The following is a 72,089-nucleotide window of genomic DNA, read 5'->3' as shown; positions in this document are numbered from 1 at the left end:
CATAGACAAGAGGAACACGGAAATTCGCAAATGGCAAGTCGCGGCAAAATTGGAAGTGGCCTTTAAGTGCATATAATAATATTAGACCCCAGATTGTTAGCGGTTATTTAAAATAAACAATTACATCATTTATTGAAGTCATTTAGTGATCACTTAAAATATTTTTTGGCGATACAAAATATATTATTATCGGTGAGTATACAATGTACTATTTTAGAAATCTCTCTATATACCAATGCATTTCGTAGGGATAATACATTACTATTGCAGCTTAATAGACGACAAGACCTCTATTGAAACTAATAGAGCCTGTGGCTCAGTCTGTAGAATAACAACCTTATATCCTCCACTTCTTGGGTTTAAAGGGGTATTCCCATGACGCTTGTTCACTAACCTGCAGGCTGTTGTGCTCTCTTCACTTCCTGCCTTTCTCGGCACATTGGTGGGCGGGGTTTCACTTGCACAGGATTGGTTGTAAATGAATTACCACAGTGTGAAGCTGATGTAGCAGAGCTGGATTTGAGTCAGTTTGCATTACATACAGAGGTAATGGACTCCCTATCTCAGTCCTTATCAGCCAAATTCAATTAAACCGACTGATAAGAGCTCAGATATCCCGGAGCTCTCACCTCCCCTATCTGAGAAACTCTGCTACTTAAAGACACAAACAGCTCAGAGCTGCTCCCAGCCCCTCCCTCCCCCCTGAGAGCAGGCAGCTACATCACTTGACGAATGAGCAGATAATCCCAAGGGCCATAGAAACGGAGTGTAAACAATGAAGTGAATAAATTAAGATAGCGGCCAAACAAAGCAGTTTTGATAAAGCAATGCATTTAGGAAAAGTCTTATATCCACATAAACTAGCAGTATAGATAGGATCCTTGTGATGGGACAACCCCTTTAAATCCTTGCAAACACCAAATCATTAAAATTAAACTCTAAATTAATAGAAGATCTCCCCTTTAATATTCACTGCTCTGAGGTGATGTTACGGACCAGTGAATAAAATTGAGGGGGCTTGAAAACCAGGAGACTCCGAGGAATCCAGGGTGAGTTGATATCTCTGAATAAATATATTGGTAAGTATCTGGAAGAGCAATGTTATCTTTAGGTGTTTCCACCTCTTACCTATAGGCGGTGGCTGAAATGGTGGCACTGTCCTTGGTCCTGACAATAAAGAGCATAGGATAGGAAAACAGGTACATCAGGATAGAACTCTTATTAACGTGTGCCACAACTCCCATTCTACACCTCACATGCCACAGGATGAGCAGCGGATACCTCAACCCGACATATTCATTATATGTATGGTGAACGCCGTACCAGGAAAAAAAATCAAAAGTGCCAAACCACCATTTTTTCACTGTTTCGCCTGTGATAAAAATTTGAACAAAGTAATCAAAGTAATAAACATTCCCCAAAATGGTGTAACTAAAAGTACACCTGGTACCAGCGCCGCACCTCCCATGAGGCGACCTGAAGCGACCGCTTCAGGCGGCGCTATGCCAGGGCCCCAGGGAGGGCGGCATTTTTGCTTACCTAAGCCAGTCCAGGACAAGCTGTCCTGGACTGGCTTAGCACCGAGCGGTGGATTGGGGAGGCCGCTGCAGCAGCGCTGCTCCAGCAGCCTCCCCTCACACTCAGGCAGAGAGCAGGTCCTCTCCCTGCCTGCGAACTCCGCTAAGCCCCGCCCCCTTCGCTCCGCCACACTCCCTCCGCTCCGCCCCCTCCTCCCGGGGGGAGGGGGGCGGCTTTCTGTTGTCCGCCTCGGGTGGCGAAAAGGGCAAGTTCACCCCTGCCTGGTACCACAAAAAATTACGCTCTATCCATCCTTATACACAGAAATATAAAAAGTTACAGTTGTCAGAATATAGCGTCTTTTAGAAAAACATTTTTTTGCAAAGTTTTAGATTTTTGTTAGGAAATTAACATGCAAATAAAACTATATGAATTTGGTGTCCCCAGAATCGTACCAAAACATAGAATACAGGTGACATCATTTTGGCTGCACAGTGAACGCCGTAAAAAAACAAGACCCGTAAGAAAGTCGCACAAATGCACTTTTTCTCAAGTTCAAATTCAGAATTTTTTCCAGCTTCCCAGTACATAATACAGAATAATAAATGGTACCATTATGAAGAACAATTTGTCCTGCAAACATTAAGCCCTCATATGGTTCTATAAAAGGAAAAATAAAAAGTTATGTGGTTTCTCAAGGTGCGGGGACAAAACAAAAAAAAAAAATCTAAAAATGTCACCAGTGGGAAGGGGTTAAATTCATTATATTTTTTTTATAATTGGAGAAAATGTCTCACAATGGTTTGAAATTTTAAATGTGACCATGTTCGTGGGGAAACCCCTTTAAACCCCCGCACTTGGTAATGTCAGAATCATCATCATGTTAGAATATACAGGGGGGGGAGTATTTAGCCACCAATTGTGCAAGTTCTCCCACTTACAAAGATGAGGTCGGCCTATGATTGAGATCATAGGTGACAACAACTATGAGAGCAAAATGAGAAATCAAATCCAGAAAATCTCATTGTCTGATTAGGAAAGAATTTATTTGCAAATTATGGTGGAAAATAAGTATTTGGTCACCTACAAACAAGCAAGATGTCTGGTTCTCACAGACCTGTAACTTCTTCTGTAAGAGGCTCCTCTGTTCTCCAATCACTACCTGTAGTAATGGCGCCTGTATATAAAAGACCCCTGTCCACAACCTCAAATAGTCACACTCTGAACTCCACTATGGTGAAGATCAAACATTTTTAACTTTTTTTATTAATTTTTTAGACATTTCTTTTCAGATGTTGTCCCCATAAGGTCATTAGAGACCTTTGGGGACATCTGATCACTTTTTTCTTTGTTATGGAGGCTGATTTCCCCTGTAACCGGAGCTAGTACATTTAGCCCCAGTTGCAGGAGGAATACAGCCTCCTGCACGCTGTATATGCACCTTATAGAGCTGATCTGGATCCTGTAGGACCCAGCAGCTCTTGCAAGACACTGAGCCCGGCGGATCACGTGACCGCTGAGTCAGAGGGCGGCCCCATCATGGCGGCGCACATAGCTATGTATACAGCGCACATTGAGCACTGTATACACAGCGATCGAGAAGGCAGGGTAGGTAATAAACCTCCCCTGTCTTCTCTCTGGGAGCTCCGGCTGAAGTTACAGCCGGCTCCCTGTATCAGCAGCTGCACGATATCGTGCAGTTGCTGTGTTCTGGCAGGACGTACCGGCACATCCTGTCAGAACAAGGCAACCACTGTATGGACGTAAATAGTCTATGGGCGGACCAGAAGTGGTTAAGTATATGTTACATTAGTGAATGATTGTCCACGCATAGAAGATATAAATATATATACGTTCTTACCATGAATTCTGTAATCTGCTCTGTCCTCAGAATTTGCCGGTTTAGACATATCTGAAATATATGTAAATAGATTTGTACAGTGATCAGATATTATCTTACTGCAAAGGTGGCCTTTGGCTATAATCCTAATGGGCCAGCTATCGGCGAGGTTTCATATTCCTACACTTCCATCCATACCCCTTCCAATGTTTTATAGGGCAAAATGGGTTTTCTCTTGAAGACAGTCCCTCTTAAAGGGGTATTCCCACCTCACATACTCAGCAGTCTTCACTCTTGTAAAATCTTCTTTCTTCCTGGTTTCTTGCATAATTTGGTGGGCGGGGTTTCACAGGCAACCTGCCGTTTAGCTCCACCCCCAAATGCACGTGTAGCTCCGCCCACCCACATTGGACTATGAAGTACAGGCAGCAGCAACTCCATTCTGTGTTACATACAGACACTGCCTGTCTCTGCCATAATGAACACAATTGAGTTAGCTAGCCTGATAACTGGGAGAACAGAAGAAATGAAAGCAACTCCTCTCCCCTATCTGAGAGCAGGGAGGTAGGTCACATGGTGTAGACACAGGAATATCTAGATACACAGGCTCGCTCCCTGCACTTAGCCCCTCCTCCCTCCCCCCTGAGAGCAGCAGATACATCACTTGACTCAGGAGCAGCTAGGTCAGGGCTGTGTCCACAAAAAATTGAATAAAGTAAGATAGTGGACAGACAAAGCAGTTTTGCTGAAGCAGTGTATTTAGGAAAAGTCTTACATCCACATTAACAAGCAGTATAGATAGGATCCTTGTGATGGGACAACCCCTTTAAGACTGAAGCCGTTGTGGTGATCAGCTGATTGTCATTGGTCTGCCTCTTCAAAAAATCAGGGTGCTCATTTTCCCTGCAGCACCCACTGCAGGAGAAAAGTAGTATTGCATATCAGGCATTCAAATAAAAAGGTGACTATGTATTATATGGACAACTTTAGAAATTTCAGCAGTACTGGAGGAAGCCGGGGAAGTTGAAATATAACAAAAATAAATCATACTCACCTGTCACCTGGGAGTCTGGAGGCCAGTCGCTGCTATGGCTCATAGAAAGGGATATGGGCAGGTATTGTGTCACAGAAACAATCATATTCACACTATGCAGAACACACATTTTAGGTCTATCAATCTTTGATCTGCCCTATTACTTGCAGCCAAGAGAACAACATATAATGGAGTACATGTATGACAAACTGGACACGTCATACCGCACTGCTCTGCAACCTCTTTAAAAGCACATACTACCAGAGAACATCAGGACATGGATAACGTTTTAGTTTTGCAACAACTGCAGTACCAGATCATGATACAAGATATATTGTAAAATTTGTGAATATTTTACATTTAAGCTGCAGATCTTCTCGTTTGCCTGTGGCTTTGCTCTCCTTCTTTAGTCGTTGCGGTACTGCTGGTTCCTTCCTGTTGTCAATCACATTCTCATAGTCATCAGCTTCATCATCATCACTGAATCCACATACTGTGAAGAAGAAGACCCCGGATAACATCATGAAACCAAATGAAGGAGTTAGGCCAATTCTAGCCAACTAAACCCAGCCACGTTTTACTATTACTATCACCAATATAATACTCAGACCTATCATGGTTCTAGATCACATAGTATCGTATGCTGACCCAAGTTCCACTCAGTAAAACCACAAAGTCCAGGTATTGCAGTTGTGATGCTAAAATGTGGCCTCATTACGGATGTCCGAAACCAGCTTCAGTCTAAGGCCTCACGTAGCGAGACCAGGCAAACAAATACTGTGGAAAAAAATGTTGCGGAAACACATTACAGTTTTTTCCTCTGCGGACTCTCTGTCCTATTATCTCTATATGGAAAAGCATTTCCGAAGGAATAATTTAATTTGCTGCAATTTGCAAAAAAACGCCTGCGTTTTTTAAATCGCAACATTTCCACTGCAGATTTTTTTTTTCTGCAATGTGTGTATGGGATTATCCAGGATCCCATCCACTTTACTGTTAATGTAAAAAACATTGTTTTTTGATGCAGCTTTTTTTGCAGACAGGGTTGGACTGGGGTGTCTAGGGTCCACCAGTGGAATTGTTTCTAGGGGCCCACCGCCAGGACCCTGCAGGACCCTTTCCTTATATATCGGGAGGACATAAGCTTCAGCATCAGCTAATGGGGGCCCGTGTGTGTTGAGGCAAATGCAGATGCATTGGTCAGGTGCTCGTTTGGGGGCACTTGACCGATGTATCTGCATTAGTACAATGAGGACTTAACATTCGGGGCTCGGGGCCCATTGGGGGATTCACCGGTTCCCCGGTGGGCCAGTCCAACCCTGTTTGCAGAGGTGTTTCCTCTGCGGCCAAAATGCTGAGTATTTGCAACGTAGGGTGGCTGATTTAAGATGCCATACACTTTAGGTATCTCTCGGAAAAATGGTTGTTTTGACAAAAGCTATCCTGTCCGACTCTCCCATATACAGTACATGCATGCTAAGCTGGGCTGAGATGTGCACTAAACTGGGAGCAAATGAAAGCCTATGCTTTAGCCATAAATGGCTTAGACTTTGCTCCCCGCTGCATTGTCTTATCAGTTTTTCTGATTAGTCAAAAGACAGCAAAACTGCTAAAGGCTAAGGCCCCACATAACATATCACAGCTAAAAAACGCTGCAGAAAAAAAAAACACTGTTCTTCACCCGTATTAGTCTATAGGGAAAATGCAGCAAATTTGCAGGCAAAATTAACATGCTGCGTTTTTCACAAATTCAAATGCTTATGAAAATGTTCCATTTTCTGCAGCATTTTTCTCTGCACTGCTTTTGCAAACCTTAAAAGCACTTCACTTTATCATCATGGGACCATAGAAAAAAATGGATTACCAGCGCAGATGTGAATGTAGTCTTACTTCCTCAAGAACATGGGATTGAGATGAAATCTAAATGCCTGGTCCTTATCTTCCCCAAAATCTTCATCTGGGAAGACTCAGAAGGCCCCTGTATACATTTGATGGTCGGTCAAACCAGTTATAATTGGCGGGTTGAGATGATATACATCTAATGTATATGACCATTAGTAATGTTTAATATTGTACTGATTTACTGGTACAAAATATAACACAATATCAGTTATGAGAATGATACAGTAAGTCATCAAATCCAAACTCCTTTTCTGAAGAGAATATGATAAACCTGAAGATTCAAATGAATGTTTCACAGTAATAAATCTTACAAATCATATTGTATAATCATATGCAATATACAAACATATAATTGAGTAATTAAAGTGTAACGTACAGTTATTAATAAGTTTTTATAAATGAATAGTACAGGTGAAAATAAGAAACTTTGTAATATACTTTATTAAGGAGATCTGTTTCCTTCTTCACTTATTAAGCTATTCTCCAGCTCCTTATTTTCAATCTGACTGCCTGTTTACATTAGATTTTCCCCTGTTCAACTCTACACACAGAGCTTTATGGAAGGGCAGGGTAGGATTCTCCTGCCAGCTAGTTAATTGATTTTTTTCCTAAATCTGTGCACAAGTAGCCCATTATCTACAACCTAGCGGTGTTAAAATAGTTTACAACAGCAGAGTGTCAAAGCAACTTTTATTTGAGTGTCTTTTCTATCCCCATGCCCTCTTTATAGACTAATATGCAGAAAGTAACTAGATATAATACAAAGTTTCATATATTAACCGGTACTATTCATTAATTAGATCTGTAAGTATGCTTTAAGGTTGTGTTAACCAGCTGCATAAGGGGCCACCCTTTAATATATGTTAGGCTTTACTCACATGACCATGTGACAATGAGAGTAAATGGGCGTATTCACATGTTCATTTTTTTGACAGACCATTTGTCAAAAAAACTGATATGCGGTATCTTGGTCCATTTTGATGGATACATAACTACACCCATAGATTTTCATGGGTTTTAAAATGGCCATGTGATGGACAATCAGGATACAGTCATGACATGCCATTTTCCACTGTTATACGAAGGCCCAAAATGGACCGACATGTCTGTTTTATATGAACATTAGGTCTGTGAAAAAGTGGAAAGCTCATGTGAATGAGACCTTACGATGCCCCTTCATATCTAAGTACCCCAGACCTCTTTATCTGCAAAAGAGAAAAAACACATAGACTAGAACTATACTCACCTCCCTTCCCAGCGGTCCCATGAATGTTCGGCATTCTGTATCTGCTATTTCTTCAAATACACATTAACTTTTCTATAGTCTTCAAATATCTTCAGTCAATATCTCCAGTCCGTTATCTTCTTCCAAGACTCCAGATAACGTAGTCAATCCTTCTCCGATTGTGAACCACAACCTAACTCTGTGCTGACAAGGTCTAATAGACTGAAACCGTCCAGTCAATGGAGGAACCTTCCAATTAGTTCTGTCTAGACTCCGGAGTCATTGACTTACTGTATGTCCTAAAAAACATATGACGGTTCTCACTTTGCTTTCTCTTCCTGACAAAGACTAACAGAGCATTGCAGATCACACCCAACAAGTAAGAAGTCATCCCTAGGGACGCTTGGTCCACTGCCTGTACACAGTCAGACCAGCATAGACTTCTCCCACTTCTGTGTTTTTCTTCTCCTTACACGTCTTTCTTTTCCTCCTCGAAACCAATATTTACCACTGACTGAAAGCAAAAGAGAAATAACAGTTTGATATGGCAGCAAAAATAAGGCTACATTCACAAGAACATTGTGCAAAATGTACAAAACTGTCCGTGTTTTCATGGCCATATGACCCCTGTATGGGACCTGTTTTCACTGATCCCTATGTGGGGAATCGCTTGTAGCATGCAGGAAACAGGGACGCAGACACTGGATTGCACACAAGTTTAGGCTTTATTCACTTGTAGAACATACACTTCTTTTGCAAAGCCACAGGATAAACAAAACAAAACCCTTCTCGGCTGAGAAACTAACTTAAACGTAAGGAAACTTTTCCCTGACTATACAGAAGACTGGCTACCAGTCTCCCACCTTGGTAATAACAACGGGTGGCACAGTACCTGCTTTGGAGGTCCGGTCTGGACAGTTCAGCTCTGTCAGTGTGGTGCCACACTGCTAGTCTTCACACTCAGACTATTATCAGGCCTTGATTAGTCAGCTGACCTCCCTGGTGTGGGTCTTTACCAAACACCCCTTAGCTGCCTGGCTGGGACATACCTGTTCCCAGACCACACCCTTCACTCTCTAACACTAATAAACTTCAAAAGAGACAAATATTGGACATGTTCTATGTCCATCAGAAGAAACAGACATCTTACTGTGATAAGTGGACTGAGCATCCTGCCTTTATATGAGCCTGGGAGGAAGAACTACAACTGTCCTTATCCCCCTCCGATGTCACTTGTTTTTAGACGCTCCAAGGGTCCATCCCAATGTGTACGACTGCAGGAAACTAATTATAAATCGGTTACTAGATGGTATAAGACCCCTTCCCTACTACATACATATTCCAATCACTCTATATCTGGTGCGGAGTGTGAAAAAATAACCCCCTACTGGATGCAAGTCCAACAGGTCGTTGATCAAGTGTGTGGCCTTTCCATCCCCTTGACACCAGCAGGCATATTGCTAAACCTGTGGCCCACCTTTCCTCCAAAATCCTAGATATGGCTTTGGCTTCACCTACTGACAACAGTAAAAGCTCTAATCCCCTGTATTGGGTGTCTGATTCTCCTCCTCTGCTCTTGCATTACCTTAGGAAACTCTCCCAACTGGCTCATATGAAGGAGCTCTCCCACTTGGAGCTACGCAACTACCCTAAATTCAATTCCATAAATTCAACTACCCTAAATTCAATTTGAATTTTACGTTCAGAATGAGCAGAGCGTAACTCCGTGTGCAGGCTCCCTTACTGAGCAATCAGTGTACTTAGTTTCAGCATCCAATATACTAATTAGGCTCTCTGCTGTCAGGTGGGTGGTCTCAAACAGGAGTAGACAGAACAGTAGAACATCAAACTCAATGGGCACTGACTGCTACACTTTCTCTTATAACAAACAACACTTAGCATAAAACATAACTTTTAATGTCAAATATGGTCAGCTAAAATCTTTCAACGGTATAGCTAGGGCTAAAATTAGAATACATAACTCAATAAGAAAAGTAGGGAACACTATAGAGATATAGCTTTTTTGCAATGTTCCTAGATACTGCAGGGTAGTTCAGCTTAGGGGAGTGATAATCACAACTTAACAGGTGACGGTTAGCACTAAATAGGTGCCTAGATGATGATAATCTCACTGATACTGTAGCTGATAACAATGTTGTATAGAGTAAATACCTTCTTCCCCCCTACTGTTTTGATGCTGTTCACACTGCCCTAAAGCGTCCACTCAATAGCAAAGTTAACCTGACACCTAAACATATAACTAGTGTCCCTGTCCATTTGATAAATATGCCATTCTATAGGGTTCACACTAGATATGCTGTAAATAATTAATCTCTCAATAATTAATCTCTCTACGCGTTTCGATTACATATTCTCATCAGGAGAGGATAAGGAAAAATAATAAAGAAGATGTTGCGGTAAAAACCGCATTTCCTGGTTCCCCGATGGTGGGAGCCAGTACTCAGTGTCAGGATGTTTAGGTGCCAGGTTAACTTTGCTATTGAGTGGACGCTTTAGGGCAGTGTGAACAGCATCAAAACAGTAGAGGGGAAGAAGGTATTTACTCTATACAACATTGTTATCAGCTACAGTATCAATGAGATTATCATCATCTAGGCACCTATTTAGTGCTAACCATCACCTGTTAAGTTGTGATTATCACTCCCCTAAGCTGAACTACCCTGCGGTATCTAGGAACATTGCAAAAAAGCTATATCTCTATAGTGTTCCCTACTTTTCTTATTGAGTTATGTATTCTAATTTTAGCCCTAGCTATACCGTTGAAAGATTTTAGCTGACCATATTTGACATTAAAAGTTATGTTTTATGCTAAGTGTTGTTTGTTATAAGAACAGTAGAACAGTAGAGAGCCTAAGTAGAGTATTGGGTGCTGAAACTAACTACAGTGATTGCTCAGGAATGGTGGGGGCTAGAGAAAAAACCCCAACTGTCCATAGCTCATAGCTGGTATACATTTTCTACTTCATGTATGACAGATTTCTGGTGTAAGTATTGGTGAAAGTGGCAAAGGGGGTGCAAAAGTACAACTGGCATACGAGGTATAATAAATATGCCCCAATATACACTCACCGGCCACTTTATTAGGTACACCTGTCCAACTGCTCGTTAACACTTATTTTCTAATCAGCCAATCACATGGCGGCAACTCAGTGCATTTAGGCATGTAGACATGGTCAAGACAATCTCCTGCAGTTCAAACCGAGCATCAGTATGGGGAAGAAAGGTGATTTGAGTGCCTTTGAACGTGGCATGGTTGTTGGTGCCAGAAGGGCTGGTCTGAGTATTTCAGAAACTGCTGATCTATTGGGATTTTCACGCACAACCATCTCTAGGGTTTACAGAGAATGGTCCGAAAAAGAAAAAACATCCAGTGAGCGGCAGTTCTGTGGGTGGAAATGCGTTGTTGATGCCAGAGGTCAGAGGAGAATGGCCAGACTGGTTCGAGCTGATAGAAAGGCAACAGTGACTCAAATAGCCACCCGTTACAACCAAGGTAGCCAGAAGAGCATCTCTGAACGCACAGTACGTCGAACTTTGAGGCAGATGGGCTACAGCAGCAGAAGACCACACCGGGTGCCACTCCTTTCAGCTAAGAACAGGAAACTGAGGCTACAATTTGCACAAGCTCATCGAAATTGGACAAACGTTGCCTGGTCTGATGAGTCTCGATTTCTGCTGCGACATTCGGATGGTAGGGTCAGAATTTGGCGTCAACAACATGAAAGCATGGATCCATCCAGCCTTGTATCAACGGTTCAGGCTGGTGGTGGTGGTGTCATGGTGTGGGGAATATATTCTTGGCACTCTTTGGGCCCCTTGGTACCAATTGAGCATCGTTGCAACGCCAAAGCCTACCTGAGTATTGTTGCTGACCATGTCCATCCCTTTATGACCACAATGTATCCAACATCTGATGGCTACTTTCAGCAGGATAATGCGCCATGTCATAAAGCTGGAATCATCTCAGACTGATTTCTTGAACATGACAATGAGTTCACTGTACTCCAATGGCCTCCACAGTCACCAGATCTCAATCCAATAGAGCATCTTTGGGATGTGGTGGAACGGGAGATTCGCATCATGGATGTGCAGCCGACAAATCTGCGGCAACTGTGTGATGCCATCATGTCAATATGGACCAAAATCTCTGAGGAATGCTTCCAGCACCTTGTTGAATCTATGCCACGAAGAATTGAGGCAGTTCTGAAGGCAAGAGGGGGTGCAACCCGTTACTAGCATGGTGTACCTAATAAAGTGGCCGGTGAGTGTATATACTATTATAACAAGTAATAATACTATTTGAAATAAACTGGGGTAGCAGTCTTATTTATGAAGATTGGCATTACTCATTCCAGTCTTCATAGCCTGGAGCCAAGAGAGGGTGCGCCTCTTCATAAAATAGGCGCACCCTCTGCTGGGCTGTGCACGTCATGGGGAGTTCTGGTGTAATTTGTAGTGTAAATGGTGGATAAATCTTTTTGGGGAAGTGGTGCTAGCAAACAAAAAAAGTCAACATTTATTGAAAAAAGCACCGATTTGTGCAAAAAGTTGCAACTTTTTATGCCTTGTACGCCAGAAAGCTGAGAGAACACGAGACGCTCTCTGAGATACGGATACTGAGCTGCTGTGGATACTTATTTCACAGGTGAGAGGAGTCCAGGTTTGGCACGTAGTAACTATACAGTAGTCTTCTTCCTCTTTGTCTTGACCTCAGACATTCAAATATAACTTAAAATAGTAATGGGTTTTATCATAGGAAATGGTTAAAGGGGTTTTCCCCTCTCCATCTTTCAGTAGCTTTGCCCGCTGTCTCTTCTTCTCACTTCCTGTATTCCTGCAAGTTTGGGGAAGGCAGCTTTGACTGTTTGATGAACAGGGACCTATGAAGTATCACAATATAGACTTTACCTTTACCATAATAGATTATTTGGTATGATTACTAGAAATCCAATATAAATGCAGATCAAATAATATGCACAGTAAATGTATATTACATTACATGGGTTTGTATAGAACACTTAACGTGCTTCTATAGAGAATGGCCTCAGTGTTAGCTGACATTATTATGGGCAAACTGCAATTACTTGGCCTTATTGTCCTGCAGGCAAAGCTGCAGATAACAGTGAGGGCACTCAGCCCCCCGGCATGACACTGGGGCAGATGAAGGGGGGGAGAATGGCATGACACTGGGGCAGATGAAGGGGGGGGGGAACGGCATGGCACTGGGGCAGATGAAGGGGGGAGAACGGCATGACACTGGACAGATGAAGGGGGGACATGAATCTGGGGCTAGAGATGGGGGAACATGAATCTGGGGGCAGAGATAGGGGGACATGAAACTGGGGGCAGAGATGGACGGGGGGACATGAAACTAGGGGCAGATAAAGGGGTTATATGAAACTGTGGGAGAGATGGGGGAATATAATTTACAGGTGACTATAGGAGGATTATAATGTGTGGGGGCACATGAAAAATAAATGAGAATAGGCAGAGTCAACATAAAAGTGGGCGGAGTTAAGTTTGCTGCATATTATTCCCTCTTTCGGCTCTTCAAAAGTTGTGAGGTATGAAGATGTAGGCCAGTTCAGGCCTACAAGGCTCCTATCATGCAGAGCATTGCAATGGCCACTGACAGACCACAAGCCAAAAAGTGCCTTTTGTCTGAACATCTCCACTCATGGTGGGAACAGGGTGAGTTGAGAATTTTATTATTTTTAACAGCCACTAACTGTGCAGGGGAACACCAAGAGGAGACCTTGTACTGTAGGGTGCACTGTCACCGTTACTAAAAGGGCACTTTGTTTGGAATGTTAACATTGTTTAGGGACACTATTACTGTATGGGTACACTTAAGAAGCATTTTGTGTGAGTGGGCACCATTACGGGGGTACATAGTGTGTGTCGACCAGTAAGGAGGCACTATCACTGTTCAGGGGAAGTAAGGGAGGTTTATTTTTGTGTGGGCACTAAGGGGGTTTCTTTCAGTGTTAGGAACAAAGCTACTCCTTAGGGGCACTTTGTATGTGGGGGCAATAAGGAAGCATCATTGCATAGGGTCACTATTACTGTATAAGGGTACTAAGGAGGTGCTTTTTGCATGAAAATAGGTACACTATTACTATATAGGGGTACTAAGGAGATACTTTGTGTGTGGGAGCAGTAAGGGGGCACTATTACTACATAGGGGGAACTAAAGGGGCGCTATTTGTGTAGAGTAGTAAGAGGACTCTATGAGGCTGATTTCTCATAATCCGCTCACACCAAGCCCCCCACTATGCCTCCTTAGAAAAAAGGGCCAAAGTTTAAAAATTTGCAATTTTTTACAAAATTTTCACTTGCACAGAAAATTGAGTATTTTTCATGGTTTGTTTGGCGGTTTTCTGATAAATAAAATAAGAATAGTCTCTATGACTGTTTAGGGGTTGTAAGAGAGTCAGTAATACTGTAACATTTTAGCCTTGTAAGATCAAAATGGGTTTGTTAAAGAAAGTGATATCAGGAGATATCAGGAAAGTGTTGGCAATGCTGGATTGGGCCAAGGCCAGGCCACTACTAAATAGAGGAGCTGGTATTTGATAAAGCGGCCCGACCTTGGCTCAAGGTGATAATAAAACAAAACAGGAATTTATATAACATGATAGAAGCAGAGGAGTAACTTGAAGCTCCTGGGTCTCAATGCAAAATCTGTAACGGGGCCTCTAGCTGCATTGTTGCATTTTAAATAATAGTATGCTTTATGGGAGCTTTGTGGTCCCCTAGGGGTCCAGGACCTGACTATGACTGCTACCACTGCACCCCCTATCACTACACTCCTGGGTGGAAGCTTTAGACCAAATCCCTACTGCACATATAGTATGCCCCATGCCCGTATACTCTATATCTTGTCAAGGGCAATACAAAAACAGAAACAGGCAGCAACTGTGTACAAGAAGATAACCTGGCAATAATAAGGAAACCATGGCTGGGTTTCTGACAAGTAACTGCTCGTCCCATTCCCTTTAATAGTCCTTGCAGACCGAGATGGTATGGACATTTGCATATAAGGTAAAGAGTTTCCTCCCCTTTCATTCCTTCTATATATTTACCAGTGTTTCTATTTTACCAGAGCCAGCACACAGGGGGTTTATTAATGCGCCATCTTGTAGATGTTTTTGTGAACTACACCTGCCTATACTTTGCTATTGTAATTTGAGTTGCCAGTGTGAAGGAATGTCCAGTATGATCAGGTGACCTTCAGGACCAATCAAGCTCCCTTGACTGGCCTGGAGGAGGAGGAGTTAAAGCCCCCTCTAAGGGGGTTGGGGACCTTTTGTTTGGTCCTTTGTGTGGAGCTAGCTGTAGACACAGACATGTGGAGCTGAAAATGGCAGCCAAGTCTCAGGGCACTCCAAGCAGAGATGTCTTTTCCTCTGTACTCAAGATCCTCCTCAAAGAGTGTTTCCCTCTGAAGCTCCAAGCCTACAAGCACTAAAGTTGACGGACCTGTTTTATCCACACATCTGGGACTTCTACACGTATCTCTCTATTCAAGTAAGTCTTTGGGACAAAACTATATTTAAGAAGCCCATAGCTAGTCTGGCAGAATTTGAGGGTCTCCCGCTCCTGACAATTCTAGTTGCCCTTCTACATACGTGTACCCAGTTTGTTGAGGACTAACCCCCTGGATACAGGCCATCTTTACAAGTATATACAAGTTTAACTACCCAAGCAACTACTAATTAAACTATCCAAAGCATTCCTGCTCCAAGCTCTATCACCTGCTCAATTGGACACTACCTACAAAGATCGCTGTATTGTATGTGAAAAATTACTCCATATGTACATTTGTATTACCTTGTCCTGCTAGTAAAAGAGCAACGGCTACCCTCGAGACCTGGTTGTCTGTTGTCATTGTCAGATATCACGTGGGGGTGGGTAGTCGGGGACATCAAAAAGGAGATTTTGTGCACATTTGGGACCCAGGGACCCCCTAAAAACCGGCCACATCTGATATATAACCCGTGATACCAGCCCTGGCCCTCCTGTGTGTTACAATAGGAGAAGCCCCAGACTACAGTCAGACTGCTGTTATAGGAGAAGCTTCAGACTACAGAGCTAGACTTCTATAATATTGGGGACTTGAGATAGGACTGGCTCCAGGTCTGTGTGGGCCCTTGGACAATAAAGCCGCAATGGGCCCCTTCTGGAACAACTCATACGCACCACAGCAAATAAAAATTAAAAAAAACAACTCATCTGATGGTGGTGAAATGGCATTGCAAAGCATCAGCATGCCAGTGCGGCTTTTCATTGAGTCTAATCAGTGAAGTTTCAAACAGCAGCCTCCAAATCAGCTGCAGAATCCGTGGCAAAATCGAGCACTTATTTTTATTTGTGTTCTCGTCCCCTGGGCCGCTGATCATTATACTTGGGGGCATGTAGGGACCCCAAAGTATAATAATAGCTGTACGGGCACGTTCACACGGGGCAAGAGGGGGCGGATTCTCACCTCAGAATCCGCCCCTTCACAATAGAGGTCTATGTAGACCACTAGCTTCCTTTTGTCCGTGAGTGGTACGTTCCGGCTCATGGAAAAAAGAAACAAGCTGTCATTTCTTCAGGCAGACTCCGCTGCTGATTCAGCCCCGGCGTCCACCTAACGACAGCACCCTCCAGATTAGGCCCATTCATTTGCGCCTACTCTGGAGCAGGAAGCCGTGACTGGCGCATTTTGGTCCTATTCTGACGCGGTTTCCCGCATCAGAATCGGAACCAAAATACGCGGTCCCGTGCCCCGTGTGTACAAGGCCTTACAGTTCAGACATATTCGGTCCAAATGAAACTGCCAAATGATCCTCGCGAGATGAATCTCACATGGTTCACCCAACAAATATTCTTCACCCACAGCAAGAGTATTTGTTGGATGAAGAAAAATAGAGAACTGTAGATGGCACAGCTTATAATTCCAAATGAAATGTATAGTCAGGACAAGCAATGAAGATCAGCTAAAGTCCTTGGAGTAAAAAAGAGCCAAGGAAAACGATGGAGGTGCACAACTACCCGGAAAAAAGCTAAACAGGTGATAGAACAAAAAAGAGCAGTAATGGGTGGGCACTCACCAAACATTCTCCAAAGGACGACAGTCGTCTTCTCTTTTCTCTAAAACATATCCTTTTATTAGGTGCATAAGTAAAAGAAATCCAAAGGGAGGGAGTGATAGCACAATTGGCAAAAAAGAGGCAACAGCCGTTTCGCGTTCACAGTCACGCTTCTTCAAGCCTAAGGTGCACCAATATATGGCGTGTTCTTTAAATAGGGTATGGGGATAAACGTGGTCAGTCTCAAACATGTGCATGTATATGTTGGCATATGTTTGGTCAAGGCCGACTTCGGTAGTATCAACAAAATACCTAGACAAACATTTTTGGCTACCCCCAAACGTGGCACTTTTCCGTGCCTGCACTGTATACAGTGTTCTGCTGTCATCCATGGGGACCATTTTCTGCATCCACACACAGGGCATCGTTTCCCCATCCATGACTTTTTTACATGTGATTCAGCATTTGTTGTTTATTTACTCAAGTGCCCTTGCGGACTGTTGTATGTGGGGGAAACCACCCAACATATTCGGGATCGGTTTTCCAAACACAAATCTACAATACGGAACCACGTTGATGCCTTACCAGTACCATTTCATTTCAACGAAGCAAGACACATTGTGTCACAATTAAGATTTCAAGTGATCGAACATGTTCCTGAGTCCCGACGTGGGGGAAACCGTATAGCTAGACTTAAGCAAAGGGAATCCTTTTGGATTCACACTCTGAACACCATTGAACCCTTGGGTCTCAATCGGGCCTACGATAGGACGTATTCATTCTGACACGGATGACGCGATTCTGCCACAGTTTGTTTGATTACCGTATGGACATAATCGACCTCTTTGTATTAGCGCTCCAAGAAGATTGTAGTGTCTTTTTCTTTTTTCATTTATCTGTTTGCCTTTTCATCGGTTCTTTTATTTTTATTTTTCACCATATGTTTTCTTCCTTAGGTTCTTCGCCGGTTGACGTGCTTTCTTTGTATGCTTTCATGTTACAGTTAACTAATGCATGTTTTTTCCATTTTTTACAGATGAAATGAAAGCCCACAAGTCACCCCCTGGTATAGTAGAGATATATGGTAGCATAAGCTAGTTTTCCTATCCTTGGAAACATATAACACCTCCCCCCCTCTTGTTACCCTCCTTCAGTGACTCTTCACTTTGGGATGTTCTTGCTTCCCCCTTTTTTCTATGTATACTTTCTTTTATTTATTATTTTTTATTCATTTATTTTTCTGTATATAATATTGTTTCCCCCTCTATCTCTTTATCTCTTCTTATCTTTTTATATACACCCCTTTTTCTTTGCTCTTTTTGTTTCTTCTTATCTTTTCATTTCTTGCATATACCTTTCTTCTCCTTTTTTCAGCGTCCCAGCGCTATTCTATGTTTGCCTATCTCCTTTTTCTCTTCCCTGCTTCGTTCTCGTGCCGTCTTATCTCTGCGCATGCGTGCCGCCGGTGGAACGCATCGGTGGCACGCAGGGGCACTTCCGGACGCGTCACTTCCGGTTCCGCGGCATTAGCGCGCTGTCGGGCCGGTGGGCGGCGCGGTCTCCGTGCGCCGCTCTCACTGGCTCCGCTCACCATCCTGAAGTACTTATACCCCTCTGGCTCTCCCCTACAGCACGCCATGACCCTGCTGCGCACTCTGCTTGCTTCCTACTAGGTTTGTAGTGGTCTTCTCCCCTTATACCATGTGTCTGTCGCCTCTACCCTTACTTGGCCACCTTCCTCATGTATCATCATTTTCTTGTCTCATCTCATATGTGCCGCTTTATTTCCTTACCCTCAACCCCTCTCTGGTCACTCTCTTTGTCTGGGACAGCTGCTTTATATCTAGTACTGATTCCTATTCACAATCATCTTTCATTTCATTCTGGTCTCTTCAGTCTTTTCTTTTCTTTTGCCTTCTGCACAACTCCCTTTCCTAGCATCTATATCCACTATTGGCCTAGTTATTTTATTTTTCCTCTTTTTAGTTTCCTTCTTTCTCCCCTTTTATTGTCCATCTACTTGGTCATTACGCCTGTTTATGTGCAATGTCATGTACATTATTCTTGGTTTTACTTCATTTATAATTATATTGTCTTCATGTCATTTCATTTCTAGATCCTATCTGATGAAGGTCCAAAATGACCGAAACGTTATGTGCATTTACTGATCTAGTACTTTCCTTATGCTTGTCAAACCAATTCATGGCGTTTATGTACCAAAAATAAAATTCTGTTTCACCCTTTCACCTATATACGGTGTGCAGCAGCATTTGTTTATACTGTACATGAGTCGTAGGACTCTTTGACTGCTAGCACCCATACTCTTTAAGTCATAAGTGTGCGGTTCCACTGCCATCTATATATAGACTATATAACCAGACCGCTGTTATAGGGGGTGTACTAGACTATACAACCAGACTGCTGTTACGGGGGGAGCACTAGACTACACAACCAGACTGCTGTTATAGGGGGTGCACTAGACTATACAACCAGACTGCTGTTATAGGGGAGCACTAGACTATACAACCAGACTGCTGTTATAGGGGGGCACTAGACTATATAACCAGACCGCTGTTATAGGGGGTGCACTAGATTATACAACCAGACTGCTGTTATAGGGGAGCACTAGACTGTACAACCAGACTGCTGTTATAGAGGGTGCACTAGATTATACAACCAGACTGCTGTTATAGGGGGGCACTAGACTATACAACCAGACTGCTGTTATAGGGAGTGCACTAGACTACACAACCAGTTATAGGGGGTGCACTAGACTATACAACCAGACTGCTGTTATAGGGGGGCACTAGACTATACAACCAGACTGCTGTTATAGGGGGGCACTAGACTATACAACCAGACTGCTGTTATAGGGGGTCACTAGACTACACAACCAGACTGCTGTTATAGGGGGGCACTAGACTATACAACCAGACTGCTGTTATAGGGGGGCACTAGACTATACAACCAGACTGCTGTTATAGGGGGAGCACTAGACTATATAACCAGACTGCTGTTATAGGGGGGCACTAGACTGTACAATCATACTGCTGTTATAGGGGGTGCACTAGACTATACAATCAGACTGCTGTTATAGGGGGGCACTAGACTATACAACCAGACTGCTGTTATAGGGAGTGCACTTGACTATACAACCAGACTGCTGTTATAGGGGGGCACTAGACTACACAACCAGACTACTGTTATAGGGGAGCACTAGACTACACAACCAGACTGCTGTTATAGGGAGTGCACTAGACTATATAACCAGACTGCTGTTATAGGGGGTGCACTAGACTACACAACCAGACTGCTGTTATAGGGAGTGCACTAGACTACACAACCAGACTGCTGTTATAGGGAGTGCACTAGACTATACAACCAGACTGCTGTTATAGGGGGTGCACTAGACTACACAACCAGACTGCTGTTATAGGGGGTGCACTAGACTATATAACCAGACTGCTGTTATAGGGGGTGCACTAGACTACACAACCAGACTGCTGTTATAGGGAGTGCACTAGACTATATAACCAGACTGCTGTTATAGGGGGGGGCACTAGACTACACAACCAGACTGCTGTTATAGGGAGTGCACTAGACTATACAACCAGACTGCTGTTATAGGGGGAGCACTAGACTATACAACCAGACTGCTGTTATAGGGGGGGGCACTAGACTATACAACCAGACTGCTGTTATAGGGGGGCACTAGAATACACAGCCAGACTGCTGTTATAGGGGGTGTACTAGACTATACAACCAGACTGCTGTTATAAGGGGGCACTAGACTATACAACCAGACTGCTGTTATAGGGGGTCACTAGACTACACAACCAGACTGCTGTTATAAGGGGTGCACTAGACTGTACAACCAGACTGCTGTTATAGGGGGTCACTAGACTACACAACCAGACTGCTCTTATAGGGAGTGCACTAGACTATACAACCAGACTGCTGTTATAGGGGGTGCACTAGACTATACAACCAGACTGCTGTTATAGGGGGTGCACTAGACTATATAACCAGACTGCTGTTATAGGGGAGCACTAGACTACACAACCAGACTGCTGTTATAGGGGGTGCACTAGACTATATAACCAGACTGCTGTTATAGGGGAGAACTAGACTATACAACCAGACTGCTGTTATAGGGGGTCACTAGACTACACAACCAGACTGCTGTTATAGGGGGTCACTAGACTATACAACCAGACTGCTGTTATAGGGGGAGCACTAGACTATACAACCAGGCTGCTGTTATAGGGTAAGCACTAGACTATACAACCAGACTGCTGTTATAGGGGGGGCACTAGACTATATAACCAGACTGCTGTTATAGGGGGAGCACTAGACTACACAACCAGACTGCTGTTATAGGGGGTGCACTAGACTACACAACCAGACTGCTTTTATAGGGGGGCACTAGACTACACAACCAGACTGCTGTTATAGGGGGGGCACTAGACTATATAACCAGACTGCTGTTATAGGGGGAGCACTAGGCTATACAACCAGACTGCTGTTATAGGGGGCACTAGACTACACAACCAGACTGCTGTTATAGGGGGGCACTAGACTACACAACCAGACTGCTTTTATAGGGGGGCACTAGACTAAACAACCAGACTGCTGTTATAGGGGGTGCACTAGACTACACAACCAGACTGCTGTTATAGGGGGTGCACTAGACTACACAACCAGACTGCTGTTACAAGGGGTGCACTAGACTATATAACCAGACTGCTGTTATAGGGGGTGCACTAGACTATACCACCAGACTGCTGTTATAGGGGGGCACTAGACTATACAATCAGACTGCTGTTATAGGGGGGCACTAGACTATACAACCAGACTGCTGTTATAGGGGGAGCACTAGACTATACAATCAGACTGTTGTTATAGGGGGTGCACTAGACTATACAACCAGACTGCTGTTATAGGGGGTGGACCAGACTATACAACCAGACTGCTGTTATAGGGGGAGCACTAGACTATACAACCAGACTGCTGTTATAGGGGGTGCACTAGACTATACAACCAGACTGCTGTTATAGGGGGGCACTAGACTATACAACCAGACTACTGTTATAGGGGGGCACTAGACTATACAACCAGACTGCTGTTATAGGGGGTGCACTAGACTATACAACCAGACTGCTGTTATAGGGGGAGCACTAGACTACACAACCAAACTGCTGTTATAGGGGGCAATAGACTATACAACCAGACTGCTGTTATAGGGGGTGCACTAGACTATATAACCAGACTGCTGTTATAGGGGGTGCACTAGACTATACAACCAGACTGCTGTTATAGGGGGTCACTAGACTATACAACCAGACTGCTGTTATAGGGGGAGCACTAGACTATACAACCAGACTACTGTTATAGGGGGGCACTAGACTATACAACCAGACTGCTGTTATAGGGGGGCACTAGACTATACAACCAGACTGCTGTTATAGGGGGAGCACTAGACTACACAACCAGACTGCTGTTATAGGGGGGGCACTAGACTATACAACCAGACTGCTGTTATAGGGGGGGCACTAGACTATACAACCAGACTGCTGTTATAGGGGGAGCACTAGACTACACAACCAGACTGCTGTTATAGGGGGGCACTAGACTATACAACCAGACTGCTGTTATAGGGAGTGCACTAGACTATATAACCAGACTGCTGTTATAGGGGTGCACTAGACTATACAACCAGACTGCTGTTATAGGGGGTGCACTAGACTATACAACCAGACTGCTGTTATAGGGGGGGGGGGGCACTAGACTATACAACCAGACTGCTGTTATAGGGGGAGCACTAGACTATACAACCAGACTGCTGTTATAGGGGGTGCACTAGACTATATAACCAGACTGCTATTATAGCGGGTGCGCTAGAGTATACTACCAGACTGCTGCTATAGGGAGTGCACTAGACTATACAACCAGACTGCTGTTATAGGGAGTGCACTAGACTATATAACCAGACTGCTGTTATAGGGGGAGCACTAGACTACACAACCAGACTGCTGTTATAGGGGGCACTAGACAATACAACCAGACTGCTGTTATAGGGGGGCACTAGACTATATAACCAGACTGCTATTATAGCGGGTGCACTAGACTATACAACCAGACTGCTGCTATAGGGAGTGCACTAGACTACACAACCAGACTGCTGTTATAGGGGGGCACTAGACTATACAATCAGACTGCTGTTATAGGGGAGCACTAGACTATACAACCAGACTGCTGTTATAGGGGGGCACTAGACTATACAACCAGACTGCTGTTATAGGGGGTCACTAGACTACACAACCAGACTGCTGTTATAGGGGGTGCACTAGACTATATAACCAGACTGCTGTTATAGGGGGGCACTAGACTATACAATCAGACTGCTGTTATAGGGAGTGCACTAGACTATACAACCAGACTGCTGTTATAGGGGGTGCACTAGACTATACAACCAGACTGCTGTTATAGGGGGTCACTAGACTACACAACCAGACTGCTGTTATAGGGGGGCACTAGACTATATAACCAGACTGCTGTTATAGGGGGGCACTAGACTACACAACCAGACTGCTGTTATAGGGGGGCACTAGACTACACAACAAGACTGCTGTTATAGGGGGGCACTAGACTACACAACCAGACTGCTGTTATAGGGGGTGCACTAGACTATACAACCAGACTGCTGTTATAGGGGGGCACTAGACTATACAACCAGACTGCTGTTATGGGGGGGCACTAGACTACACAACCAGACTGCTGTTATAGGGGGGCACTAGACTATACAACCAGACTGCTGTTATAGGGGGAGCACTAGACTGTACAATCATACTGCTGTTATAGGGGGTGCACTAGACTATACAATCATACTGCTGTTATAGGGGGTGCACTAGACTATACAACCAGACTACTGTTATAGGGGGAGCACTAGACTACACAACCAGACTGCTGTTATAGGGGAGCACTAGACTACACAACCAGACTGCTGTTATAGGGGGGCACTAGAATGCACAAGCACACTGCTGTTATAGGGGAGCACTAGACTATATAACCAGACTGCTGTTATAGGGGGTGCACTAGACTATATAACCAGACTGCTGTTATACAGGGTGCACTAGACTATACAACCAGACTGCTGTTATAGGGGGTGCACTAGACTATATAACCAGACTGCTGTTATAGGGGAGCACTAGACTATATAACCAGACTGCTGTTATAGGGGGTGCACTAGACTATATAACCAGACTGCTGTTATAGGGGGTGCACTAGACTATACAATCAGACTGCTGTTATAGGGGGTGCACTAGACTATACCACCAGACTGCTGTTATAGGGGGTGCACTAGACTATACAACCAGACTGCTGTTATAGGGGGTGCACTAGACTATACAACCAGACTGCTGTTATAGGGGGTGCACTAGACTATACAACCAGACTGCTGTTATACAGGGTGCACTATAATGCACAAGCACACTGCTGCTATAAGGGGCGCTATAGATGACAGGTTTGCTGTCACAGCCTATACAGTCAGACTGCTCTGAGGTGTCCCAATAACGAGCCACACCAACAACCTTCATATAACATACACTTGTCTGACACACCGATTATTTTAGCTAAGGGAAATATTTCAATCTCGCTTCTCCATTGGCCACTTCTTCTGTCACTCAGGTAAAAGCCGCCATGCTATTGGCTAAGGATATCCCTTCTAGCCCCGCCTTCTCCAGTAAGGAAAACTGCTAGTAACACACATAGCAAGTCCCACCCAGCTGTCATTTTCTCGCTCTCGGATTGGCTACTCTCCTCACAATCTGATGTTCCCATTGGCTATGTTTTCTTTCCATAGAAGTTACTGCTAGTTCCGCCCCTCTGTCACCGGTTTAGTCTCTGATTGGCTGTGAGCTACGTCAATCGTCTGAAGGTCGCAACCCCATTGACTGGGTCTGTGTTGGCGTAGAGAAGGAGGCGGGGCGATGCCGTGTGTCTGATTTCTCCGCCGTTCGGTGCTATAGAGCCCCGGGGAGGGAGGAGCTGCTTGACAGCGCCGGGGGCCTGAGGTGAGGAGATGTCAGCTCGCTGGACGGAACCTGCCGCCTCCGTGGTCGTTTCTATGTGACCTAATGGGGACTGTACAAAAATCTGAGGTGATAGGTCTTCTGGGCGTCACGGTGTCCCTGTAGAGGGCGTGCCACTGGTGTTGGTGACATCATCAGGGGATTTAGGGTGCTGCCTGCAGGTATGTGTGTGGGAGAGACGTTGTCGTGTGACGTCATTCATTAGTCACCAATTAATGAGGTCATGATGCGTCCATAGAGCGCCCTTCTGACGTCACTTTGCCCCATCCCCTCATTCTGCACATCATCTCCTGGTCCTGAGCCCACCTGTCTGAATCCTTCCCTCCATCTTCCTGCCTGGTCCTCAGGCCCCCTCTCTAGTCCTGTCCCTTGTCCTCAGCCCACCCCTCTTATTATTCCTTCATCATCCCTATCCATCTTCTCCATCATCACCTGGTCCAGGACCCCTCATTGCGTAGTGTCCGCTCATCCCACACTGTACCCTCATCCCATAGTGTCCCCTCATCCCACACTCATCCCATACCGTCCCCTCATCCCACACTCATCCCATACCGTCCCCTCATCCCATACCGTCCCCTCATCCCACACTCATCCCATACCGTCCCCTCATCCCATACCGTCCCCTCATCCCATACCATCCGCTCATGCCATACCGTCCCCTCATCCCATACCGTCCCCTCATCCCATACCGTCCCCTCATCCCACACTCATCCCATACCGTCCCCTCATCCCATACCGTCCCCTCATCCCACACTCATCCCATACCGTCCCCTCATCCCATACCGTCCCCTCATCCCACACTCATCCCATACCGTCCCCTCATCCCATACCGTCCCCTCATCCCATACCATCCGCTCATGCCATACCGTCCCCTCATCCCATAATGTCCCCTCATCCCACACTCATCCCATAATGTCGCCTCATCCCATAATGTCCCCTCATCCCATAATGTTCCCTCATCCCATAATGTTCCCTCATTCCACACTCATCCCCTACAGTCCGCTCATCCCATACCATCCACTCATGCCATATCGTCTCCTCATCCCATATTGTGAACCTCATCCCATACCGTCCACTCATCCCATACCGTCCACTCATCCCATACTGTCCCCTAATTCCATACTGTCCACTCATCAAATCTCCATTGCTGACCATAGAGTGGTTTATCATATCACGTCACCATTAGAGATGAGCAAACACTGTTCGGATCAGCCGATCCGAACAGCACGCACCCATAGAAATGAATGGAAGCACCTGTGACGCTGACTTTGCTGGCGGCCGGCGTCACAGGTGCTTCCATTCATTTCTATGGGAGCGTGCTGTTCGGATCGGCTGATCCGAACAGTGTTCGCTCATCTCTAGTCACCAAATATATTGCTTATATTGTGTGACCATATATATGGCATGTATCATATAACCATGTCTATGGCTTGTATTGGGTGATGCTAGGTTCACACCTGCTTTCGGGTCTCCGTTCTGTGGTTTCCGTCTTCTGCATGCAAGAAGACGGAAACCACAGACCGTGTCCGGCCGTGAGCGCCGGTGAGCGTTTTATGCTCTGCGCCGCGAAACCGGATTTTTTAAACCGGACACAGAGTACTGCATGTCCAACTCTGTGTCCGGATTGAAAAAAATGGTTTTGGGGCGGAGAGCATAAAACGCTCACCGCCGCTCACGGCCAGACATCTTTCAAATCCATTCAAATGAGTGGGTGAGAAAGTCCTGCAGGTTTCCGTATCCTGCCTCTGTTTTGTGCAGGAAACGGAAACCTGCAGAACGGAGAGCGGGCGCAGATGTGAACAAGCCCTGACCGTGTCTAGGACTTCTATTTGGTGACCATATATCTAGCTCTTATCATCTGATCATATATATTGCTTGAATAACATGACCACATTGATCTCTTGAATTGTGATTATATCACTTATATCATGTAACCATATCTATCACTTACATCATGTGACTATCACATGATCATATATGTCACTTCTGAGTAGTCACAACAATCTAATATCATGAACTTGATTGACTTTTTCAGCAGGTTTTACCCACATGTGCCCTCCTAATATGGTTTCTATGCTGTTTTTGGCTCAGAGAAAGAACATGTCACTATTTTTTTTTTTTTTTCTTGAGCTGAGAGTTTTCAAATCATTACATAAATATATATACGTTATATGTACAGGTTGATCTGTAATGTACATCTGATGTCTATGGAGAGATCGGTGTGGCTGTAATGTACATCTGATGTCTATGGAGAGATCGGTGTGGCTGTAATGTACATCTGATGTCTATGGAGAGAGCAGTGGGGCTGTAATGTACATCTAATGTCTATGGAGAGATCAGTGTGGCTGTAATGTACATCTAATGTCTATGGAGAGATCGGTGTGGTCTGTAATGTACATCTGATGTCTATGGAGAGAACAGTGGGGATGTAATGTACATCTGATGTCTATGGAGAGATTAGTGGGGATGTAATGTATATCTAATGTCTATGGAGAGATCGGTGAGGATGTAATGTATATCTACAGCCCCACTGATCTCTCCATAGACATTAGATGTACATTACAGTCCCACTGTTCTCTCCATAGACATCAGATGTACATTACAGCCCCACTGTTCTCTCCATAGACATCAGATGTACATTACCTCCTCACTGATCTCTCCATAGACATCAGATGTACATTACAGCCCCACTGTTCTCTCCATAGACATCAGATGTACATTACCTCCTCACTGATCTCTCCATAGACATCAGATGTACATTACAGCCCCACTGTTCTCTCCATAGACATCAGATGTACATTACCTCCTCACTGATCTCTCCATAGACATCAGATGTACATTACAGCCCCACTGTTCTCTCCATAGACATTAGATGTACATTACCTCCTCACTGATCTCTCCATAGACATTAGATATACATTACAGCCCCACTGATCTCTCCATAGACATTAGATGTACATTACCTCCTCACTGATCTCTCCATAGACATTAGATATACATTACAGCCACACTGATCTCTCCATAGACATTAGATGTACATTACCTCCTCACTGATCTCTCCATAGACATTAGATGTACATTACAGTCCCACTGTTCTCTCCATAGACATCAGATGTACATTACAGACCACACCAATCTCTCCATAGACATTAGATGTACATTACCTCCTCACTGCTCTCTCCATAGACATCAGATGTACATTACAGCCCCACTGTTCTCTCCATAGACATCAGATGTACATTACAGACCACACCGATCTCTCCATAGACATTAGATGTACATTACCTCCTCACTGCTCTCTCCATAGAAATTAGATGTACATTACCTCCTCACTGCTCTCTCCATAGACATCAGATGTACATTACAGCCACACCGATCTCTCCATAGACATTAGATGTACATTACAGCCACACCGATCTCTCCATAGACATTAGATGTACATTACAGCCCCACTGATCTCTCCATAGACATCAGATGTACATTACAGCCCCACTGATCTCTCCATAGACATCAGATGTACATTACAGCCCCACTGTTCTCTCCATAGACATTAGATGTACATTACATCCCCACTGATCTCTCCATAGACATCAGATGTACATTACAGCCCCACTGATCTCTCCATAGACATCAGATGTACATTACAGCCCCACTGTTCTCTCCATAGACATTAGATGTACATTACAGCCACACTGATCGCTCCATAGACATCAGATGTACATTACAGCCTCACTGTTCTCTCCATAGACATCAGATGTACATTACAGCCTCACTGTTCTCTCCATAGACATCAGATGTACATTACCTCCTCACTGATCTCTCCATAGACATCAGATGTACATTACAGCCCCACTGATCTCTCCATAGACATCAGATGTACATTACAGCCCCACTGTTCTCTCCATAGACATTAGATGTACATTACAGCCACACCGATCTCTCCATAGACATTAGATGTACATTACAGCCACACCGATCTCTCCATAGACATTAGATGTACATTACAGCCCCACTGATCTCTCCATAGACATCAGATGTACATTACAGCCCCACTGATCTCTCCATAGACATCAGATGTACATTACAGCCCCACTGTTCTCTCCATAGACATTAGATGTACATTACATCCCCACTGATCTCTCCATAGACATCAGATGTACATTACAGCCCCACTGATCTCTCCATAGACATCAGATGTACATTACAGCCCCACTGTTCTCTCCATAGACATTAGATGTACATTACAGCCACACTGATCGCTCCATAGACATCAGATGTACATTACAGCCTCACTGTTCTCTCCATAGACATCAGATGTACATTACAGCCTCACTGTTCTCTCCATAGACATCAGATGTACATTACCTCCTCACTGATCTCTCCATAGACATCAGATGTACATTACAGCCCCACTGTTCTCTCCATAGACATTAGATGTACATTACAGCCCCACTGATCTCTCCATAGACATCAGATGTACATTACAGCCCCACTGATCTCTCCATAGACATCAGATGTACATTACAGCCCCACTGATCTCTCCATAGACATCAGATGTACATTACATCCCCACTGTTCTCTCCATAGACATCAGATGTACATTACAGCCCCACTGTTCTCTCCATAGACATTAGATGTACATTACAGCCCCACTGATCTCTCCATAGACATCAGATGTACATTACAGCCCCACTGATCTCTCCATAGACATCAGATGTACATTACAGCCCCACTGTTCTCTCCATAGACATCAGATGTACATTACAGCCACACTGATCGCTCCATAGACATCAGATGTACATTACAGCCCCACTGATCTCTCCATAGACATCAGATGTACATTACCTCCTCACTGTTCTCTCCATAGACATCAGATGTACATTACAGCCCCACTGTTCTCTCCATAGACATTAGATGTACATTACAGCCTCACTGTTCTCTCCATAGACATCAGATGTACATTACAGCCACACTGTTCTCTCCATAGACATCAGATGTACATTACAGCCACACTGATCGCTCCATAGACATCAGATGTACATTACCTCCTCACTGTTCTCTCCATAGACATCAGATGTACATTACAGCCACACTGTTCTCTCCATAGACATCAGATGTACATTACAGCCACACTGATCGCTCCATAGACATTAGATGTACATTACAGCCTCACTGTTCTCTCCATAGACATCAGATGTACATTACCTTTTACAATACCTTTTTTACTGTTGCATTGCATACTGTTTAAAGATTCCACAGCTCCTTTGCAGATAAATATGTTTCCATGGTTACAGACTACAAACAGATCCCGTGTTGTCTGATCCTGCAGTCATGTGACTTCATTCCTTCCGCCTCCTTTCTTACTCACATGCGGTAGATAGTGGATGGTAAAACATGACTACAGAATCAGACTACAGATGGTTGGTTTGTAGTCTGTAACCATGGAGACACATAGTTCTGCATATGAACTGTGTACACAATATATATATACAGTATATACTCTGTTGCTCAATTGTACTGTCAGTATGCTAGTGATGTGTGCTAGCTGTGCAGTATCTGTGTCTTGTTCTCTATGAAGATCCCTTAGTGCTTGTAGAGGAGACGCCCTTACACCAAATTGAATTTCATGGACCATGTAGTGATCTGTACAGAATGTGACAGAAACACTCTGTATATAGTTAGAGGTATATGGAGGTACAGCAGAGGCCTCCTCCACCCCTGTGGAAGACCTATTACGGCTCTGTACACAACTCAGACACAAGATGCTGAATGGGTGCGGGAAACTGAATTTAGCCCCATAGTAAGTTTTGCTGTAGAGTCCCACGCATCATTATTATTTGCATTATTCATGTGCTGTGACTGTGCGCATGTGATATCATTGGGGGTTTTCTGTACTGTGATGTCACCACTTACTTCTTGTATGCATTCATCCTGTACGGTGACATCACTGTGTTCATTCTCTTTATTTTTGCATTGTAACATCACTGTGAGTATTTGCTATGAACTAGAATTGCAATCATATTATGAGTAACAAAAGCTTATATTGACAGTTAGAATGAGTTAATGCAGCGTTGCAATATTTGCAGTGTTGCCCCTTCTTCTTCAGGACCTCTGCAATTCTCCCTGGCATGCTCTCAATCAGCTTCTGGACCAAATCCTGACTGATAGCCGTCCATTCTTGCACAATCAATGCTTGCATTTTGTCAGAATTTGTAGGTTTTTGTTTGTCCACCCGTCTCTTGATGATTGACCACAAGTTCTCAATGGGATTAAGATCTGGGGAGTTTCCAGGCCATGGACCCAAAATCTCTATGTTTTGTTCCCTGAGCCATTTAGTTATCACCTTTGCTTTATGGCAAGGTGCTCCATCTTGCTGGAAAAGGCATTGCTGATGGCCAAACTGCTCTTGGACGGTTGGGAGAAGTTGATCTTGGAGGACATTCTGGTACCATTCTTTATTCATGGCTGTGTTTTTAGGCAAGACTGTGAGAGAGCCGATTCCCTTGGCTGAGAAGCCACCCCACACATGAATGGTTTCAGGATGCTTTACAGTTTGCATGAGACAAGACTGGTGATAGCGCTCACCTCGTCTTCTCCGAATAAGCTGTTTTCCAGATGTCCCAAACAATCGAAAAGGGGATTCATCAGAGAAAATGACTTTACCCCAGTCCTCAGCAGTCCACTCCCTGTACCTTTTGCAGAATATCAGTCTGTCCCTGATGTTTTTTCTGGAGAGAAGTGGCGTCTTTGCTGCCCTCCTTGAAACCAGGCCTTGCTCCAAGAGTCTCCACCTCACAGTGAGTGCAGATGCACTCACACCTGCCTGCTGCCATTCCTGAGCAAGCTCTGCACTGCTGGTAGCCCAATCCCGCAGCTGAAACACTTTTAAGAGACGGTCCTGGCGCTTGCTGGTCTTTCTTGAGCGCCCTGGAGCCTTTTTGCCAACAATGGAACCTCTCTCCTTGAAGTTCTTGATGATGCGATAGATTGTTGACTGAGGTGCAATCTTTCTAGCTGCGATACTCTTCCCTGTTAGGCCATTTTTGTGCAGTGGAATGGTGACTGCACGTGTTTCTTTAGAGATAACCATGGTTAACAGAAGAGAAACAATGATGCCAAGCACCAGCCTCCTTTTAAAGTGTCCAGTGGTGTCATTCGTACTTAATCATGACAGATTGATCTCCAGCCCTGTCCTCATCAACACCCACACCTGTGTTAATGGAGCAATCACTGAAACGATGTTAGCTGGTCCTTTTAAGGCAGGGCTGCAATGATGTTGAAATGTGTTTGGGGGGATAACGTTCATTTTTTAGGCAAATATTGACTTTGCAAGTAATTGCTGTTAAGCTGATCACTCTTTATAACATTCTGGAGTATATGCAAATTGCCATTAGGAAAACTGAAGCAGTAGACTTTGTAAAAATTAATATTTGTATCATTCTCAAAACTTTTGGCCATGACTGTATTATCCTGTACTGTGACATCACTGTGTGTATTATCCTGTACTGTGACATCACTGTGTGTATTATCCTGTACTGTGACATCACTGTCTATATTATCCCTGTACTGTGACATCACTGTGTGTATTATCTCTGTACTGTGACATCACTGCGTGTATTATTCCTGTACTGTGACATCACTGTGTGTATTATCCCTGTACTGTGGCATCACTGTGTGTATTATCCCTGTACTGTGACATCACTGTGTGTATTATCCCTGTACTGTGACATCACTGTGTGTATTATCCCTGTACTGTGACATCACTGTGTGTATTATCTCTGTACTGTGACATCACTGTGTGTATTATCCCTGTACTGTGACATCACTGTGTGTATTACCTGTACTGTGACATCACTGTGTGTATTATCCCTGTACTGTGACATCACTGTGTGTATTATTCCTGTACTGTGACATCACTGTGTGTATTATCCCTGTACTGTGACATCACTGTGTGTATTATCTCTGTACTGTGACATCACTGTGTGTATTATCCTGTACTGTGACATCACTGCGTGTATTATCCTGTACTGTGACATCACTGTGTGTATTATCTCTGTACTGTGACATCACTGTGTGTATTATCCCTGTACTGTGACATCACTGTGTATATTATCCCTGTACTGTGACATCACTGTGTGTATTATCCCTGTACTGTGACATCACTGTGTGTATTATCCTGTACTGTGACATCACTGTCTATATTATCCCTGTACTGTGACATCACTGTGTGTATTATCCCTGTACTGTGACATCACTGCGTGTATTATCCTGTACTGTGACATCACTGTGTGTATTATCCCTGTACTGTGACATCACTGTGTGTATTATCCCTGTACTGTGACATCACTGTGTATATTATCCCTGTACTGTGACATCACTGTGTGTATTATCCCTGTACTGTGACATCACTGTGTGTATTATCCTGTACTGTGACATCACTGTGTGTATTATCCTGTACTGTGACATCACTGTCTATATTATCCCTGTACTGTGACATCACTGTGTGTATTATCCCTGTACTGTGACATCACTGCGTGTATTATCCTGTACTGTGACATCACTGTGTGTATTATCCCTGTACTGTGACATCACTGTGTGTATTATCTCTGTACTGTGACATCACTGTGTGTATTATCCCTGTACTGTGACATCACTGCGTGTATTATCCTGTACTGTGACATCACTGTGTGTATTATCCCTGTACTGTGACATCACTGTGTGTATTATCCCTGTACTGTGACATCACTGTGTGTATTATCTCTGTACTGTGACATCACTGTGTGTTTTATCCCTGTACTGTGACATCACTGTGTGTATTAACTTTGTTTTGTGTCATTAATTTGTTCTCATACCTGTTATATATATCTACCTACCTTATCTGCCTCCTATCTATCTATCTTTATATATTTTTGTAAGTTCTCCATCTGTCCTATGTATGTGTAATATATTCTGCACACCCCTCCATGACTGTGTGAGCCGAGGGCACTGGATGATGCCGTATCAATAACCAGCGCTTGTATATTAGAGTTTCACACTCCCCTTTATAATCCATCATCATAAAAAGTCTACTGCAGACAAAGGAAGCACAATTTCATTAAAATTACATAAAAGCCCAGTGGTAGAATAGCTGCCACTTCCCCGAGGCACACACAGTGCTGGTTTGCTGTATACCTGCCCACAGCTCAGATTTCTGTATAAGATGAAATGGGTCAGGCCTCCAGTGTTTTACACCATGGCTGGAAATGCATTTAAAGGGGAACTCCAGCTCTGCAGCCTATATTATTAGCATATTCTGCATACTGATCTCTGCTGGCATGTCTGGATAGTAATGTCTGGGTATTTGCTTTCCTTATTATCCTTAGAATAGGCCTTTGATATCATGGCTCCCTACCCCACGACCAATGGGGCCCCTTCAGTGTTTAAAGGGATCCTATCATTCAATCACAATTTTTTCTTATTAACACGTCAGAATAGCCTTAAGAAAGGCAATTCTTCTCCTACCTTTCGTTGTCTTCTCCGCGCCGCCGTTCGCTTTAAAATCTGTTTTTTGTCGGTATGTAAACGAGTTCTCTCGCAGCACTGGGGGCGGGCTCGAGTGATCAAACAGCACTGGGGGTGTCCCCAATGCTGCCAGAGAACTCTGCAGCTCCGCCTCCATCTTCTTCTGGAACGAGGTCTTCACCAAGTCTTCTTCTGGCGGTGGCTTGTAACTTCTAGGCCTAGGGCAAAGCCAAGAAAATGGCCGCTTACACAGTATTTTAAGTGGCCATTTTCTCATGGCCGGCGGGCATGCGCAGTGCGCAGGGGGATCATAGGAGGTTTCGGATGGATGTCTTTGCAATATATTGCTCCATCTTAAGCCATACCCTGGAAAATCCACGTGCTGTTGGCGGATTGTGACTATGATATATGGGCTCCAAGACACCCCCCCCCCAAAAAAAAAACAAAAAAAAAAAACACATGGGCCCCTAATAAAGCAGCATGACCCTTTACTGATAGCGTTTGGGACCACAAATGGGTAACGTTAGTCCTGTCCATGGCTCCATTCAGCAGGGATTCTTTTTTATGTTCTAGGATAGATTCACATTGCATTTTCTGGAGCTGGTTGTGGGGCATTTTTTTGCCAAAAAAAAGCCCCAGTCTTCTTTTCAATGGAAGCAATGACCAATTTTACTTCAGTGCGCTGTAAAAATAAGTGTTCTGCCCCATCTTGCTGCAGCTTCAGCCTCTGGCTCGTGGCCACACACTGACCAACCCCATTGCAGAAGCTGATGATCACGTGCAATCCTGAGGGCCCCGGTTTTTCCACAGGCAAAATTTAGCAAAAAAAGCAATGTGAGCCTTAATATGGTGGAAATGAGTCCTGGACTTTTGAGCGAAACTCAGCAGCAGCGCAAATCTCTCCCTTCCTTGAAGCTGATAGCTGTTACTCCTACTACTACTATTACTACTTCTGAAGCTGTCATGTCTTTTTATTTTTCAGATGAGCACTCTGGCCCCCCTCCATCTCTCAGACATGGCCAGCCCAGCTCTTAGTCCTGATGATTCGTCCCTGTCGGCGGCAGTGAGCGTCTCACCCTCGGACTCCGAAAACCTCAGTCCAGATGAGCTGGAGCTGCTCAGCAAACTGGAGGAGCAGAACAGGTACATAGGGGGCGTATATAAAACTGGGTATATATAGTGTGTATGGGTGGCATTGACTTCAGTGGGTAAAAAAATACAGCATTTAGTGTACATGTGCAAAGTTCTTGGATGAGTACCTGATATAGGCAGAAATCCAAGTCGGTCCTCTTACACACAACTGTGTGCTAGTTCAGCGTGCTAGCCAGGTTATTCTCAGGTTATGTACATGACTGTGTAATACACAGATCCGTGTGCGGGCCGACAGTTCAGGCCTCAAATTTCAGGAAAGTTCTTATTCCTGTCTGGTTTTGCAGATGTGCTTCTGTGGCCCCCATTCTTTAAATTAATTGGCTCTGGAACCACGGGCAGCACACGGATGACATCTTTGTGCCGTCCATATACCTGCCGTGCCATTCAATCATAGCGGGGACCAACACACAATAGTGTGCAAGGGGCTTATCAACACATACATACATTCATACATACTTATAATACACATTTATATCATACTATAGCATATCATACAGTCCTATGAAAAAGTTTGGGCACCCCTATTAATCTTAATCATTTTTTGTTCTAAATATTTTGGTGTTTGCAGCAGCCATTTCAGTTTGATATATCTAATAACTGATGGACACAGTAATATTTCAGGATTGAAATGAGGTTTATTGTACTAACAGAAAATGTGCAATATGCATTAAACCAAAATTTGACCGGTGCAAAAGTATGGGCACCCTTATCATTTTATTGATTTGAATTCCCCTAACTACTTTTTACTGACTTACTGAAGCACAAAATTGGTTTTGTAACCTCAGTGAGCTTTGAACTTCATAGCCAGGTGTATCCAATCATGAGAAAAGGTATTTAAGGTGGCCAATTGCAAGTTGATCTCCTATTTGAATCTCCTCTGAAGAGTGGCATCATGGGCTACTCAAAACAACTCTCAAATGATCTGAAAACAAAGATTGTTCAACATAGTTGTTCAGGGGAAGGATACAAAAAGTTGTCTCAGAGATTTAACCTGTCAGTTTCCACTGTGAGGAACATAGTAAGGAAATGGAAGACCACAGGGACAGTTCTTGTTAAGCCCAGAAGTGGCAGGCCAAGAAAAATATCAGAAAGGCAGAGAAGAAGAATGGTGAGAACAGTCAAGGACAATCCACAGACACCTCCAAAGAGCTGCAGCATCATCTTGCTGCAGATGGTGTCACTGTGCATCGGTCAACTATACAGCGCACTTTGCACAAATAGAAGCTGTATGGGAGAGTGATGAGAAAGAAGCCGTTTCTGCACGTACGCCACAAATAGAGTTGCCTGAGGTATGCAAAAGCACATTTGGACAAGGCAACTTCATTTTGGAAACAAAAATTGAGTTGTTTGGTTATAAAAAAAGGCGTTATGCATGGCGTCCAAAAAGAAACAGCATTCCAAGAAAAACACATGCTACCCACTGTAAAATTTGGTGGAGGTTCCATCATGCTTTGGGGCTGTGTGGCCAATGCCGGCATCGGGAATCTTGTTAAAGTTGAGGGTCGCATGGATTCCACTCAGTATCAGCAGATTCTTGAGAATAATGTTCAAGAATCAGTGACGAAGTTGAAGTTACGCCGGGGATGGATATTTCAGCAAGACAATGATCCAAAACACCGCTCCAAATCGACTCAGGCATTCATGCAGAGGAACAAGTACAATGTTCTGGAATGGCCATCCCAGTCCCCAGACCTGAATATCATTGAACATCTGTGGGATGATTTGAAGCGGGCTGTCCATGCTCGGCGACCATCTAACTTAACTGAACTTGAATTGTTTGTCCAAAATACCTTTATCCAGGATCCAGGAACTGATTAAAAGCTACAGGAAGCGACTAGAGGCTGTTATCTTTGCAAAAGGAGGATGTACTAAATATTAATGTCACTTTTCTGTTGAGGTGCCCATACTTTTGCACCGGTCAAATTTTGGTTTAATGCATATTGCGCATTTTCTGTTAGTACAATAAACCTCATTTCAATCCTGAAATATTACTGTGTCCATCAGTTATTAGATATATCAAACTGAAATGGCTGTTATAAACACCAAAATATTTAGAACTAAAAATGATTAAGATTAATAGGGGTGCCCAAACTTTTTCATAGGACTGTATATCATACTAGCCTCTGTCTGCGACTTCGTCTGCGTGCTGTTGGCGTTGATGATCTGCCTATATTCAGCAAATTACTGCCATCGATGGTTTGCCTTCTCCGGAGTTTTGGCAGCTCTCAAGCTGTCCTGCTGCTGAACTTCTTCCCTCGCACCATGCCCGTGATTGTTCCGGCATCTCAGCAGCTGGCCAGGACGCCATATAATGATCGTGTTGTTGGCATCGATAATCTGCCTACTCGGCGTTTCAGATGCTCTAAGAGCCGCTTGACGTTTAGCTTGCTCAATCCTCCTGAGCTCCGCTTGAGGAGAACTCTGTGACTTCTGCCTACCTTTATAGCTCTTGTTGTTTTAGAATGTTGCCACAAATTAGATTTACTTTTTCCCGGCATGTTTAAAATTGGCAAACTGCCAACGTGCATTTAAGGCGTTTTCCCATGTCAGTGTCTCAGCACTGCAGAAGATCAGATAATATGCAAATGCTTGTACACAGTGGACTCTGTGTTATCTGTGTTTTTACACAGAGAGATATCAGACCAGGCTTTATCAGCAAACTCCAATTAGCTGAGATAGTGCTACTGGCAAGAGCAGTTTAATATAGTCTAAATTCATAACAGTTGTGAAGCCATGTGATTTACCAGCATAAAAAGTAGCCTATGTGTTAATCGAGGTTACAATCTATCTATGTGCCGAATTTCATTCAAATCCATTCAGCCGTTTTTGCGTGAAAGAGTAACAAACATCTATTATTATTATTATTATTATTATTATTATTATATATATATTATATATTATAAGTAATAGAATAGGATAGGGTTAGTAGGATTGACAACGCCTTAAATGTATAATATGCCTGGCTGTTACCCCGACCCATTTTGAGACCAGGATTGTCTGTGTGGTTTGACATTTCCTCTAAATGTACAATATTGTATGTATAATACTAACATTTATAGTAAAATAATAATAAAGGGGTTTTACAAGACTTTGATACTGATAGGCTATCGTTTCATTACCATTCCAAGCGTTGTACATTCAGTAGTGGATTTGCCTTTTATTAATATAGTTCTGTCCTATTCCTTGTAAATAATGGAAAACCAATAGACTGCAGAACCACGCACAGCCACTAAAGAATCTACGGCACTGTTCCTGGTAATACAGCGGCTTGTCCAATCTGATATCGATGTCCATCCTGGGAAACGCCTTTAAAGCTAATGAGAACATTCAAGGATTTGTTGTAAGCTGTATACAAGCTATATGGGCACAGGCAGCTCATTTCCTATTCCAGTCAATGGAAGTGAAGCTGTGACATTGCTATAGTGCACATATATGTATACTGTATACAGTTTCCGGCTACTGTAGGGCTAGTGCTGGGGAACTGCTACCAATCATTTGTATAGAAGCAGAGCTTCTGTCCATACACCTTGCACCTGTATACAGGTGATGGGTGCAGGGCCCACCTATCAGATACGGTTGATGTATCCTGTGGATAGACCGTCAGTATCCATTACCATAGGGTCTCTGACAATCCCTTTAAGCAGATTCCATTGTTCTGCGCATGGCACCCGCTGTGCTGCCCGATGACCAATGTGGCAGTGTTGGTTATAGCAGCCATAAATAAGAGCTGGAATCTGATTGGTTGTTGTTGGTGCCAGTGTCTCCTGCTGAAATACAGGAAGGGTTTATCATCGGCAAATGATTTATGGCTGAAAGTAAGAGAGGAATCCGAGAAATCAATGATTCATCCAGTGCTGTCCTGTGTACGTCCGTCTGATGGATCTCAGTTACTGGCCATCGCAGGAGTCGTATTCTCAGCACAAGAGGGAGAAGGAATGGGAAGTGGGCGACGCGGCTAACATCTCCAGTAAATACACAGATCTAGCCGGCACCATCTGTATAGTCTGCACACTGCTCTATTTGTGTGTCACCATAGTGTGCGGTGCTATTTGTGACACACACTAATGTATTTACCATGACTGCATGCTCCATATATACCCCAGCATGGTGAGGCAATATGTTATACTACAGCAGCGTGTCATCTGTACACGTGGTGTATGCGGTAAGTGTGTGGTTATTAAAGCGCTTCATTTAGGAAGGCGTCTTGGTCTGTAAAAGTAGCCTCGTGTCCAGTGCTCACTGTAAGGCAAGTGGTAGCCATATAATACATGGACTGGTCAGGTCCGCCACAGCTGGAGCCATTTATAGTAGGTAACTCTCCTCTCTGGCGTATAGAAGAAGGTCCATGATGGAGAGACCCCCCTATATGATGCTTGAATACCCTATGTGGAAGGGGTTGTTTATATAGAACAGCCCCTATCCAAATTTTTATTCAGCCATCCTTTAGACAATGGATATGGCTAATCATGCATCTTTGCAAAAATTGGGATGGTAGGTGGCGCTGTGGCACAGTTTTTCTCATGACAAAGGGACCTGTCTAGCCCTAAAGTGTGCTGATTGTGCAGCTTGTCAATCATATATATATATATATATATATATGTATAGTATATCTGTTCCATGAAGTGAAGGTAGCACCATCTATCATCACAATGATGGAGTAGTCATGAACATGGTCATGTAAAAATCTAGAACCCCGAAGAGAAGAATACCTTCTGGACAGACACTATTCATAGAAGGATGGACAAAATACTGTCGTTTTTAAGGTTATTCTCCTAGTCATTAGTAGGAACATATTCCTTGAAGTTTAGCAGCGTTCTCCTGGCACCTGGGAATAGTCAAGCTCTGGTCACCAGGACTTGATGGCATCTGCTATAGATAGGTGAATAGTCTTTATTTTGCTTACTTATATAGTACCACCATAATGTGTAGTGCTTTATAGACATTGTCTATCATTGTCCCACATAGAGCTCACAATCTACATTACCTTGTAGTATGTCTGAGTACCCAGAGGAAACCCACACAAGGAGAACATAGAAACTCCTTGTAGATGTTGTCCTTGATCAGATTCGAACCCAGGACTCCAGCATTGCAAAGCCGCAGTGCGAACCACTGAATGCACCAAGTACAATGTGTTTCACTTGTAAAAATAAGAAAACCGTGATCAAAACTGCATACTTTTTTAAATGGGGAGAATACTCATGTATTGGGTGCAATTTTGATGTTCTTGGTGCAGTTTCTTAAAGGGTTACCCAAGACTCAAAGGGTAACCCAGGATAGGTCATCAGTATCTGATCGGTCCAACACAAGGTATAAGTTCAAGTGAATGAAAGCAGAGCTACAGTCCCCGAGTGCAACCACTACAGTGTACAGAGCTGGAAGCTGTATACGGTATACAGAGCCGTACACTGTACAGAACCGCAGCTCTAATCCGAATAGGGGCAGAATTGTTTCTGACAGTATCGGACCCCCACCGATCAGAGACCATTACCCTTCTGTCTCAGACTACATCTTTAATCCCAAATGCATTTATTTAGCGTTTCAAGAAACAGCATCAAAACTACGCATAATGTTTTTCTATGAAGTTTTGACTGCACCATGTAAATGCACCCTTATAGGTTCTTGCCCTTTATGATCCGCACCTTGTATATACAGTATATTATGAGACTTCCATGTACCGTAAGTCACACTCCAAGCTGACCATGCTGCAGTATACGTTGTTGTAGACATTACCCGCGTGGCATGAGGCTGGCACACTCGGCTGAGCTTGCCCATGGCTGATAGGAGTGTCATGTTTGATCATTTCTGTGCAGAGCTCATTAAAATGTGCCGAGACCTTGTTGTGAAACCTTCCATTGCTGCGTGTGTCTGGGAAAGTCAGCTGCAATTCTCCCAGCAGGACAATGGCGTATAGATAGCGAAGCCAGGCGGCTTTCATCCTCTGCACAATGTCCTCTTTCAGACACATGGGGCCGGGTGAATAGCACAGGCTGGCTTCTTTTCCGATTTAATTCATCCCAATTAAATATAGCCTTCATTACCATGTATGAGGCAGAGCGGCGAATAGAATTCCATCAGCAGTATGTGTATTATGTATAATTATAACATATCACACAGCAGGGTATATACTTCTACCTCTTCAGATGTGCGAGTACTGAGGGATATTTTAAAGGGGCTCTCCGGGGAGAGTGTAAAGACTTGCTTATGCCGTTGTTATGTGTAGGGCTGGGCAATGAATCACAACCGTCACCAACTCTATCATCAGATGCCGATACATTTGACTATAATGGGGGCAAATGGACGATGATTTTTTTTATTTCGATCATAATCGCCCCCACACTTAGTTCTGTGTGGGACAAACCACAGGTGTCTGGGCTGATTCCAACCCTGGGTCACGTATTTGGGACCAGCACCCATCCTCCCTCCTCTCCTAGGTTCACTGGTACTTACCTGTAGTATGGGGCTGGCTTCTCTATGATAGTGATATAGTCTGTCAGCCCACACAGTACAGGAGAGGAAGGCAGAGGCTCTTGAATGAGAAACTCATACACATGTGAATAAGCCCTAAATTGGAGTGATCAGGAGATCTGTGTTTCTCCAGACTTCAGGCAGATAAGGTTATAGTATTGAGAGTTGAACTGTAAGGCCGGGTTCAGATGGGGATTTTTGGGCTGGATTTTGATACGGAATCCGTATTAGAATCCAACTAAAAAAAAACACCTTTTCCTTTTTCATTTCCTTTTTCCGCGAGTGGTTTGTTCCCACTCGCAGAAAAAATAAGCAACCTGCCCTTTCTTCAGACGGATTCTGTGACTGACTCAGCCACGGCGTCCGCCTCACGACACCTCCCTCCCGACTAGGCCCATTTATTTGGGCCTAATTCGGAGCAGAGTGCCGCAAATGGATGCCCGTGCAGTGCAGCAGCATCCAGTCACAGCTAGATGTTTTTTGGACCGGAATCTGAGGCGGCCCCCGCTTCAAATTCCGGTCCAAAACATTCACGCGTGAACTCAGCCTAAAGGTGGCCTTTCATATTGAATCAATGTCGGACAAAACCAGTGATTTTGGATGCAACTAATGTTTATGGGGACCTCCATATTCTCCCTCGACTGCAGGTGTTGGGAGCAGAAGAGTTAAAGGGGCTCTATCTACTTACGCATCGTGCACGGGGGGCGGGCATTCAGGGTGTGTCTTCTTCATCCACGCCTCTTCTTCCTGCGATGTCTTCGGGTCCCGTCCTCCTCCGGCGCTCGCGAGCGGACACTGATATAAAAAAAATGGCTTGGGCGCATGCGCAGTAGCCGTAGTAGAAGCCGCATGCTACTGCGCAGGCGCCCAGGCCATTTTTTTTATGTAATGGATGCGTGGATGAAGAAGACACACACTGAATGCCCGCCCAGCGTGCACGATGCGTAAGTAGATAACATTCTTTTTTAGGGTTTAGGGGGGTAGTTTAATATAACATTTACGGTGCCTGAATAGCCTTTTTAAAGGCTATGCACGCATATGTGCAGCATGATTTTGCTGATAGAGCCCCTTTAAGTAGTTGGATTTTAATGCTGTACCCCTTTGATCTTGGAGAGATGAGCTTTCACCAGAGGTGTCTCACAAAGTCTTTCTACCCTCTCCACATAGATGACATGCTCAACCTAGGACCACATCATTTGATCAGTGTTTCTTTAAGAAAGTCTTGATTTTAGGGGCAACACGGTGGCTCAGTGGTTAGCACTGCAGCCTTGCAGCGCTGGAGTCCCGGGTTTGAATCCCACCAGGAACAACATCTGCAAGGAGTTTGTATGTTCTCCCCGTGCTTGTGTGGATTTCATCCCATTCTACAAAGACATACTGATAGGGAGAAAAATGTACATTGTGATCCCTATATGGGGCTAACAATCTACATTAAAAAATGAAAGAAAGTCTTGATGTTACCGGTCGTCATTTTCTGATGTAGCGTTCTTTCTGCCGCAGGCTCCTGGAAGCAGACTCCAAATCCCTACGCAGTGTTTCCGGTTCCTGCAGGACCAGTGTCACCTCCCCGGGGCCACCGCCTTTGGACCAGGACAGCTGGGAGCTTTGGGGCCGCATTGTCACTCACTGGGAGGAATGGACCAGAAGGAAGGAGAAGCTTTTGAAGGTCAGTGAGAGTCTTAGATGATGATGAAGATGAGCTTGTGTTTGGCCATGCCAGATTACATTACAGTTCTCTAGGGAGGACGGTCTGTGATGTTCTAGGGGTATATTACATTACAGGACAATGTATTACACTGCTGGCAATCATTACCATAGATTGTCCTATTACTGTGCACAGGCTCTCTCCATCAGCTGAAACACTATCTGTCTCATCCTGGGTTAATGGTTACCTCTGCGGGCACCGGCTTGTAAAATCACAGGCTCAGCCAGCGCATAGGCCATATACAATCATATCCCATAAATGTTCTATTGACGATAAATCTGTCGACCAGGCAGGGCAAGGAAGTGTTATAAGCTGGCGGTGTAAACTTTGTGTGTGCGGGTGAGCATTATCCTTATAAAAAATGCCAGTGAGAGATAACACATGTGGCCGCGGGATGTCCTGTACATATCATGGAGTGTCCCTTGTATTACTAATAGGGGGGAATGCCTGTCGTATGTGATGGCTCCCCAGATCATCACGCCAGCAGATGGGACAGTGTGTCCCTCCATGGTAAAGGCAGGATTGAAGGATCCCCCACAAGGCTTCCATACTCAAACCAGACTGTCATCCATCAGATCCCAAATGGAACCTGGATTCATTGCTAAAAATGATATGATAAGTCCCAGTTTCTTATTCCCGACACCATTGCCAATGAAGGAGACAATGGCAGGACAGGTAGCGGCACTGTGCACCAAATCTTCTTCTGTTAAGAACCTGGAATGGTCCGGGCAGAGACAGGGGGTGTAGTGAAGGCGCCATTTGTGTCTGAATAGTGGTCAAGGAAACTGAGGGAGCTGCTCACATGATCCTCTATGCTGATGTCTCCCTGTGGAGTCGGAGTTGGGGACAATTAAAATCAAATTATTTTAAATGATATTATAGAATGTCTTCAGTTGCATCATAGAGGCATGTCTAGTCGTCAACGATCTGTCCCTGAGAGGTACACTACTCAAAAGTAGCCCCTACAAGCCTTTTTAAAGTGCAGGGGGGAAGGACAGCACTTATACGCCCTCTTGTGGAAAGACCCAGATACTAACCAGACCACATCTATAACCCTTTCCGTATGTCCCTGAGACTTAACTGCATGCCGAGTTTTGCAGCAGTCCAACCTGTCTGTGTTTGTCAATGAGTGTATGTATTCTGATAGGACGCGGTATCCTGGGGGTTCTCTTTGAGGATTAGTTAGTTATATTGCTCTCACCTGCACACTATCTTGGTTTTACAAGCACAGATGTCATTGCTTCTTAAAGACATTTCTCATTGTCTTTCTTGTGTGTCCCACAGGAGCTCATTCGGAAGGGGATCCCTCATCATTTTCGAGCCATAGTATGGCAGATGCTGTGCAATGCAACAGACATGCCAGTGAAAAAGCAATATGCTGATCTTCTAAAGATGTCCTCTCCATGTGAGAAGCTGATCCGAAGGGATATTGCTCGAACCTACCCTGAGCACGACTTCTTCCGCGGACAGGACAGCCTGGGGCAGGAGGGGCTTTTTAATGTCATGAAGGTAAAGTGAAAGCCGCGAGAGCTGATCCTATAGAGCGATAGAAAATACACTTAAAGGTAAACTGGAAAACCGCAGAGTAGGGCTAAAATATTCTGAAAAGAAGTGATACTCACCTACCCCTGGTCCTCCACTCCAGCGTCTGGTCGCATATCCATACCATGTTCGTCTTGTCTGGGCCGGAAGTGAAGCCGCTCTGGTGACTGCTGTGGCCTCGGCGATCATGTGTTTGATACCAGTGACATATTAGCAGGGACCCATAGCCACCGTATGACCACAGAGGCCAAGGTTTGGCCGTAGCAGTCACCTTGGAGACGTCACATCTGGCCCAGCAAGTGTGGGCTCTGAATGGAACAGGGGACCAGTGTCTGGAATGGGGGACTGGGGTGGGTGGGTATCGCTTGTTTTTTTACCCGTCAGCAATGCTCATGGAAAGATGGAGAAACATAAGCAGCTAAGGCTCATTGATGTGGCCATTCTTCCTTGTAGCGAGTCAGCCGTTCATTCTCTCTATGTTAAATTGTGGGCAAACCCACATCCTATAGATCAGCGGTTCTCTACCTGTGGGTCGCGACCCTGGCGGGGGTCGAACGACCAAAACACAGGGGTCGCCTAAAGTGTACCTCCCAACCGTCCCGATCGGTGGGAGGTATGACCCGGTTTCAATTTATCGGCGCCTGGAGGACGCCGATGAGTTGAACACACAAGCGATTAAAGCAGGAGCTGTCACAGCCAGCTCCTGCTTTAAACACTGCGCTGCGACTTCTGCATGTGTAGCCACCATGTGATGATGTCACATCGCGGCTACAACTATATGAGTAAGACTGAGACTGAGCGGGCGGCGGGGGAGCGTTGGAAGGTGAGTGGAAGAGGTTTTTTTCGTTTTAAACATTAAGGTGGAACATAATGAAGGGGCAGATGAAAGGGGGGACGTCATGACACTGGGGGCAGAGATGGAGGGACATGAAGCTCTGGGCAGAGATGGGGGAACATGAAACTGGGGAACAGATGGGGACATGAAACTGTGGGCAGATGAAGGGGGGGTACAGCATGACACTGGGGGCAGATATGGGGGGACATGTAACTGGGGCAGAGATGGGGGGACATGAAACTGGGGAAGAGATGGAGGGGGGGGGCATGAAACGGGGCAGATGAAGGGGTTATATGAAACTGAGGGAGAGATGGTGAGTGGACATATAATGTCCGGGTGACTGTAGGAGGATTATACTGTGTGGGAGCACATGAAAAATTAATGAGAATGGGCGGAATCAACATAAGTGGGCGGAGCTAAACCCGGCGCTGCGCGCGCCGCATGTTTTCTCCCTCTTTCTAATCTTCAAAAGTCAGGAGGTATGCCTAAAGCCATCAGAAAATACATATTTCCGATTGCTTTAGCCACTGAGAAGCCGCGCTACTGTCTGCAACATCGCTATTCAGCTGGAACACATGCCGTTATGGACGCGTGTTCCAAACTGATTGGGGTCACCGCACCATGAGGAACTGTATTGCGGGGTCACAGCATTAGAAAGGTTGAGAACCACTGCTATAGATAGTATGTAATAAGCTTCCCCCTAGTGGAGGCAGCAAGAATTGTATAATTTTACCTTAGGTCCATGTAGGGGGTTTGGACTGCTATAAGGATATATCAAGAAATGAAATGACTCAGAATTTTTAACCCATTAAAATACAAAGCACGATATTTAAGGATGGATATTCACCGTACAGACTATTTTGCGCACGATCTGACGGTATTTCAATTGAGAATTGACAGTCCGTAGTCTAGAATATGTGCAGCATGCTATTACAGTGGATAGAGTCGTCCTCTATTATATATAGGAGATGTATGGGTTGTTTCCATAGAGCTGTATGCAGTACTATCCATACAAAGAATAGAGAACTTGTATTATACAGATCTTTGTGTCCCCCCAGGCATACTCACTGATAGACCGGGAAGTGGGCTACTGTCAGGGCAGCGCTTTCATTGTGGGCCTACTTCTTATGCAGGTGAGTCATTGTATGTGCACTTACCCCCAGAGGCATAAGACCATGTATATGCTGTCTGTCTGTCATAGTGGTGTCATATTATATCATAAAGAGGCTTTGGGCCTTGATAGCGATTCCTAACTCTTCTCCCCCTATAGCTATGCCTCTGGTTACCTTATACATCCATCTCCACTACTGGTTACACTGATCATCTTCTGTATATATTTCTTATATGATATTCTTCTGTCTCTTTTTCCCATTAGATGCCAGAGGAAGAAGCCTTTTGTGTGTTTGTCCGGCTGATGCAGGAGTATCGGCTACGAGAACTATTTAAACCCAGCATGGCTGAGCTCGGCTTATGTATATACCAGCTGGAATATATGTTACAGGTACGCCTTGTTCCTTAACCCCTTCCCGACATCTGCTGTACTATTACTGCGGATGCCGAGTGTTTTATCATTGCAGCTGCTCGAGAGCCAAGTGGCCGCCATAGACGTCGGGTGTCTACTGTCTTATACAGCAGATACCCAGCACTAATGCCCACGATCGGTGTCTGCACTGATCGCGGGCATTAACCACAAAGTTGACCTAGACGCTATTTTCCTGAAAGCGTGTGGGCGCCGCCATTTTCCCGGCGATTGCAGGAACCCAAAGCAAGCTTCGGATCCGGGATCCTGTTGCCATGACAGCGGAGAACCTTGTTAAGGCTCCCCGGCCTGTCATTCAATGGATTATATTGAAGGCTGCTCTATATTGCCTGCAATAGAATTGCTGGGGTTTTTTGCAAAGCATTGGTAATGCATTGCATTAGTTTTCAGACCCACTGGATTCAAAACCCCTAGGGGTCTAATAAATGCATAAATTTAAAAAAAAAAAAAATTACATTAAAAAAAAAATAAAAAAAATTAAAAGTTCAAATCACCCCCTTTCCTTAGAACACATATAAAAGTACTTAAGTACTGTGAAACACTTACATGTTAGGTATCCCTGTGTCTGAAAACATCCGCTCTACAAACCTATAAAAATATTTTTTTCCCATACGATAAACGCCGTAGCAGGAAAAAAAATGAAAAGTGCCAAACCGCCGTTTTTTGCCTGTTGCCTCTGCTAAAAATGTAAATAAAAAGTGATCAAAGCAAATGAAATTCCCCAAATTGGTATAACTAAAAAGTACACCCGACCCCACAAAAAAAGACGCCCTATGCATCCCCCGTACACAGAAGTATAAAAAAAATTCCGGCTGTCAGAAGATGGTGAATTTTAGAAAAAAAAATTTTGGCACAGTTTTGGATTTTTGTTAAGGGGTTAAAGTGTCAATAAAACCATATAAATCCCTGGATCCGTACCGAAACACAGAATACAGGGGACATGTCATTTTGGCTGCACAGTGAACACCATAAAAACGAATCCCGTAAGAAAGTCGCACAAATGTACTTATTATTCAAATCCACCCCATTTTGAATTTTTTTCCAGCTTCCCAGTACATTGTACAGAATAATTAATGGTGGCATCATGAAGAAAAATTTGTCCTGCAAATATTAAAACCTCATATGGCTCTTAGAGCGGAAAAATAAAAAAGTTATGGGGTTTGAAGGGGGTGGGAGTCAAGAACGAAAATTGAAAAATGCCCACGGCAGGAAGGGGTTAAAGGGGTTTCAATATCAGATTGGTGGAGGTCTGACACCCAATCCCCTCCTCTCCTTCAATCATGTGTTCTTAGCCACTGCTAATGCCAGAACTTTACAGTGGATGGAGCCAGAAGCGGACTGCTCTGTATACTGTCAGCCTGACATTCATGACCTATTCTAAGGATGGGCCATCAATATATATATATATATATATATATATATATATATATATACTGTGTGTAAGCATTATATACAAGCTTTTGTAGTAAGCCAAGCATGTGTGTTCTAGTCTTCACCCTTAATAATAGATATTTTGTTGTGTTCTTCAGGACCAGCTCCCAGAACTAAATCTCCATTTTCGCTCTCACTGCTTCCACACGTCAATGTACGCATCGTCTTGGTTTTTGACCTTATTCCTCACCACCTTCCCATTGCCTATAGCCACTCGTGTGTTTGATATCTTCATTTACGAGGTGAGTGGTAGCCATGCCCAATGCCTGGGTGCTGCCAATTGGTTCAGTCTTGGCCATGATCTCTATACTTTCTGCTGAGCTGTGGTGTCACCTTACAGGGACTGGAGGTTATATTCCGAGTAGGGATGGCATTACTGACTGTAAATCAGACCGAACTGATGCAGCTTGATATGGAAGGGATGTCTCAGGTAAGGATTTTATACCTATTGTGAACAGTCATCATCCAATGTCCATTTCTATACCAGTCTCACGCAAGGCTTCCTGAAGTGTAGAGGGGCAACCTGAAGTCTTGGGGCTTACACCTACAGAGCTGACACCTCTCCATTTTCTGAGTTCACCTTACCCCCAACCTCTGCAGAAAAAAAAATCCACACCATCTACTGGTTGTATACAGTATTGCAGTTTATGTCCCTTTAATTTCCCAGAAGCCATGTTTTTTTGATCCCTGAAATGGGTTGTGTCAGACTACCACCTCTAGTAATAGCAGTATATATGGAAAATTTTGACTAGAGATGGAGGGTGTTTTGGTGACTTGTTCCTCTGTGTGGTAACATGATGTGTGTGGCTGTTTTTCAGTATTTTCAGAAGGTGATCCCACATCAGTTTGACAGCTGCCCAGATAAGCTCATCCTTAAGGCGTACCAAGTCAAGTACAACCCTAAGAGGATGAAACGGTAGGAAGAAAGTCAAACATATTCCAGCTATAGTTCATTGTATTGTTTCAAGCTGAGACGTTTTGTTGGTTTTCTCTTTAGACTGGAGAAGGAATACGCTGCCATTAAAAGTAAAGAGATGGAGGAACAAATTGAAATTAAGGTGAGGACAATGAATGTCTGACAACTGAACATAAAAGTAAGGTGTTGTCAGCCCCTGTCAGTATGCCCTGTTGGGGTATATAGATATCATCGCCGTGTGTCCTCCTCTATTAACCAGATTGGGGGCCCTGCTGCATAGAGAAGACCCTTCTCTGGACGACTCTGGTGACCATGTAATGCCATATTTCTCCAGTAGTGGCCACTGCTGGGAACATGAGCAGCTTCCACCAGCGATCATAACTGCTGATCAGGATTCAGTGTCTGCACCCAAGCAATAGGCGGATTTATAGAGAAGGGTTGTCAGGTGTTACATAAAGTAACCGCAGGTGTTATCTCAATTCTAATAGGAAATTTATGAAATCTAGTGAAATCTATACATTAACTCTTCTCTTTTAGAAGGTGGGAGGGGTCTTAAAGGGGTTTCTCGGCCCCCAAGGTGTTTATCACACCTATAACATATCCTCAGAAAACCCCTTTAACCAGATAGTCGTCATACTGGGTCTGTGATTTACAGTGGATTTTAATTTCTATAGGTTTGACATAATTATTAAAGGAGAAGATAACTGAATGTCTTGTAAGACTTGTTATGCCTACATGATGCTCTTCCCATGAAGAACGAATACCCCCCCCCCCCCAAATCCCTGCCCCTGCATTCAGAATCACACTGACATTTAGCACTTATCTTGTGGATAAAGGATATGTTTAAAGAGGTTGTCCAGTTTCAGGCAAATATTAAGAGACAAAAGTTATTGTTTGTATAATAAAAAGTTGTACAATTCTCCAATATACTTTCTGTGTCGATTCCTCGCAGTTTTCTAGATCTCTGCTTGCAGTCTTACATTCTGCTTACTATCAGTGGATGAAAGTCAGTCCATGGTCATGTGATGTACAGTCTGTGGTCTGGTGGTGTCCAATCCGTGGTCATGTCGTGTACTGTCCGTGGTCCTGTGGTGTCCAGTCCGTGGTCATGTGATGAGCACACAGGCGTACAGCTTGTTACCAGGCACATGTCTGATTACTGTGCTGTGACTATAACAAGTTGCGCACCTGTGTGTACATCACATGACCATGAACTGTATATCACATGACCATGGGCTGTGTATCACATGACCATGGACTAATTATTTTATCCACTGGTAGTAAGCAGAATGAGTGACAGCGAGCAGAGATCTACACAACCATGAGGAGTTGATACAGAAAGTATATTCCGTAAAATTGTACAACTTTTCATTATACAAACAATAACCTTTATTGCTCAGTATTTCTCCGTAGCCGGACATCCCCTTTAATAAGCAGCATAAACCTCATGAGCCCTGTCTCCTTTCAACACACAAGACACAGAGAACACCAAGGAGGGAAATGTCCCTGTTTCTTGTCTGTCTATGTTAGAAGTTCAGAGTCTTCCATATAGCAATGTAATATAATGTGCACAACTATTATACCGAGTGCAGAAGGGGTTTTTTTGGTACATGACTTTTCTCCCAACCTTTACACAGCGATTACGAACAGAAAACAGACTTCTGAAGCAACGCATTGAAACTCTAGAAAAGGTAAGACATTACATGATGTCCAGTCTTCCCATCTGTAGTATGACCATCTTGCTCCAGTCCCCTCTTTCCTATACAGGAGGTGTAAAGATGGCTGCCTTGCTTTCACACTCATATTTTAACTCCGTAACCAAAACTGTTCTCTCTTGCTGACCCCATACATTCTAATATCAGTAGTGGACACTGAGCATATATCCTTGGCAGCCATTTTTCATTCTCCCTGGGTAATTTCTTGCTATAGAGTGTTGTTACATTAGAATTGGTATAATCCACAGCTGTCATATTCTGTCCGGCCTCTTGTAGTGCGGTGGTGGTTACCTTTTTCTTTCTCTCTCCCCCCTCCTGCTCTGTCTTTGTTTCTCTCGCTCTCTGTGTCTTTGTCTCGTCCTGTCCCCTCGTCTTTGTGGACTACCTCATAGGAAAGCGCTGCGTTAGCGGACAGGCTCATCCAGGTATGGTCACCTATCTTCTTGCCATATTTGCCTTTAGGATTGTTCCCACTTTTTCCTGTTGTATTTTTCCTATCACATTGAACCTAAGAGGAGTGAGGAGAGACGGGATGCTAGATGTCAGGTTCATGTTGAGCAGGTCTCTCAAAAATGGTCTCCATCACAGTCTTTCTTTCGATTAAAGGGGTTGTCCCATATCAAGGATCCTATCTATATTGGTAGCTTATGTAAATCGAAGACTTTTCCTAAATATATTGCTTTAGAAATGCTGCTTTGTTTGCCTGCTGTGTGAACTTATTCCTCCAATTGTTTACACAGCATTGCTATAACCACAGACCTGTGAGATAGCACACGTGACGTCACTTACTCAGTGCAGGCAGGACAATAAATCATTCCCCTATTCAATGGGGTGTGTCCAGTCATTGTCCCATTGTTTGAGATGGCACCCTCCTAATAAGAAATGGTAGCACCTAATTCATAATGAATAATAGAAGGGGCAGCACAATGCACAACAGATGCCTCAACATTGCTATTTCTTAAGCAGAACAAGCATTTACTAAAACAGACCCCTCAGGAGAACTGTGAAGTCCTATTCAATGTCTACATGGATGGCGTTAGTTCCTAAATATCTCTTATTATGGCCAAATATTCAGAACTTTGTCAATTTTCTACACCGCATCAAATTCAGATTTCTTCTAGATTAATGGGAATGCCCAATCTAGTAAGGGGGCAGCCATAGGGGGGCCACTCAGGGTCCGTACTAGCAGGACGTCAGAGAGAGATGATAGAAATGATTTTTGTTTTTTCCTTGGCTTTTCCCATTTAGGGTCAGGTGACACGAGCTCAAGAAGCTGAAGAAAATTACGCCATAAAAAGGGAACTGGCTGTAGTAAAACAGCAATACTATACCGCTACCGAGAACCTACAGAGCGCCCAAAATCTCATACAACAGCTACAAGATAAACAGGTATTGTACAGCATGAGGGAGACTTGTCAAGAGATGCGCGATGGTTGTTAAAGGGTTAAGGAATATGTTCAGTAATGAACAATACGTTATCCGTGTGCATGTACAGATGTCACATATCACGTACACATAGATAAGTCCATAGTTACGATCAGGGCTGCTTTAACCATAGGGTCAACGGTGCACTTGCACAAGGCCCTATTGTAGCGGGGCCCCACTTTAGACAGTGGGACAGTCCTACATTTGCTGTCCTGCCGTCCAGGGCAGTGGATCCAACCTACCCCAACTCATCGGCATCCTCTGGACACAGATTAGTTGAAGCCAGTGATGAAGTAAGGAGAGGAGTCCGCTCCCTATTTCACCACCCGGTTACTTTTATTTTGCTCCGAATGTCCTGGGAGCAGGAGGCGCGGTGTAGTGATGTCCTTTATTTCACGCCTGTTACAGGAGAAAGGTGAGTGTTAAGGTTTGGGTTTTTTTTTTTTTCTTTGATATGTACAGTGGGGGACACGAAACTGTGGAAGCAACCTGCCGGGGGGTGGGAGATACTGTGGGGTACCCTGAGGGGGGCATGTTATTGTGGGGGAACATAATACTGTGGTGGCAACCTGGTGTGAGGACATGATACGAGGGGGTAAAGGGGGTCTGGGCATGACATTATGGGGGCAACCTGGGGTGTGGGGGGACATGATACTGTGGGTGCAACCTGGGGTGAAGACATGATACTGTGGGGGCAACCTGAGTGAGACATGTCAGTTTGGGGGCACATGACACTGGGGGCAACCTGGGGTGAGGACATGATACTGTGGGGGCAACCTAAAGGGAGTATGACATGGTGGGGGCAGCCAGGGGGATGGGTGGACATGAATTTGTGGAGTCAACCTGGAGAGGGACATGAATCTGCATGCAGGAAATCTTAGAGGGGAACATTATAATGGGACATAATATTGGGCCACTAGGGAGCCATTATACTGTTTGAGAGCCACTGAGGGGTTATACTATGTGGGGGCCATTGAGGGAGCCTTATATTTGTGCTAGTCAGGTATTTCTAGGTGGTGGTTATGGGGCGGCCCACTTATGAAATCTTTGCACAGGGCCCACCAATGTGTTAAACCCGCCCTGCTTATTACCTGTGTGTGAGCCTGAGTGGCTCCCCCTTGGTAAACCTGGCTTGTTCCTGCACTTTGTGGTTGGCCATTCATTGAAATGCCGACCATGCAATACTTCATACATCCTGTAGAGGCCACTGCAGCGGTAGTGTATGACCACTAAGAGATTCCAGGAGATTCTCTGCAGACAAGTTGATCTTTAAAGGGACAACCCTAGTGTAAAACCTAATGCGTCTTTTAACACAACATCAAAGTCTCATGTGGTTCCCATATTAAAGGGATAAGTAATTATGCTCTTCTTCTTTTGCAGAATGATCCACGTGCCTCGGAAGAACTAGTCAGTCACCTTGAGTCCGAACTAGAACAGTCACGGCTTAGAGAAGCTGAGACATTAGGGGCCTTAAAGGAAATGCAGGAAAAAGTAGTCGAGCTAGAAAAGGTGAGTGTTAGTTATTGTGTAGTCTTGTGATCAGCTGTCTGACATGACATGTACTGTTTACATCGCACACCCTCGTGATAGCTAATGATTGGAGAACCCCTTTAAGTCTGCAGGCAGGAAGAGGTTAATGTACAGGTTTTTTTTCTTTTTTTTTCTTAGAGGAACAGTTCTCTCCCCGATGAAAGCAACGTTGCCCTTCTCCAAGAAGAACTTCAGTCTCTGAGGAAGAGAGAGGCTCATGCTCTGCAGGTCATGCGTGAAGGTCAGAAGCAAGTGACAGAGCTGAGTGACCGCTGGCAGGTAAGCGCCACATCACAATTCTACTTCCCCTTGCTTGTTATTTGCACAGTCTCTCCTGCATGTGTAGTAATGATTCATCCTGTCTTTCCTTATGTAGTCCCTGTCTTCCCGAGGTGGAGGTATTTGGAAAGACTCGCCTCGGAAGAGTGCAACTGGAGACCTACAAGACGAGGTCATGTCTTCCCGGTTACGAGAAGTCATGGCTCAAAGCGAAACTCGTGAACTTCGGCAGAGGGTTCTCGTACTGGAAAGTCAGGTGTACTTTCCCTCTGTAATTGTCTTTTGTGTTACATATTAAATGGTATATTAAAGTATTAAAGTGATACTCGCCTCGTATCTGGCGTTGGGTACCCTGCTTCATTCCATGCCCGCGCTGGCTGGGCTGGAAGTTAAACAGCTCAGGTGACCGCGGCAGCCAATTACTGGTTTCGGTGGTCACATGTTACGTATTAGCAGTGACATCACTGGTATCCAAGTGGCGGCATGGAACAGATCACGGGAACCGAGGATTGGGGGTAGCTGATAGTTCTCCTACTTAATGTTATTTTCAGCTGCATGCCAGGCACAGTATACAGCTCACCAACTGTATACCCAATCATATCATTGCGTGCTTATATTATGAGAGGACAGTAGGCACTATTATACATATTATGTCAGACGTGTTTGTGTGTATGTTTATACAGTATAACATATGTAACTCTGTGTAACCAGTACGTGATGGTCTGCTTTGGGGGCATCCAGTACATTGAAGCTCTTTGCCTCTTCTAGGAAGTAATGCATGAGAAACAGCTGTCTCGTCTAGAAAAAGAGTGCAAGGAGCTGAGAGACAGACTGCAGAATGAGGCTGCACAGTACAAGGCCTTGCAGTCACAGATGAGCGAGGATAAGCGGAGACATGCAGTAACCGAATGTAAGGTCAGTGTTTTATCAAGAGTTTGACTTTTGCAGATGCTCCATGCTCATATTTTAAAGAGGACCTGTCAGCACATCCCCCATTTGTAGTGCTTAGCATTTAGCAATAGGCACCACTCCGCTGATTCCAGTGCAGTTGGAATTTTCTCTCTAGCCCCCACCATTCCTGAGCAACAAGTGCAGTTGTGAGGCCTGATATGCTGTTTAAGCTCTGTGGGCGGTGTCAGGCAGGGGGCGTGATTCAGAGCTCCAATCAGAGGCAGCCAGTGTCAGAGCTCAGACTCACACCCCTTGTCTGCTCCTGCCTGACTCCGCCCTCCTGTCAGTACAGAGTCTAAATAGCTGATTGCTCAGGAATGGTGGGCGCTAGAGAAAAAAATCCAATTGTGCCAGAGTCAGTGGTGCATCTCTAGCAACTGGATTGTCAGATATGACAGCTGACCAGCTGAACGTTGTATTGGCAAGGTGCTGACTGGCAAGAAAAGGGCAGAACAAATGACTTTTAGGTAGGTAAACCCACATTGTGACGCTACACCAGTGGTTAACAATGATCAATCCCTTTCCATGCTCTCAGAATAAAGAAGAGGTGATGGCGGTGCGACTCAGAGAAGCAGACAGTATGGCAGCCGTTGCCGAAATGCGTCAGCGAATAGCAGAACTAGAGATACAGGTAAGATTTCTCCCTTCCACAACCTGTCTGTGATCTGTCATGGTTCTCGCACTGAGCTCTGCTTCATGTATCCCACATCTAGAAAGAAGAAGGGGTAATAAAAGGGAAGCTGAACGATTCTGATTCTTCCCAGTATATCCGGGAACTGAAGGATCAGATCGAAGAACTGAGGCAAGAGGTGAGTCTTTGGCTCGAAAATGAGTCTGTACATTAAATGTACAGGTAACATTGCACATCGTTTCCTTTTTTTGCGCTGATTTCTTGTACAATAGTCACAGCCAAAGCTGCATTCAAATTTTTACTCATTTCAATTAACCTATGTGGTGCCCTATCGCTTAGGATATGCCATCACTTCATGATCAGAGGGAGTTCATCGTCTGGGACCCTGAGCAATCCTGATAATGAAGAGGCCACAGATTTGGGCTATGTACACACACCCATCTCAGCTATCTTTGGATATCCTATTGAAATGAATGGAGTGGCATATGCTGTCCAAGGTTGGGGTGCAAAACACACCAGTTTTGGGGATTAGTGGGGGGTCCCAGTGATTGGTCAATCAGCAGGTTACTCTCTAACCTTTCGATATGGAGTAACTTGCTCTGACCCTCTTAATATAATGCTATAACGTGTGGCTTTATCATTTGTCCATGGCTGATGCAATGCATTGATCTATATACTTATCCCTATCAGATTATTACAGTATGATACAGGGCAGTGTTATGTGCACTCTTGCTTGGCAAACAACAGAATTTGAATGCAGCTTTGGATGTGACTAGAGGGGAAAAAAAAACAATGAAACACAATCAGTACATGATAAATATTTTCAGTCTTTCTATTGAGTTTATAAGGATTTTACATAATATTAAAGATGGGTTTTCTATACTGTCTATAGATGAGTACATAATATTACAGAATAATTCAGTGCCACGAGTGTTATGTTTTCTATTTTCTAAACTTTTTTCTTCATATTTTTATAAACTTTGTTCTCTGCCTCAGATCCTTATTATTCGAGGCCATAAACCTTACTCTGATCCCATCTCCTTTGATGGACTGGACCTCTCCTCCCGCTCAGGGCAAGAAGATGAAGACTCCCTCCCGTCTTCAGATGAAGAGCTTCTCTCCCGGCCCCTCGGAGCCTTGCAGGACGCCCTGTACCCTCACTCCCCGCACAAGGCTTGTTTCCTGCGGCCTCTCAGAAGTTCTGCCAGCTCTGACAGTGAAGAGGGGGTGGAAACCAACGGGGCAACATCTGATACCCCTCCTGAGCCTGCAGAGGAGGAATAGCAGTGGGGGATGAGGGGGCTGAAGCAGAGGAGCACTGAATATTTCCTGGTACCTTACAGAAGGAACTACCTAACAGCTTCAGTTTTCTCTTTCAGAATGAACAATCTTCTGGTACGTAATGGGTGCTTGAATTGCTCTTACTTACCCCAAAGAGGAACCTTGCTGTTAGCTCGAGACGGCCAAGTATATCACAAGATGCAAACTTGTGGCCAGCCGGTGGGCGCATGGAACAAGACTCATATGAATGCACACGGGGGTATAACGAAGCAGTTCCCATAAACTACGCCTCTAAGCGATCAAATATAGGTTACAACACTAATCTAAGGGTCAACACTAAATCTACAAGCTTTACCCCTGCCTGCCAGTCACACCACTACGACGTCAAGGGAAAATGGGGCAACTTACGGTCCCATAGGATCCCATACTTGCACTAAAATAATAACGGACCCCGTACTTTTTGCAAAAGTAGTTTGCAGCCCGTTTCCAGTTTTTGTAAAGGTCATTTCTCGTGGATTATATAGGACTGGATCAGTATTTATACAGTATTTAGCGGGGTCACAATAGAGGTCATAATGTACATGTCATAAAAGCATCCCCTCCCCCAAGACAACAGGCAGCTATTATGTGGGCTGCATCGTCCTTCAGCTTGTACATGTCATGGCACCCGGTGCCTCATTTGTTCCAGTGTTTCGGGGTTCACCAAGGGATCGTATATAAGGTACTATAATATACATTGTGCACCCGTTGTCTATGGTAGAGTGCTATAGAGGCGTATCTCATCCATGGACCCCGTGTGTGGCCACAGTGTGCTCCCCACAGACCGCTATAGTACGGCAGATTTATAAAGTTATCTAAAGAAAAAAATTTGTTGCACATAGCGACCAATCACAGCGCTGCTTTCATTATCCAAGAGCACTAAAAAATGAAAGCTTTGCTGTGATTGGTTACTGTGGGCAACAGGTTGTTTTTTTTCCTAGATGCTTTTATAAAGTGTCCATTTCACTCAGCTTTATTTATAATAACCGGGAGAATCCCTTTAATAGGTGACCAGTTGGTTCGGCTCGAAAATGGCTGCCTGCTCCGTGTGCTTTGTGAAGTGCCTCCGTCAGTATCTCTGGTTCTTTTTGCGTGAAGGGCGGCATTGTCATAGGTTGAAGTTCACAATATGGCTGCCTCTACCAGGCACAGACCACGAATGGAAAGAAAGCAGAATATACCTCTATATCAGTTCTGGGAACATTAAGGCGTTTAGTATTACATATCAGACTGCACCTCAGGTGGTGCTGCAGAGGCTCTTTTTAGGGGAACCCATTAGGTGCTGTAGCAATGGCCTCCCTGGGAATGAGCAAAACTGCTCCCGATCTGTCCAGACACTACAACAACCATTGGCCCTATTAAAACAGATCAGAAACGGTCGATTAAAGGGAATGTGCACACTTGGCTATTCCAGAGCTTTTATATTGATGTCCTCTACTTAGGAAAGATTATTCATATCATATTGGGGGGACTGACAACCTGACCATGCTCTGATCAGCTGTGTCACTATATACCAGGGACATCAGTATATAGGAGCTGGCATGGCAGTAGTCCCATTCACTTGAGCTTACAGAAGGATCACATGACTGATGGACATGACATCAGGGAGAGACGGCTGCCCTTGTGGGCGTGCAGGGTGTCTGATCCATAGGAACCTGATATTGATGGCGTAGCTTAAGCTTAGGCTGTTATTCGCTCTGTATGGGACAGCGTAGCAAACTGTGCTATTCTATATTGTTAAAGAAAAGAAGGTATACTGGCCATATAGAACTTTAAAGAGGGATAGAGGGAATGCCCAGATGGGTCAAAGAGGGATTGCCCAATGGCAAATGTATTAGAAATGAAAGGTGAGTGGGGAGTCCGAGTTTACATAATCACATTTAGGATATAGATCCTCTATAGGACCCCTCTACATAACATGGTAAGGCAGGGTTCACATCTGCGCTCTGGTGTCCGTTTCCACTTGGGGACCCCCTGAACAGAAACCTAATCCACATAAAAAAAGCGGCTGCTTTAGGAAACCCATGGGCCCTATAGACTAATGGTGTCCATGTGGTTTCCATTCAAAAAAGATAAGAGAAAAGCCCTGCTTGCCTCCCTTTTCTTTCCTCATTTTTCATGCGGAGAGGGGAACAGAATTCCCATATAGGGTACAAGCGCTGGTGTGAACTGAGCCTAAACCAGTTTCCAAGCCTCTAGTAGACGTCTACCACTGTGCCCATGGTTAGATAAAAGGGAATTTCACCAAGGGTTGTCTAAACGCTGAAAGCGGCCTCCATTTTTGTAATGCTCTGGGTGGACTTTTAGAAACTGGCTCCCCCTTTACTATTACGTATACAGACTAAGACAAAATGGCAGCTGACCTACGAATCGGGTGCCTCCAAGAGTTTGCCAAACTCTGCCAATCTGCCAAATAAGCCTTATGGCCCTTCGGCCTAAGCACCCACCTCTGTCCTCCCCGCAGTATTATCTTGTATATACTTCTATAGGACTATTTTGGTTATTGTACATGCTTCAGTGTCATATGGGCGAGCGGCAGCGTGTTTTCTATCAGCATTGTTACCTATAAGGTGCGAGAGTCTACTCTATATATACAGAACTTACACTAGCCTTATGATACATGTCACTAGTCCCATTGTTACAGACGTCTAATGTACTGTAGAAGATGTAGAGGGTCCCTTTAATTGTTTATTAGGAAAGTAATGGACTTCATTTTGCTCCGTTGTTTTATGTCTTTTTTTTTTGTCATTGTCCGATGACCATGGAAACAAAAAGTGGAGTCACCTTGTAAATACGTGACATGACCTAACTTATCCGGATTCGCGTGTTATACTCCAGAGCTGAGAGGAGAATTTTGCTTGTGGCTGTTAGAAACCGTCAGCAACCTTGTTGACAGACTCCCCCCTATATCTAAACTCAGATTTGAGATTCCCCCTTACGTATTTAGCGGATCGGTAATATTAGTCTAGGCTCCGTGTCCCAGCAATTAATAGGAGACAGAAATGGATGCTACTGTTTTTTTTCAGAACGACCTGTTTGATCTTCCCGTGGATTCTGTGGTTGATTCATCCAAAGGATCTACAGTACCTAGGAAGAGGCGGGGTTAGAATTCTGGAGAGGAATCTGTGGTAGAAGACCACTTAAAAAATTTTCTCCATTCACACGGAGTAAAGTGGCGAGGATTCTGCCACGATAACTCGCGGCAGAATCAGCACTGATAAAAAAGACTCCCGTTGGGTTCCATTTTCCACGCGGAACACATTGAAATCAATGGGAGGCTTTTTAACCCTTTATATCAGAGAGGCTTTTTAACCCATTGATTTGAATGTGTTCCGCGCGGGAAACCGGAACCCCGTTGAAATCAATGGGAGTCTTTTTATCAGCGCTGGTTCTGCTACGAGTTATCGTGGCAGAATCAGCGCCACTTTACTCTGTGCGAATGGAGAACATTTTTACTTTACGTGGTCTTCTACCACAGATTCCTCTCCAGAATTCTAACCCCGCCTCTTCCCAGGTCCAATATACGTGTGAATGCCCCTTAAAGGGGCGGTCCAGGTTAAAATTTTATTTTTTAATTAGGTGGAAAAAACATACTCGCCTGTCCTCGGGGCTGCTCAACGTGGTCTGGTCCTGCAGCTCCATTGCTGTCTTCTGGTGGAAGTCCCCACCACACATGACCACTGAGACCAATCGGTGGCCTAAGCAAGGGACTCCACTACCTGTGACATCCCGGGGCCTCTCCTTTTATATTTTAGCCTTGACCAACCTCTTCAGTATGGAACTACCAAGCAAGTTAAAAAACTGCAAGTCCATTTCTTTACTTGAAAACTATCTTGTCCTGAATCTGAACTGAGACCTGTGCAGAGCTGTATTCACAATTCTGCAGAGTTCCCGTCCCTCCAGAAATCCGCCATGTGTTCATTGCTTTTAGGCAGTTCTATTCTTGGACGCCTCATCTGCATATCAAAAAATAAGAAAAATGGTCTACCCCCTGTGTTATAGGAGTCCTGCTCCTATAAGAGCATTTCTGATAGCAAACTTGCTGACTGTTTCCACTTCTGAGTACAGCTCTGGACTATTAAGATCTAATGTAAGATGTAACAAGTTTTCTAAGTGCATTACAAGTATACTTCTGCTGTTCACACGTGTTAATCCTTCTGATCCAGAACAGCTTAGGTAACCCGTGTCCCCCACGGGCGGTATAGCCACCGCCATACGGAGCTTGTGCGTACGTGACAGAGGACTGATATCAGATTTACACGACAACTGTCTCCTGAGGCCTTGATCCTTGTAGAGTCAAAGTATTGAAAATGTATAAAGTCTATACAGTACAGATATATATATACAGTATATATTGTTGACTTTAAGTGCAATAAGTCTCCTCACCACGGCTCGCCGCGTCGCGTCATTTACACCGTTTTTCTAGACTATTTGATGGGCAGACTCTGGACTTCTGTCTGATATGTTGTCCACTGGCGGCCAAGAACTTTGTACAGAGTCAGACCCTCCAGTGGACGGACCTTAAACCGATGTTATTGTGAAGAGTGCACTATGTCCGTGCGAGGAGCGGCGTGCGCGCCGCCTGTTTATATGTGTATAGTGTGTAAATAGTACTAAATGTTTTGTCTCATTTTATTGAGTGCCAAACACATAAGAGGCCGGCAGCGAGGGGACACAAAATTTGGAGAAAGCAAAAAAAAAAAACGTGGAATTTATTATCCATGGTGTACAATTGTGCCGGCATCCGACTGGCTTAAGCGTGGTGATGTTCTGTAAGGAGAAGAGCGACTTAGAGATCAGAGTGATGCTCTGCAGGAACAAAGGCATTGGGATATTCTGCAGCTGCTGTGAAACTACAACTCCCAGCATGCTACATTCCCTCCTAAGGGAGTTCCAAGAACAGCAGAGAAAGCATGAACGATGGGAGTTGTAGTTTTACAACAGCTGGAGGGCCAGAGATTGCTGACCCCTGGATTACAGTGATGCTCTGCAGTAACATGAGGCATTCAGAGTAGAGTGATGCTCTGCGGTAACGAGGCATTGAGAGTAGAGTGATGTGCTGCAGTAATGAGGCATTGAGAGTAGAGTGATGCTCTGCGGTAACGAGGCATTGAGAGTAGAGTGATGTGCTGCAGTAATGAGGCATTGAGAGTAGAGTGATGCTCTGCGGTAACAAGGCATTGAGAGTAGAGTGATGTGCTGCAATAACATGAGGCATTGAGAATAGAGTGGAGTGATGCTCTGCAGTAATATGAGGCATTGAGAGTAGAGTGGAGTGATGCTCTGCAGTAATATGAGGCATTGAGAGTAGAGTGGAGTGATGCTCTGCGGTAACAGAAGGTATTGAGGGTAGAGTGATGCTCTGCGGTAACATGAGGCATTGAGAGTAGAGTGATGCTCTGGAAAACATGGGATTAGAGTGATGTTCTGCAGGAACATGAGGTAATGAGAATAGAGTGATATGCTGCAGGAATTAGGGTGAAGTTGTGGCATATTACGAGGCATTGTGGGATTAGAGTGATGCTCTGCAGGTATATGAGGGATGTTAGACATGCCAGTCCTGCATGTACATGGCTATACTAGGAATGGAGTTGATGCTTTGCAGGAACATATTGCACAGAATGGAGTAATGCTCTGCAGGTTTTAGAATACTTCTCTGCCAGCACTTCCGGGGTTGTGGGCTCTTGCTTAATTCCTTCAAGCTACATTGCAGTTGGCGTGATGGTCTGCAGCCACACATGAGAGATGAAGCAATGCCCTGAAGTCTCAGTAGGAATGGTTTGAGAATCATACGTTGGAACTGATGAGAAGTGATAGTCTGCAGGGTGTTTAGAATTGGAGTGGTGCTCTGCAAGAAGGGGTGAGATTTACTATGATGTCCTGTGGTAATGAGTATAACAATATATATGAGTATAACAATATCAGAGTGATGAGGATGGCATGATAGTCTGCAGCCATGTGAGGAATTGCGGTCTCTACATTAAATATGGGTTTGTTGTGATGTTCTGCAGAGTTGTGGGGGTTTCTTTGCTGTACACAGAAGTGGAGAACCTGATAGATCTTTGGGCTCAGGTAGGCTTGTGTGTATGAGGTGCTGGTGGTATTAGGAGGACCCGCAGATGTGTTGGCCAGTTGGTTAGATGTGATGTTCAGCAGTCAGGGGGTTGTGCCCGCAGATCGCCCACAGCGGCTCCACTGATTTCACACTTTGCACGTTTTTTGTTTCGCTTTGTATTACGGAATGGATTTTCCAAGTTCTCTGACATTGAACGCTGTGCGGTTGTGCCCACTACTACCTGACGTGTTACAGAGGGGCCGCGCCGCCCCCATTCTGCTCTTTTCCCATGGTTAATATGACCCATGTGATTGGAGGAACCAGTCCTGCTGGGGATTACTGTCGTGGCTCCCGAGGCCACAGGTTCACTTTATTCAATAAATACATTCACGTTGATACTAATATACTCTGTGTCAGTCTATATATACTGTCTGCGTACACTGATGTACTGGGTCAGAACCACGTGTGACAATGGGCGGGAGTTACAGGTATCATAACTAGACAGGTAAGTTATGACATCACACGTGATGTCACAGCAGCTATATCCTAAGTGAAACATTTTTTATTATGTACATCACCTGACTACTAGTTGTGACATCACAAGTGGGGTTCTGACATCACAACCCTTTCTAAAGACCACTTGTGATGTCAGCAGCTTTAAGGCTGAGGCCCCACATAGCCTTATGGAGAAAAATGCAGCAAAAACGCATTGGGCGTACAGAGAGTGTGCCCTTATTATATCTATACAGACACCGCCAGCGGTTCCATAGATAAAACGGACATGTTGCTTTTCTGCACTGTGTGGATGGGATTTACCAGAATCCCATCCCAGCAATGTAGGGCCACAACCTTAAGCCGGGTTCACATGGAGTATTGTGGCTCGTGATTTGGTACGTAGACGCCGCGGGAGCTTTTGCAGGCCGTATACGCTCCCATTGTTTTCAATGGGAGCCGGTACCGTATACGCGGCGCTATTTTGCGGCCACCGCAAAATCACGGCCGCAAAATAGCGCCGCTTATACAGTAACAGCTCCCATTGAACACAATGGGAGCGTATACGGCCCGCAAAAGCTCCTGCGGTGTCTACGTACCAAATCACGAGCCAGAATACTCTGTGTGAACCCGGCCTTAGACTTGGTCATCATTGAAAGATCCAGCTGTAGACGAAAAGAAGGCAATAGGTGCGCTGGTCGAAACGTATAAAGCTTTATTTGCACGCAGCACATTTTGGGACAATTCCCTTTCTCACAGTTTATACACACTTGAGGAAGGGACTTGTCCCGAAGTGCGTCATATGCAAATAAAGCTTTATACTTTTGGAGCAGCACGCTTATGGTCTTCTGTTTTGTCTACACCTGGATGTTCCTGATGCATAATCTTGTTCAATGCGTTCCTGAGGCCGGCGGCTGCTGCTGCTACTGGGGTCTGTTTGTTCTATAAGGGCCCGTTCACACGGGCACAGAGGGAGTGGATTATGATGCGTTATCCACGTCATAAATCTTGGTGAGCCGCGGCAGTATCCTCCGGAGTCGGCCCATTCATTTGAGCCGGTCTTGGGGGAGCCGCGACTGCGACAGTCGTGGCAGGTGGGTTTTGACCCAAGAGTGACGTGGCTCCCCGTTTCACTCTCGGTGCCAAAACCCGCTATACCGCCCCTCCATGTGAACTAGCCCTAAGGGTCCATGCACTCGGAGGATTTTGGTGCGGAATCCACGTCAGAATCAGTGTGGGAAAAAAAGCCTCCCATTAACTTCAATGAGTTCCATGCGGAAAACGGAACCCATTGAAGTCAATGGGAGGCTTTTTTTTTCCCCACGCTGATTCTGACGTGGATCCCGTGCCAGAATCATCACCAAAATGCTCCGTGTGAATGGACCCTAAGAGTCTATGGTACATGCCTACATCGTGGTTGTGAACTATTTGTCAGGACCCAACAACATGAGCCTTCCATCATCTATTGCATTATTCATTACCACGTGTGTTACAGTATTACGCTGATGGCGCTTGGCACGGTTTTTCTATGTATCAATGAAAGTTCGTCATGGGCCCCGGGTCAATCAGGTGTTTGCGGAGTCTTGAGCGCTGCCATCTCTTCACTACTTACATTGGTGCTACAGCTGTGATTGGTATTGGTACAAGCCATGTGACTGCTAAATATGACATCACATAGCCTATGAAACAAGAGATCCACTGCTGTTTCCCCCCAAAAAAATCTTCCGCTGATGCCTGATAAGATGGATGGATTACCCAGCCCAGAGATATTTTAGCAGATCACTGGATACTTGATGGATCACACTTTATTCTATAGCTGTAGGATACATTATAGCGCTAACTAGTGTCACAGCCTATTACATAGTGGCAGAGACGTGGAGAGAAGACATGACTGTCCTAGTGACCACCATGGTAGGATGTCCTCATGAGGCTTGTGTCACCTGCCTGATGGGGACTGCGGAGAAGAGACAAGAATGTCAGATGTAGACGTTATATGGAGGAGAAAAGCACAGGAGGCCATAGTCACCTGTCCTGCCATGAATACACCACAATCCGGCTGTCAGTATCACCCCAACGAAGAAGGAGCTGACTGTGACCCCGACCGCACCAGCGATTCCTACCCGGGGAATGGCAAGTTCTGTAAGAACAAAAACAAAGGCTACAAGACTGTGCAAAATGGGGGAGAAGTTGTGTCTGGAAATGTCTGTTCATTCCATGGCACAAAGATGTCCACCTTCCTAGATGTACAAGAACGTCCCAGGCACAATGGATATACTGGGCAGTGCTGGTCATATAGGATTGTAAGAACAGGGGCATAGATTGTTCCCGAGCCTTCCCCTGGACCCTGCATTGGGCCACATTCACATACAATGTATTCGTGCTAGCACCTCGGGTGGGAATCATACCGAAATCAATCTATTCACTAAAATGGATGGAATCCAATGGGTTTATGGGGAGTCTACCAACTCCCCCAAACATTCAGGTGTCACCACTGATACCGAGCACACTACAGTGATAAATAATAGGCCTTGTTTATTTGTGTCAATTTTATTGATTTTGGGGGGGAAAAAAAACAACTTTGAAACCTTATGGAATGACATTTGGTGCACTGGGGGCGGGGCTTCAGCTCCTAGGAGCACTGCTCTTGCCTATCTGCTCCTGCCAGTGCCACATGACCCTCCCACTATGATCACACCACCCATCGTACATGAGCAGTGCTCTAGGGAGCTGAAGACTCCGCCCCCAGTGCACCAACACTCTCATAGTCATAAATAACAGGTATGGTGTTTGTCACTGTAATGCGCTCTGTAACACGGGGGTGGTAGGTTAAATAAACTTTTGTGACATTAATAAATATTGTAATAACAGATGTTGGCTCATTCCCATGACGTCCTGTGCTGTAATTCCCTTCTGTCCCGTTGCCATGTTTCTTTCTCTCCTTCTCGCTGTAGTACAGTCGGGGGAAACTTTATACTGTTGTATCTTGGCCAGAGGTGTGGCTAGGGGTTCAGCACAGGGGGGCAAACATGTCCAAGTGGGCCCCAAACTTAGATATTCGGATCTTATCGCCAGGGCCAGTGTCAGCACACGGCATAGTCGGGCAAGTTCCGGGGCCCACAGAGCCTCTGGGGGCCCCCTGGCACTCGCCCGTCCCGATTTCAGCTGAATACATAGGTGATTAAAGCAGGAGCTGTCACAGCTCAGCTCCTGCTTTACCGCTGCGCTCTGGCTTCTGCATTTGTAGGCGTGATGTGATGACGTCACATCGCGCCTACAACGATGTGAGTGGAGTCAGAGCGGCGGGGGAGCGTTGGAATGGAAGTGTAAGTATTTGTTTTGTGTTAAACATTAAGGTGGAACATAATGAAGGGGGGGGGGGGAGAACGGCATGAAACTGGGGGGGAGATGGAGGGGGGGCATATAATTTACGGGTGACTGTAGGAGGATTATACTGTGTGGGGGCACATGAAAAATTATTGCGAATGGGCGTAGTCAACAAAAGTGGGCAGAGCTAAATTTGCACCACACATTTTGTCCCTCTTTCTACTCTGCAAAAGTTGGGAGGTATGGCATAGGTGATGTCCTGACTCCCGCCTCCTCCACAAGGGGGCCCACTGAGGCTCTGTCGCCCAAGGGCCAATAAAAACCTGGAGCGGGCCCTGCTTATCACTATACAGTGACTGTATAATGGTGTATACTGACTCCACTCAGGGCGATTTAGATGAATACAGGACAGTAACATTTAGTGACTTACAGGTGACGTCTCAGTCTAATCGGTCATATTCCCCGTGTGTTTCATCTGGACCCCCATGACCACTTCTTCCAGTCTCTGTAAAGTTTGCAGCACAGACATCTTTGGCTCCTTACTTTTCCAGGCTCCTGATCCACATTTGTCCTCACCTGCACACCCCTTCTATCTAAAAATATATATTATAACCCCCTATAATAAATATAAAGATGCACTTGGGGGTATTAACAGCTTCCCTGTGTGCCCCTATAATAGTGCCCCTTGTTAATAACACCTCTGGTGTTTCCTAATAAAAACGTAAAAAAATAGTGGGGTTCCAATACCCAGGACCCCCAGTATCAGCTGTTTGAATGAACTGTGGAATCTGTGTAAGTGCTGTGACCCCTTCTCTGTTTATATTGTATCATACATGTAATAGCAGCCATGTCATGTAACTACTGCCTCATCTATACACGTCTATGTGACAGGGTTGGAAATACATCACACGCTCATTATAAACAGACAGCGTGTGATATACACAGGCGCCGTGGCCCCTTCATACAGTTGATCAGTGGGGGAGGGGCAGGGGTCCACTTATCTCTTATTGAGCTATTCTGAGGAGAGATAATTAATAAAAATGAGCCGGAAAACAACTTAAGGCTGGGGCCCCACATGGCAAAAAAAACCCACACATTTTACAGTTCCTCCAAAGTGGATGAGATCCTAGCAAATCCCATACACACATTGTGGAAATATACACGAATGTGGAGGAGCGGAATTGCAGCATCGCCACACTTCTAAATCACCTCCCTTCCCTAGAATACATATAAAAGTAGAAAATCATATGTCAAACACATACACATGTCAAACACATACACATTAGGTGTCCCTGTGTCCGAAAATGCCCGCTCTACTAATATTTTTCTGTACAGTGAACGTCAAAATCAAAAGTCCTAAACCTGCCGGGTTTTTTTTCACCATTTTGCCTCTGATTTAAATAAAAGGTGATCTAAGCAATAGACATTCCCCAAAATGGTAGAACTAAAAATTACATCTGACCCCACAAAAAAATGCTCTATGCGTCCCCGTACAGCTGCAGGGTCACCTGTCAGTGTGCAAAACTACAACTCCTATATATTAAACATTGTACCATTTTGTGCTTCAAAATTTATTTCTCTATTTTCCTCCTCTAAAGCCTAGGTGCGTCTTATAGTCCGAAAAATACGGTAATTTCATTTGATACAAAAGGCGTTTTCCCTCCCTTTATTAGAGCCTGTACACCCCTGAGAAGAAGTGTAAAGTATACAGGAGAAAAAGAAGTGGATTTTGAAACAGGATCTCTCGGAAATGAGACAAAATCTGCTAATAAATGATATTACAATATTTATTAAAGTCACAAATGCTGCAGAAACATCACAAGTTGTTAGAGAGTTTCTGTACACATTAAGCTGGTACTTCTTTGGCCTGTTCTCCAGCAGTCCTATAGTTATATGGAGCTACAGTATACCAGTGTGACCAGAAGGGGGACAAGAGACCCCCTAGGTAATAGACAGACATTAGCGTCAGTCTTTGACCAGTCACATCCTAATTCTGCCTATTCTTACCTTGAGGTTGGGAAACAGGGAGTCTGTTACGTCCTACAATAAAAACAAGAATTTAGACCACATTTATAGGGATTATTACGCTATTACTAGAGATGAGCAAACACTGTTCGGATCAGCCGATCCGAACAGCACACACCCATAGAAATGAATGGAAGCACCTGTGACGCCGGCCGGCCGCCGGCAAAGTCAGCGTCACAGGTGCTTCCATTCATTTCTATGGGTGCATGCTGTTCAGATTGGCTGATCTGAACAGTGTTCGCTCATCTCTAGCTATTACCATAAGGAGAAGCGGCTAACCTGTACTGGCCCGGACCAGGGGACGGGAGGGAGCAGAAATGGTGACCAGCAGAGGTTGAGTCACTGTACGCTGGAGCTCAGGCCGCAGAAATAAGGGAGCAGCATGAATGTGGGTGCAGTGTTCCTGGGTTTCCTGACACTAGGAAAAAATAGAGGATAATAATAACCTTGAACCCTTAAAGGGGTTGTCCACTTTCAGACCAATACTGAGAGACAAATGTTATGGTTTGTATAATAAAAATTTGTACAATTTCAAATATACTTTATTGTATCAATTCCTCACGGTTTTCAAGATCTCTGCTTGTTGTCATTCATTCTGCTTACTGCCACTGGATAAAATAATTAGTCCAGGGTCATGTGATACAGAGCCCATGGTCATGTGATATACACAGGTGCACGGCTCGGTATAGTCGCAGCACAGTAATCAGACATCTGCCTGGTAATGAAATGTGCACCTGTGTGATCATCACATGACCATGGACTGTACATCACATGACCATTGACTGTACATCACATGACCATGGACTGTACATCACATGACCATGGAGTGTACATCACATGACCATGGAGTGTACATCACATGACCATGGACTGTACATCACATGACCATGGACTGTACATCACATGACCATGGTCAGAGTTTTATTCTCTAGAAATAACAGAATGAGTGACAGCAAGCCAAAATCTAGAAAGCTGTGAGGAATTGATACAGAAAGTATATTGGAAAATTGTATAACTTTTTGTTGTACAAACAATAACATTTGTTTCTTAATATTGGTCTGAAAGTGGCCAACCCCTTTAAGGGCACAGAATTTTTTGACATGCGGTTTTATATACTGCTGAATTCAGCACTGTCGGCTTTCCCGTTATGTGCCCCAGGACGAGGGCAATCCGTGGCATTACCGATCTCTCTTCACTGTCAGGGGGAGCGTTCGTCACAGCCCAGCTAGACTGTCAGGAACGCCCTTCTGACAGTACCCGTCCATAGCCATGTATTGTCAGAGGGGGCATTCCTTACTGCTCAGCCATGAAGCTGAGCTGTGAGGAACGCCTCCCCCCCTTCCCAGTACTAATCTATGGCCGAGTTCTGTCATGAGTGGAAGGGGGGTGTTCCTCACTGCTCAGCATCATGGCTCGGCGGTAGGGATCGCCCCCTCTGACAGTAACATCAGGAGGGGCGTTCCTCACAGCCCAGCAAGACTGTCAGGAATAAACCTTCTGACAGTGAAGAGCTATCGGTAATGGCACGGATAGCTCTTGCCCCAGGGCACATAATGGGAAAGTGCACTGTCAGCTTTCTGGCAGTATATAAAACAGCATGTGCCCGAGGACATGAAAGTTCCTCTTTAAATATAGTGCACAGAAAAGGAAACACAAAAGATGGTCGGCTGTAGTATAGGCCGCTCTCTAGAACAGGTGGCGTAGTCCACACTTACCACTGGAATAGTCCTGGACCCAGCACCAACACTGCAGGATGTTTCCTCATAGCACAACTGGACCCTGCAGTGCAGGAATTGGATAGAGTTGTTGTAGAAAGGGGCAAGTTGGAAGCTGAAGGTCTTCGTCAGCAAATCCTTGTGGCAAAGCAGGGGTGGGACCATTGTTAAGGACACGCCCACATCAGCAGGGCAGCCATTCACAATAAGCAAGGTATGGGAATAATTGAAAGGATCTGAAGATGGGGACAGAGAACAGAGAGCCAAAGACAGGCCAAGAGGTGGAGGAGCAGCTGAGAGAGACACCTGTGAGGGTTTCATGGCTCAGATTAGTGGAGGAAATATTTTAGGGGAAAAAAATATTAATAATAATAAATTAAATAATAATAATAATAATACATGTTATCTAATAGTAAAATTATTACTAAAGTGAAAGAGAATGTGACAATTGGCAAAAAAAAAAAAAAAATTATATCCCCAAAAAATAACAAAAGTTCGTAGAAGTTAGATTTATTATGTAGCTTAAATGGTATTAAAATATTGATCACCTATCCTAAAATTTCAGGTCATTAATATCAGATCTGTGGGAGATCTGACACCCGGCACCCCTACCAATCAGCTCTTCTCAGCAGCTGATACACAGAGAATGGAGCAGGAAGCAGACAGCTCCGTTCTCTGTGTAGTGGTCACACCCAGTACTGCAGATCAGTTCTTATTCACCAGAAAGGGAGCTAAGCTACAGTGACTCAGTTCAGATACTACACCAGAGGTTCTCAAACTTATTTTGTCTACCGCCCACTTCGAGAATTATTTTCTAGCGCCCCCCCCCCAAAT

The 72,089-nt window shown here is 44.6% G+C and overlaps 2 protein-coding genes across 6 annotated transcripts in view; one reads left to right on the top strand and one right to left on the bottom strand.

Annotated features, from left to right (window-relative positions):
* Nucleotides 1–7,573, bottom strand: part of LOC142202925 (C-type lectin domain family 12 member B-like) — a 21,380-nt gene extending 13,807 nt beyond the window's left edge. Inside the window, exons 1-4 of the mRNA XM_075273313.1 lie at nucleotides 7,540–7,573; nucleotides 4,750–4,884; nucleotides 3,380–3,430; nucleotides 1,129–1,167 (exon numbers count right to left, since the gene is read on the bottom strand). Coding sequence (XP_075129414.1) covers nucleotides 1,129–1,167; nucleotides 3,380–3,430; nucleotides 4,750–4,884; nucleotides 7,540–7,573 — 259 coding nt within the window. The remainder of the gene's footprint in view (nucleotides 1–1,128; nucleotides 1,168–3,379; nucleotides 3,431–4,749; nucleotides 4,885–7,539) is intronic.
* Nucleotides 7,574–24,584: 17,011 nt separating this feature from the next.
* EVI5L (ecotropic viral integration site 5 like) lies at nucleotides 24,585–64,101 on the top strand. Of its 5 annotated transcripts, none has more exons than XM_075272839.1 (20): nucleotides 24,585–24,688; nucleotides 35,190–35,350; nucleotides 43,325–43,490; nucleotides 44,814–45,038; nucleotides 46,965–47,039; nucleotides 47,282–47,407; nucleotides 48,976–49,119; nucleotides 49,218–49,307; nucleotides 49,696–49,793; nucleotides 49,875–49,935; nucleotides 51,431–51,484; nucleotides 51,901–51,933; nucleotides 52,757–52,897; nucleotides 54,314–54,442; nucleotides 54,602–54,742; nucleotides 54,840–54,998; nucleotides 55,511–55,657; nucleotides 56,229–56,324; nucleotides 56,407–56,502; nucleotides 57,321–64,101. In XM_075272839.1, exons 2-20 carry the CDS (start codon nucleotides 35,190–35,192, stop codon nucleotides 57,606–57,608), a joined length of 2,430 nt encoding a protein of 809 aa, XP_075128940.1. In that variant the 5' UTR covers nucleotides 24,585–24,688; the 3' UTR covers nucleotides 57,609–64,101. The 5 variants fall into 5 exon arrangements, with proteins under 5 accessions (XP_075128940.1, XP_075128938.1, XP_075128942.1 ...); XM_075272837.1 differs by having other exon boundaries at nucleotides 54,840–55,013; XM_075272838.1 differs by having other exon boundaries at nucleotides 24,599–24,867; nucleotides 54,840–55,013.
* Nucleotides 64,102–72,089: the final 7,988 nt, after the last annotated feature.

This window comes from Leptodactylus fuscus, chromosome 5 (genome assembly GCF_031893055.1).
Source record: "Leptodactylus fuscus isolate aLepFus1 chromosome 5, aLepFus1.hap2, whole genome shotgun sequence".
Lineage (NCBI taxonomy): Eukaryota > Metazoa > Chordata > Amphibia > Anura > Leptodactylidae > Leptodactylus > Leptodactylus fuscus.
Note: the sequence above shows the minus strand (reverse complement) of the source record. Positions and strands in the feature narration are given on the sequence as shown.

Bases quoted from the DNA above. Each gene is read 5' to 3' on its own strand.
- EVI5L (XM_075272837.1), top strand. From the start codon at position 35,190: ATGAGCACTCTGGCCCCCCTCCATCTCTCAGACATGGCCAGCCCAGCT. The intron at 49,794-49,874 runs GTAGGAAGAAAG...TTTTCTCTTTAG, and splicing joins AACCCTAAGAGGATGAAACG to ACTGGAGAAGGAATACGCTG. The intron at 51,934-52,756 runs GTATGGTCACCT...TTTCCCATTTAG, and splicing joins TAGCGGACAGGCTCATCCAG to GGTCAGGTGACACGAGCTCA.